Below are 70,331 nucleotides of genomic sequence, written 5' to 3'. Positions count from 1 at the left end.
GTGCCAAGTGGGAAGTAAGATGATGACCGCCATTCTTGGCCGGAGGGTGGTCCTGGCCATGTCCTGAGGGAGAGCAGGTGATGGGGAGGAGGAGGTTGAGGATTATGTGGCGAGGACGTGGCAGAGCTGCTCATGGGATGTCTCTACACTGTGAGACTGAACTTAGCCTGGAGATTTTACCCAAGAAGGACTGATATTTTCAGCTGATCTCCTGGACTAAATGATGTGTGGGATGATACAAGGATACCTGGCTTTGCTAGGTGAGCTTTCATGCTTACCTTCATGGACCACCTCTCCACATGTTGCCTCTTGGGTCATCCCTCCCAATGATCCATCTGTTGCCTCCACATTGGTTGTATGGCAGAAGACATGTTGCGAGTGATTAGCTTGTAGCCATAAAACACCATCTGGATGTTGAAGAGGTAGGGAGAGGCATAGCTGGGCGCGCTCATCTCCTCCTGCTCCCACCACCGTGACCTGAAATGCTTCTGCCATGGGATTGCAGTGCTTGGCACGGGTGAGACAAGGTCCTGTCCCAGCAGATCAAACTCCTGCTGTCTCACCTAGCTGCTCTGTAAACCCAGGCAATCTCATCCCTCAGGCCAGGGTAGGAGGTGCAGATGTTTCTGGTGGTCTTCAACCACCTTGAAACTGTTGGTGTCAAAGCCCAGAGGGTGGTTTTTTGGGTTTAAAGCTCCCCCTGGTCTTTGGGCGTCTCAGTCTCAGCTGTGGTTGGTGTCACAGAGCTGGGTTTCTGTTTATTTTTGTTTTCTGCAATCATTCATCATAAAGCTGAGTCTTGTTGACATAAGATAACGTCTACCTTGTGTGGACTTCCCTCCCCTGTCCCTTCATAGCGACGTTGCCCTGAAGCCATTCAGACTTTGCATCGGGAGGAGCCGTCCTGCCTGTGTTCCCGCCCTGACTCATTGACGGTGTTTTAAAATGACATCAGTGATTACGTGATGCGGGGCTTATCTGCAAAAGAGCTCAGCCATCATCTGACCCTGGCGGTGCCTCTTGCTTGGTTGAGAAATACAGGTGATCCCCTTGAAAATGTGCTCGAGGAGAGGGTACAAAACCCCCGAAATTTCATGATAGCAATGGGCGGAGGTAATTTGCTTCCTGACCTGAGGAACGGGAAAACCTTGGCATCTTCTCCGCAGGGCGCAGTGGGTTGGAGCCGTATCTGGTTCCCCCTATCCCAGGATGCAACGGTACCCGAGTGCTCGCTGGGGATCATTTTTGGATGCTTTTCCCTTCCCGGAGCAATGACACAGGCCATCTGTGTCATTTTTCTACCTGTACAGCACATTTAATTTCCATCAAAGGAAAAAAAAAAGAAACCTAAACAGTTCCAACCGTGTGCCAAGGGCTCCTGTGTCCTGTTAATGAGCTGATTAAGGTGCTAGAGGGATGTTGACGGGAGGAAATAGCAGCCATCCAAAGCACCTCGAAAGGATGCCAGCAATAGCATCGGCAGTGAGGATGGAGCTGCTGTGAAGTCTCCAAGATAGGGATGCACGGTGACAGGAGCGGAGAAGACATGCCTGGAGAGTATGGACAACCCAGCACCCAATCTTGCTGCTCTGAGAGAAGCAAAAAGCCTCAGTGCTGATGCGTGGACGGGTGGCAGGAGCTGGGTGCCAGAGCCCACAGACCAAATTAGCTGCTAGCAGCTGCCTTGGCGTAGCCAAAAGCTGCAAGGTCTCGGGTTGCTCCGACGCCGAAGCTAAAACTGGATCGGCCTTCAGAAAAAGCTGGGGAGATGCCGAGAAGCGGGAGGAGGAGCAAGGGCCGGCTGCAGGAAGCCCAGACAGGGAAGTCCTTCGGCCAGTAGCTTTTTTCTGCTCCAGCTCCAGGACTGTGAATGTGAGAAGCAAGCAGGAATAACTTCTCCTGGTTTATTTTTTTTATCCCCATGGAGGATTAATCTTGCTGTTAATACAGCTTTTAACTTGCAAAGCGCCTTAGAGGAAACCACACCAGGAGTGCGTTTGCAAGAGAGAAACTGAAAGCGCTGAGCGGGGAGAGCAGCCACCCTCCCAATTTCAGCCATCGGCCAGCTCGGGGCCATTACTGCTCTTCCTGCCTGGAAATAGCACAGGGTTTCCCGACTTCTTGGCTTGGAGGAGTATTTAGGGGAAAATGTAAGAGCTCCGGGGCCATGCAGATTCCCATCCTGGGAACCCACAGGCGTGGAAGCAGGAGGTTTCGGTTCTTCAGTCGGTCCATTTGAAGCCAGGAGGAGCCAGGAGGTAAGATGATGGGTGAAGCCAAATTGCCCATCAAAATTGGGTGGCAGGGAGCACAGTCTCCCGTCTGATAGCTTCCAACTAAAAGAAATTCATCTGAGCATCGTGCCTCCCCCCCCAACTAGGCTCTTCGTGCTTGCAGCCTGCACAAAATTAAATTGGTGGCGTACGTAAGGATTGAATTAAACTTCTCTCTATGCAGAGCTTTCTCGCGAGCAGGCAAATATTTTGCGGTGCTTTAAAGACTCCCCTTTTTCTATTGTTCTGTATAAAAGCCCGTTGCCAAGCTGGGCTTCCCCCAGAGCGATTTCCTGGCTCGTTGGTTATTAATGCAGCTGCAAGGTAGGTTTTTTCTTTTCCTTTTTAGCTGAGAAGTGCCGGATTAAGACCCAGCATCTCACTCTCTTGGTGTCTGAAGTAAAAGATGAGGCATTTGGAGACTCTGTGAATGTGGTGGCCATCCAGAGCGGGACAGGATTGTGCAGCGTTGGATGGTTTTGTGGCTGAGTAAATAGTGATAATCTCGCCCGATAGCTGGCTGGAGCCCGTCGGCTGGCGCTTGCGTAGGTTGTCTGTCTGTCAGCTGAGCCCTCCACCACCGTCTCCCTTTGCATCCGTACCAAAAAAAAACCCTCACGTTGCACTGGGTGTTGTCTGGAGGCGGCGCTTTGGGCTGCAGCTTTGCCTGGGGGATGCTGAGTAGTTGTGTGCTCCCAAACACCCTCAACGCTTCCCCCTTGCATCTTCCCCCCATCGCATCTCCTGCAGCGTCTCCTCCCCCCCATTGCATCTCCTGCAGCGTCTCCTCCCCCCCGTCACGTCTCCTGCAGCATCTCCTCCCCTGTCACGTCTCCTGCAGCATCTCCTCCCCTGTCACGTCTCCTGCAGCATCTCCTCCCCCGTCGCATCTCCTGCAGCATCTTCCCCATGCATCTGCAGTTGATGCAGCAGGAGGAAGGGGTCAGGGAGGTGTCGGTGAAGGGCTGGGATGCGTTGCAGCCGGGTGAGAGGGATGAGGCTGAAGACGAGCCTGGTGTCAGGTGGTTTATTCCAGTCTGGAGAAACTTTGGATGCTAAAACTGGGAGCAGGTGCATTGCAGGGAGTTAGGAGTTGGGCTTCATGGGAAAGCAAAGAGGATATTATTCTGTGCCTAAGGACAAAAAAAACCCATGGTACCCCATTAAAATGGGCTGGAGAAGAGGGACTCTGCCGCCGTCCCATCAAGCATCTCTGAAAGTAGTGGGTTTAAGACAACTCCTGATGAGATTGAGTCCTGGTTTAAACTGAGGTTGAATATTAAACCTCTTTAGGTTTCTTTTCTGAATGGAATTTAGAAGAGGAAAGAAGTAAGCACTAACAAAAGTTTGCTTTCTCTATTAGAAAACTTTTGTTTTCTAAGAAAAGTGGCTTTTCCTTGCTAAAGGATCACCTGAATCCTTTTTGCCTGAAGCTTCCTTTGGGTTTTGATTTATTTCAGCTATTAACGTTTCTCTAAAGAGACAGAACTTTGGAGTGAACTGTGGTTGGTATCAAAAACCAGGTTGCATGTTGCCCGCTTCATCTTCTGAACAAAATAACTTATTCTTCAATATTATACATTATTCATGGCAAGCATAGCAGCAGGTGACAGACTGTTTACATGGGGATGCCGTGTTATATTTTTCCACCTTAATAACACAGGTCCTCACTGCAAAGCTGTGCAGACAAAGGTTGCTGCGAAGCTGGGCAAAACTTGGGTTTTGTGTGAATTATCCAATTTCCGCTTAGAAGTTTGCCCTCTTTTTTTCTTACTATTAAAAGAATGTTTTTCTTAGTCAGTGCAGAGCAAGTTGGGGTTTTGGGGATTATTATTTTTTTTAGCTGGAGCTTCATTCCTGTTAGAGTGCAACCCCAAAAATGGATTGCGGTGCCCCGTCAGGATGCTTGCCTGGGATGGGATCCCACCTTTCAGTTGCAGCCAGGCAAGACACAGGGTCTCCTCAGACACCAGCATCACTCCAGACAACCCTCGGCAGCACTGGGATGGAAATTCCCCTTCCCACCCCAAACCCAGCCCCAATGAGGATTTCTCAGCAAGGACTCACTGTGTGGCAGCCGTCTCCATGAGCTGCTCTCCGCTTTTGTTTACATCTGGTCAAAAACTTCTTAAATTTACTGGCGAGGGAGTAATTCTAATCCTTTTCAATGAGATCAACGGATTAGTGTCTCAGATGCTTATAAAATTGCAAGGATTAACCGAGCCTTTTTTTTTTTTTTTTTTCATTTTCTTTCTGTGCTGTGTAACGTCATCGCTGCATTTAAAAAGGGGATCTCTGTGCTGTTACTAAGAGCTGAACCAATTTATAGGAGCCTTTGGAAATCAAAGCATTTAAAAACAGTATCTTCATCCTCTCCCTCACTCACTCTGGCTTTTTGTGCAATATTAGGGGTGTTTTTTTTCTTTTTTTCCAGCATCCCTGGCACCAAACCGTGGTAGCCGTTCAGCAGATACGTTGGGTTTGCGTGGCTTGGCTGCGTTTGCGGCACCCGTGCGGGTAAGTAGGGAGCTGACCCAAAAGCTTTCCTTGATAGAGACTTGCAAAATCACATACTGAGATGAGCAGATCCTGAAAACTATGTTATTTCATGATGCTCCCCATTATTGCAAAGGATTCGGTCTTTTGTGGTCCATCCCCAAAGGGGAACGATGCTTCTGGGTCGATGGGATGCTCTTGTCCTGGCTGTCAGGAGCGTTGGGAGCAGGATGAAACTCCATGCACCCCACATTCCTGCATCCTCTTAATTATAACCTGCACTTTGGTTAGGATGTGATCACTAACAAGTTTGCAAGGAAAACCACACGCGGAGCTAACGTGGAGGAGGGTTTAGCTCAAACCCTGTTGCTCTGCCTCCTCTTGCAATGCTGCCCCACGCCTTTCCCTGCAGGGTATTTTTTAAATACCCTTTTCTCCTGGGTCGATGGCTGCGTGGTCGATTGACCTGTGTGAGCAAGGCAATCCCGAACTGTCGAGTGGTAGGAGCTCCAAGCCAGGAATTTCTGGCCCCGACCCAATATACTTTCAGAGGCAAGCTTTTAAATATATACAAAGACAAGCTCATAATTTCCACTATACTAATGAGGCCACGGTGTTTTCATTGAAATGTGCCAATAGCCGCCGCGGTGGTATTTTAGCAGCCTTGTACTGTGAATCCAAATGTGATTTAACATGGCAGCCCCCGCGGAGCGGAGGAAAACCAGCTTCTCCCACTGAATTTCAATGATGCTTCTTGGCGGTGTTACCCGAAAATCCCTGTGGCGGTGGGACCTTTCCTTGCGTTTCATCTCGACATGGGTTTTCCCCTCAAATGCCACCATTTTTGTGAAGATGGGGAAGGGTAGGAGTGGGTTGAAAGAGGGATAATGATCTTTGGGGAGGGGGAAAGCCTTGTTTTTAAAGACTGGTTTTAAAAGATTGTGCAGCTGCAATTTAATAATCAGACTTGCTGGTAGTATCTTTAACTTGTAGTAAAAACCAAACACAAGGGCTCCCAGGCATCATGTGCTCTCTTGACCTTTAAAAAGACACTTGAGGCAGCCTGCCTGCTCGTTGCTAAGCCGACTCGTTAGTGCCACTCATATATTTTGCCTTCTAGTAGGCGATTCAGTGCCTGGGAATTTGGAAGAGTCTGACGGCAAACTATTACACGCCTGAAAGTCGCATTGGTGTTTTTTAGCTTTGCTGCCCGAGGAGGCCTTGAAGCAGTCAGAAAATATTTAGCAGGTTTTGTTCAGTCAGCTGAAAAAAAAAATGCAAACTTTAGGTAACTCTCTCAAAAGTTGTTTGTTTGTTTTTTTTTTTGAAGAGTCCTGCATCAGCAGCACACCTGTAACTTGGGGTTTTCCTTATTTAGGGCTCAATTTATGAGAAACCCATGTAAGAAGCAATGTCCTTCGACAAAGTGGGGGTGTGGGTAGGTAATGCTAAAAATTCTTGCATGGCTATCCATCATCCCCCAGTTACAGACCCCACGTGCTGCAGGTAATCCTGAATTTTAAGGTCCCTTGACTTTCTCCATCCCATTAAGGTCAGGCCATGATGCCAGGGAGAACAGGGGAGAAGAGCAGTATCCCATGGCATTGCCTTCAGCACTGAAACTCTCCACAGAGGAGGACGTGTTTGTTGGATTTCTGTGTATTTATCTCTGTCAGGCACCTCGCTTGGTCATACAAGTCTGGGAGTGGAAAAGTTCAGTTTTCCGTTACGTAAATTTGGAGGGTTCTGTGATCCTTGCAGCCACCTCTGCTTGTGCCGATCCTGGGTCAGTGAAGCACTTTGTGTCCTGTGTCTCTATGGCTCCAGGGAGGATTTTTTTGCTGGACTCTAAAGCATTGCAAAATCTCCCCGGTCTCTGTTACCAGAGTAGAAGGAACAATATTAAAAAAAAAAAATACTCCCCCCAAACCCAGTACTTTTGTTAAACCAGAGGAAGGGCGAGCCGACTGCACAGCTCATTTTTCTGTAAGTATTAGGAAAAATAGCAAATGGTGGTGACGTGGCAGTAGTGTAAATTCCCAGCAGGCTGGGGTTTGGGTTTGTTTGGGTTTTCCTGAAGGCTTTTTAATGCTGTCAGCATCTTAAAATACAAACCTTGCAGAATCTGTGTGGGCTTTGGGGGACGGCTTCTCTGTAGAATTTGTTTTAGGGACTTTTTTCCCGTATCCAACACCAGCTTTTTCACTCTTCTGCATCCAACTACCTCTTCTCCTTATTTTTTACCACGAATGTAAATGGTGCAATTAAAAGGGTCGGCGGAGAGCATTCCTGAGAACTGAAATCCAGGATCCAGGAGCAGACGGCAGCAGCATAAAGAGGAATTCTTCCCTCTCTGGCCTCATGCTGCTTTTCCACTATGAGGCTTTGCAGCCATCTGGATCCCCTTTCAGATTATGCCCCCCCTCAAAAAAATCCATAACCTAGCAACCTTATTTAGTGTAAATGAGAGCATTATGCCTTCCTGCATCCCAAATTGCACTTGGCTCCTCTTACTGCCTTTGTAGGATGGCCGCTAGCAGCTGTGATTCCCATCGCCAGTGCAGGGTGCCTACCTCCAGGAGGATTTTGTAAGGATTATTGATCCCTGGATGTTGCACTGATTTTTATTTTTTTTTTCCTTCCCATTAAAGGAGCTTAGGAAACAGGGAAAAAAGGGTTTCAGGAGGTCATTTAGTCCATCTGCTTCTCAGTATAAAAGAGCTGGTCGTTCTTCTGTGCCACGGAAAGCGATTTGCTTTTGTTCAGCCTGAAGATGACTTGATCAAAGCAAGATTTTCTTACAGATGTGATATTTTGGGAACCCCTGTTGCTACCCCCGGCTCTCAGTGTCATCGCCCAGGAATTTGCAAATTCCCTGGGGTGTTTAGCACCAACTTCTCTGGTCTGGCCTTTTAACGGTGTGGGCTGAGCATTTCTCATGGGGTTTCCGATCCGCTTTCTCCAAGGGAACCCATTAATTGGGGAAGACTCTGCAAACGAGGAAAAACAACCACAAATGAAGGGCGAAAGATTATTTCCAAATTCAGCAACAGGGACACTGGGGCTGCAATGTGCAGTGTGAAGCTGCCAATCCTACAGTGCCGTCTGACCATGGTCTAACATAGTCCTTTTTTTAATAACGTGCATGTATTAAAGTTTTTAGAACCTGAGCTACATGGTACAGGGCAATGCTGCTCCATTGCGTGCTGTGGCGGCAGGCAGGGATGGAGGCAACGATGGGGTGATGTGGTCCCATCACCATGACACTGTACAGGGTACGGGTGAGCTGCTGCCTTCTGCTTTCACCACGAGGAGTATAGATGGGGCTGGGGGCAGGTGAAGGCAGCAGCGGATCTGTTCCCACTGCACTTTTGGGAGGAAGAGTGAGCTCAGCGGGTCGTGATGTTGGATCTGGGCTGGGGCTGTGTGCCAGGAAAAGGTGGTGGTGGTGGGGAAGTTAAAAATCCCCAGGGCCAAAGGGAAATAATTCCTCAAGTGTTATTTCATTGCTGAGAAGCAAACTGAACCATACTCGGACAGCTTGTGTGAGCTTGTCAAAGCGAGGAGCTGTCAACTCTGCCTCAAACCCTTCTGATAAGTGATTTCCATTTCTCATTTCTGTGATATGACAGGAGCCCAAGCAGAGCTCTCCTCCAAACTCCATTTCCCCACTCCTGCAGACCGGATTTAAAAGCGCTATTGATTTTTTTTTTGTTTGTTTATTTTTGCCTTTTTTCCTGGAACTTGCAAAATCAGCCCTGAGCAAACCTCTGGTTTGCTTTCCCAGGGGTGCTGGGCAAAAGCACTTGACTTTAAACTCAGTGATGGGAGCTGCAGCTGACCTATTTTCTGCACATTTCTCTGCCAATGGTAGCAAAAACATTTTCGCATTTAAAGGTGGTCTTCGGTATTAAGGTTGCAGGCTCATTTATCTGTTAAACTGTCCAGAATCAAAAGCACTTGCTGAAAATCGCAGTGGTACCAGTTTTACTGCTGGGTATTTCTTTTGTTATAAGGACTTTTCTGTTTTTTTCCAGTGGCTGATTGCTTCTTTGTGTTGTCACGTTGCTCTATGTCCCTCCATGGCCAGGCCATGGCCATGGCCAAAGACGGTGGAGAGGGTTAAGGTTTTGTGCTCAGTGTCGGCCAACTGGGGAACGTGGCCAGGAAATTTCCTGATTCCGCTTCAAAAAAAGCATCATATTCGCTCATGGGGAGAAGGGATCAAAGGTTCAAAGCGGTTCTTGGTTGGAGGTTAGTTTGGTTTCTTGGTTGTCCAGGCACACAACAAAAATCCAGGTATGTCCCCCAAACCTGCACGCAGCTGAAATGGGTAAAATAAGCAGGTTTTGTTCCATTTGACACCTAAAAGTTTCCTCTGTTCTCCAGCTGCGGTACAGCATCCTTCTGGCCAAGCTTTGCTGGGTCTGGGTACAAGACTGCCCCGTGGTGCTACAGATCATGAGGGACTTTTCGGGATGCCGATGTCACTGACCATGTGTGAAAACACCCTAGGCTCTCCGTTCTCAGCACACTCTGCTGCACAGTCGTTAATCCTGCTAATCAATAATGCTGCTGAGCCATGCGCTGTCACTCCCACTCCTCCTCTGCTCGATGCCGACTTTTTGCAGTGAAGGAGTTGGGTCCGCTTGGATGCTTGGAGCCAGCACTGGTTATGGCCAGGCTTCAGCCTGACACCATCCCCACAGTAGCGTCATAGCTCTAATAAAATTACAGCATGCCAAGATACCTTTTTTTCCCCGACTCTAAATCCTATTGTCCCCTGTTTTTGCACAGCAAAGGGCATCACTCCCATCCAGAGCAGTGTTGAGATTTCCCCCAGCTCCATCCCAGGTAACAGAGATGCAGCCATGTGGCATCTCAGCATCTCTCAGGCGACAGTGATGCCGGTTTTGGGGGTTGGCGCTGCAGCTGCTTACAATTTTCCCACCGCCGCGCTGCAGATCCTCGCGCTGGACCAGCTCCAGAGGTGGAGCTGAAGGATATTCTTTCCAGCTGCTTGAGGTCTGGGCTTGGCTTTTCTTTTGGGGTTCATGAGGGGTTGGGTTTTTTTGCTTGCAAGTTAAAAGCAGGCATCTCTCACTGCTGCTTTTTAAACACCTAGAAAATTCTTACTTTTTAAAGAATATTATCCTATTAGGCATACCCATTAAATGACCTTTATGTTGTGGATTTATTGCATGGAAGAATAACCCGCTTCGCAATACGACTTGGAGTATTTCAGAAAGGTCTTGTCAGCTGCTCACAGTTTAACTTTCAACTGAGTTAATAGCCATTTTGGTTAAACCTGTATAAAACACGTTGCAGACTTGCGTAACACCTTTGAAACTCAAGACACAGTTCACACCCGCTTGAAATCTTTCCCATCGATAAAATATTTCAACTTGGAGTTTTGCCATGGCTTAGCATTTTCTTTTCCTGAGCTTCGTTGTTTCGATTGGGTGATGGGAACCTGTATATGTCTGGATTTGTTGAGTATTTAAAGCTCAGTATTTCCTGGGGATGCGTTGGCTTTGCCAGTTTGGCCAGTGGGATGTGGCGGGGGCTCAGACCACTGACTCCATCCAGCTCTCCCAGTTAATGGTTCAGGAGGTTCAGACCAGCCTGGGTTTGATTTGAATCCCCATGGAGGATGTTGTTTGTCTCAAAACCATAAGGTAAATCCCTCTGAAAATGGGGGTTTATTTACAACAGCAGAGGCGGAAACGGCCCCTCCGCCCAGCATGTAGATTATATTTAGGTGCAATGCATGGCACTCGCACGACCCCTTTATGCGCTGGTGTTATAAATAAATTATAATAAAATAAATAAAAAAGTACAAGTGGCTCTTTTTAGTAAGTAAAACCCAGAGAAAGAGCGCACCGTTCAAATCCACACAGCATAGCAGCAGGAAAGAAAAAATTTGCAGCTTTCAGCCTGTGAATGATGCTCATGGTGTCACCTGCAGTGGACCGCAGCATCCCTGGTATCACCTCCCAGACTCGGCAACCGTGGCTCTCCTGCCTCACTCCCTGCCTCAGTTTCTCTGCCTGTAAGAAGATAATTGCCTCCTTGATTAATCCCTTTGAGATCTCCTGATGAAAGCTCTGGGTAGGAGGTTGGCCTGCTTATTAAGCACATTAAGTGCTTGCTATGATTATAATAGGGATTAATTTGGCTAGGTGGCTTATTTAGGTTTGCCCAACTTGAAATCAAAGCACTGCGAAGCTGGCGAGTTAATGCTGACCTGTAACACTTCACTTCCTGGCTTCTCGATAGGCCATGAACCGTAACTCAGCTTTTAATTAAACCTCGTTTTTGTGGTCGTCGAAGAAAGGTGATGTGCTCTGGCCCATGCAGCTGGTTCATTGGAGGATGTAACGAAGGAGGAGGCGCAGAGCTCGGCTTGTTCTGCTTTGTGGCATTGCCATTCCTAGCTCTCTCTGCGTCCCTGCATACAGCCCCATTGCGAGGACACTGCCATTCCTTTTGATTCTTGCAGGCTGTTGTATTGTTAAATAAATACCCTCCAGTTCCCTCTGTCCTGCAGCATGGAAAAATCAGATTTTCTCTCCTTTGCTTTAGTCCAAGGTGATTTTTTTTGCAATACATATCTCTCCCAATATATTATTTGCAATATATATGGTATATTGCAGTACAATATATTGCAATATATATATTGCAAAGAAATATGCATGTATATATATATATAAAAACTTTTTTTTATATGCGCTGAAACAATCTTCCTCCAGCCAGTCCTTGAGACTCTCATAGGACTTCCCTGGTTCAGGGCTTTTTCTTTGCATTCTTTCCCCAGGTTTATCTTTCTTCGGCAAACTTATTTCTTCTGTCCTGAGTGCTGCTGGCTGGCATGTATCCTTCCCCACCCTCAGTGTTTCATGGTCCTCTCCGTGCAACTTTGCGCTCTGTGAGGACATACAGAGCCCATGGACCCAGTCGCTGCCAGAGACCTCAGCAGAAACGGAGCATCAGGCAGGCGCCTGCCCAAATTCCCCGCTGCTTCATCCCTGCCATCACAGCAGATTCATTTTATATTTGAGGAGCAAGTCAGCATCTTCCTCCCCTCCCTGATAACCTCACGCTGCAGAGAGGGTTGCATCCAGCCGTGGGGAAATCCTCCCCTCCATAGGGTTTCTGCAGTACCAACCTCCTTTTCTCCAGGCGGCTCGTGTCCCCCATCCCAGGGTCTGTGGGGACCTGCCAGGGGTGGTGGGTGCCCCAGGAGGGGGCATCTGCCTGCCCTGAAATGCCTTGGCCATGGAGAGAGCAACAGGGAGGCTTTTGTTAAGCACCAGAAAGTTTTCATCCTTCTTTATGGCTCCTTTTTTATTTCTTTTGGCTGCACTCTTACAAATCTGAAGCAGATTAAAATACAGTTCCTCCCCCTTCCCCCCCCTCCCCCCCCGACTCTCCTAAAAAAACCCAACCCTAAAGCTTGGCTGCTTAAAATCATCAGATTTCAGTGAAGTCTTTTAAAGTTAACAGTTTCCTGGGTCCTGTGCAGGCTAACTTATTTTTTCCCCCTAACCTCCGTGTTTTTTGCCATAACATTTCTCAGCTGTTGCAGTAGGAGGAAGGGAGAACCGGGATAGCTCCGGTATAGAGAAGGTTATTTCACACAGGGGCTGGATGAATCTGGTGTCGGACTTGCTGGACTTGCACTGTAGGGAACTGAAGAGTTGTCCCCAGGAGGGTGAGCTCTGGCGGTATGGCTGGCAGGTAGGTCATGGCTGCAACGGTGACATCCTTTTGGGGCAAAATATTAGGGAAATGGTATTGTTGGAAGAAAAGAGTAGGATGCTGTGGGTGGGATGGAACTCAGTTTCCACTGACCATTTGTTTGCCAGGGGCTGTGGTGGTTTGTAGCTGCTCATGGGGACTGGTGGAAGAGCTGCATGGCTCCAGCTGGACACAACTGTAAGGAGTTTTTCTGCCTCGATGAAATTCACTGTCCTAAATGCAGCCTGGATCTTCCTTATCTTCCGTCTTTGCTTTTGTCCGCTGCTGCATCTCCTGGTGGGAGAGCTGAACTGAAGGCCCCAGCTCTGGCAAGAAGAGTGTCACAAGTTAAAGGAGTTGTAAAGGAAAGAAAAATAATAGTCCAGTGCTGGTTGGTTTTGTTGCCTCTTCCCCAAGAGTGGTCTCTCCTTCCTTGCAAAAAATCACCCAGAGCTTTCCCAGATGGAGAATGTTTGACTTCCTCTTGGATGGTTGAGGAGCTGGAGCCAGCCAACCTTGGCCAACGCCAGTGACTATCAACACAAGCCTGAGGGCGAGTGGGGGCAGCCATAGCCTTATCCTCCAGCCGAAACATCCTCTGTCACATGAGCGTGACTGAGGGGAGAGTCCCTGAACCGTCTAAAATCCCTTTGACCCAGCAAACAGCGTGGAGATGAGAACCAAACCCAACCTTACGCAGCAACACTGAGCTGTGCATTAACTCTGCTGGAGCCGGGAACAAAGGTTTGGGGGCTGGTTTTGGCTTTTTTTTTTAAATTTATTTGCAAAGTAAACCAGCTTGGCTGAGCAGAGCAAGCATTGGTGGAGGAGTGTGAGCTGCTGGGTGGTTCTGTGCTATAAAATCACATCCCCACCAGTGCTCGCAGGGGGGTGTGCTGGCTCCCCGAGCTCTTGTAGCATTTCCATGTTGGCCGGGAGAGTTTCTGAACATGCGTGTTGGTCTCTGGAGGCTTTAATCAAATCCAGGCTTTACCAGAAATCGCCTCGAAACTTCCATTGAGCTGAGGAAACTGAAAGCAGCTGGAGCGAGGAGGCTCTCGGATGGGCGTTCGGCACCAGCAGAGATGCTGCCTTTGGCGAGGGGCGTGAGAAGGGTGCGGGTGAGGGGCTAGTGCTGGCGAAGCAGCCGGGATGAAAGGTGAGTCTACTCCCTCCAGTGCAGCCGGGAAGCATGTAACCTATGTACGAGCAATGCATACACAATGGGAGTTTGGAGAAAAGCCCAGGGGGCTTGGCAAAAAAGGAGTCTCAAGAGGGAAAGGAGATGCAGGAGCAGGGCTGCTGCTTGGAGGAGTGGGACATTCACAGGATGCTTTGATTTTTGGAGCGTCGCTCCCCAACATGTTTGGCTTCAGGTCGTGTGGTATCACCCTGTCTTCTCACCCCGTGCAAAAATTGGGAGCCGTGCAATTAATGCGGTGTTGAAAACTCCCCGGTCTGGGGGAGAGTTTGGTTATCCCTTGGTAATTTTATTTGGGAAACAGGGTCCAGACTTCAGGTAATTTCCCTGCTTGTTGTGCAATTTAATTGGGCGTCCAGCCCTCTCCCATGGGCAGAAAAGAAAACAAGTCATATTTTTAAACTTCCTTTTCTAAGCTGGGAGTGGGTGAACTTTATGCCTGGCCAGAGATGGTTGTGATCATTCAAGGGTGAATGGCTCAAAGAATGTTTGCAATGGAAAGGAATAATACTAAGCAATAATAAATATGTGCTTTCCAGTTAAGGGTTTCAAGTGTCAATGTGGTATTATGGCAGCGAGGGTTTTTTTACAGCAATACAGAGACATTGGGCTGGTTTTCTGCCTGACTCCTGAAAAACACTGCATGAGGGTTATTGTAAAATATCAGTGTCCCATGTGATAAAACTAAAATAATGAGAGAGATCATATGCTGAAGTTGTTATCCCAGGCAGATGCTTGTTGTTTAATTGGGTCTCTCTGAGAGGAGGGACGTTTTGGTCACACGTCTGAGATGTGGTACATCGACAGCCAAAATTGTTGCATCTTCCTCTTTGCCGCCGCTTGCAGTTGTTTGGGGTTTTGCTGGGGGGAAGCAGCATGGGGTTATACTGAGGAATAAAGCTGAAACCTGTGAAAATGCTCTTAAACCGCCCAACCCGGATCTCACGTGGCAAAAACAAACGAAGCCTTTTTTATGGCCCCTATAATTTCCAGCCGCACTGCCGTATGGCATGGGAATGTCCTTGTCCTTTCCATCCTGCCTGGGATGCGCTGGGAGTGTGTTGGACCTGCGCCGGTTCATGTACATGCTTGATGGTTTCAGAGGGGGGATTTCTGTGGAATGAGGAATCGATCTTGGAAACCACAGCAGGGGAAGGGAAGAAGAGCCTTGCTTGCTACAAGGCTTTCTGGTTGCTTTCAATATTCAATATATTGCTTTGAATATTTCAATATTTCAATATTCAATATTTTCAATATGCCTAATTAATGAGAGTTTGGGGGCACTGGCTGCAGCTGGGGCTGCTTGGATGCAAATCCCCACTTGTCCATCTGATGCAGCATTTAACTTAAAGGATGATGAGTGTAAGGAAGAGGGGAAAATAGCTGGAAGAGAAGCTTATAGCAGGAGAAGAAAAATCCTAGCCCTGGCTCATCCAGCCCTGCTTTGTTTTCAGGGTTACTGAGCTGGGGGCTCTGTTTCGGGCCAGGATGCCATCACCCCAGGGTTGAGGAGCAAGCAGGCAGTGCTGCTGGCTGCCCTCTCCTTCCCCGCCACCTGCCTTTGGTGGGACTGTTTGTCTCCACCGAAGGGCATCCTGTGCTGCTCCAAGGGCATCCCATGCTGCTGAAGAATCCTCACATCCCTGTGTTTTCTCCCTGTCTCCGCAGCCTACCCATGAGCTCAGACTTCCAGCATTACAGTTTCAGGATGCCGAACATAGGATTCCAGAACCTGCCTCTCAACATATACATTGTGGTTTTCGGCACAGCCATCTTTGTCTTCATCCTCAGTTTGCTCTTCTGTTGCTACTTGATCAGGTAAGGGAATTTTCCCCAGCTGCTTTCAACAGTTGCCTTGATTCAGACCAAGCCCAGCATTGATCCCTCCATTCCAAAACAAGGATGGCATCATTGTGTCTTGCCAAACTGATGTGACCCATGTGCTCATCATCGTGCTCAGCCCGGCTTTCATCTCTAACAGAGCCAATAGACCCAGAGCAACACAGTGAGCCCAGGATGTCTTGGAGCTAACAGTCCCACAGGGCAATTATATTATCCGCTTTAAAAATAGGAGATATATTTATTTGTATTCCCAAACAGGCATGAAAACATGGCTGGCTTCTCAAAAAAGATTGGAAAGGGATGTTTTATGGTTCCTGCTTTCTGCTTAATGTTTCAACACGTTTTCCTCTTTAATGAGTAACTTGTGTACTGTGTGCTTAAGAAATGTTTAATACCTGCTCCGTTCGTTATTGTACACAAATTGCTCATTCAACAGCGCAGTTTAGAGATTAATGATGCAGAGTTAATTTGTTAATCTGAACGATGGGGTGTGGGATGGGAAGGTTAAAGGTTGTTCTAGTTTGGGGCTTGTTTTAATTATTTTATGGGCCACTGGGGAGAGAGTTGGGCCACTAATTGAGAGGAGGAACTCTTCCAGCTGGAGGAAAGCAAGAGGCAGGTGTGGAAAAACACGGTGCCTGGGAATCGAGGCAGTGATGGGGACAAGTTGTGCTGATGACCCAGGATGAGGGGCTGGCTGTGCCTCTCCCTGCAGCTGGGAGCAGAGGGCATCGCTGTGCCAGCAGCGGCTGCTGAAATCCTGTGTACCCAGAGCTGTCCTGCCAAGTTGCAGAAGAGCTTTTCCATCCCCTTTCCCTCCCTTCTGGCTTTTTGGAGGGCCCAGCTTCCTGCTAGCTGTACATCCATCGCATCCCCTCCCTCTGTCCCCGTAAGACGCACACATGGTCTTCTTGCACCACGAAGGCAGCATCTGGCTGGCTCACAGCAGCCAGTCCCACCAGGCTTTCTATCCAGAGGATGCTGGAAATGTTTTGCCCTGCTTTTGTAGACCACAGAAGCAAGATTTCAATGTCGCCTTCTAAATATTTGATAATTTCCACTTATTTTCAACTCTGTGTGAAGCAAAGCCTCACAAAACTTGCAGGTGAGCCCAAACCCAGGCTTACCCAGGGGTAATTTGGACTGCCTGGGCATCAGATCTTCACTTGCCCATAATTATGCACAAGAAAAAGTTGTTTGAAGGTGCAACGCATCTGTCCACCCCGGCAGACACGGCAGAAACAGCTCGAGGGGTCATCCCCGACCAGGTGATTTGTATCTCAGTGCTCAATGTTAACAAGGTCTGTGCTGGGATATTGCGTCTGTGTCCAGTGTTCCCATTTTAACTGGGACACTGGTGGGAGGCGACACAAAAAAAATAGACAAATGGTGTTCAGAAGGCTCAAGGACATGTTTTGCCCGGATTGAGCTTGAATCTATATGGCTGGCTTGCAAAATGAAGAGGTGTTTGGACTTTCAGAGTATTTTCCTGGGCACCGGGTCTTGTTGGGTGTGTTCTGCCCCAAAGAAGAAATAACAAGTAGTAATGTCTGGAAGATCAAGCCAGAAAATCTTTAAATTTAGAATTGGAGGCATGTTGTAAGAGAGAGGCTGAGTAACAGTTGAAACAAGCCAGCAAGGGAAGTGGCAAGTCCTTCGTCTCTTCATGTCTTTAAATCAAGACAGAGCGCCTTTCTGGATGAGACATTTTGGCTCCCATTCCTGGGAGTAACGAAGTGATATTTAACGACCTATGATAGATGGGAGGTTGGATTAGATCATCTAATGATCCCTTTATAGCCCTAAACTCTATAGGGACTCTATGAACTGCTCTTCAAACCACCGCCCCCAGCTCTATTATTGGCAAAACAGAGCCAAGCAGGAATCCTCCAGCCCCTGTTTTGGAGGGTTTTGCTGTGCCATGAACTTTAGCTATGCTGATGTGCCCCAGGAGTATCCACCTCCTTTGAAATTGCTGTGTAATCTCAGCTTGTGCTTCAGCATGGTTTGGAAAGCCTTGTAGATGGGACAGCAGGATGAGGCCCATGTGCCTGCAAGTGCAGAGCATCCCAAATGATTGCACTGGCAAGGGTGTGCCATGTCGCTCCCCTTCGGTGCCATTTAACACTGAAGCATTGCTTCTGCCTGGCTGTGTAGCAAGCAAGTACCCGTAGCCCTGTGGCAGGAGGATTTGGTATACAAAGTAAGATATTCAATTTAAATTTAATTTTTCCCCCTCCCAAACCAGCTGCTAAAGCCTCCTGGATTACCCCATCATTCCTGACCCCTTCTGCAATGAGATGTGTGGCTTTAATACAGAATTACATCTGGAGGCTGTATAGAAGAGAGGTGTTAATTTACCAAGCAGATGCAGCAGGGATCACACCATGTTGTCTCAGAGAAACCAACCCAGGGCGGAGGGTTGCGGACAAGGACAATCTCCTCGGGAGCTCCAGGGCTCCGTTGTTACCTGTGGGGATTATTCGCAGGTAACAGCGGATGGTGGCTTTCCCCAGGCCCTGCTTAGGTGCAGAGGCAACTCAGCCCATCTTCTCCCTCTCCCTCTTCTCTCATGACTCACATATCTCTAAATATTTGGCAAGTAACAAGCAAAGCTCGTGACACTGTCCTCCGAGCCCTGGTTCTCATCACCTGCTCCAGAGCAGAGCATCCCATGCAGCCGTCCTCCGCATCCCCGGCTGGGGAGGCATCCGGAGCATGGAAGAGCCAATATCTGGTGTATTTACCCCTAATTGCAGAGCTGACAGCATTCAATGAAGGATGCACTGGGGAGGAGGGCACGTGGGCTGCACTTCGCAACTGTGTCAATACAGAGTGTGCTGCCCGCTCCGACGGGAGGAAGAAGTGATGTTTTTAATCGGATTGGCTCAAACCGGAGTCCCGTAGGAATTTCAGCCAAATGCAAAGCAAAGGTCAATATCATCTCTGTGCAGTCCAGGCAAATCTTGAGCTCTTCTGCTGCTGCAAACCACTCCGGTACAAAGCATGGGTCCCACCCTCGCGACTGCTGCCTCTGCTTGGAATAATTAAAAAAAAAAAAAGGAAGAAAAAGGAAATTAAATTTTGCAGGCAGCCGTTTGTGTCTGATCTCTGCTGAATTAATGAAAGTGATCACCTCATTTTGCCTTTGTTTCCCTAAAATCCAGTTCAGAAGGGTGCTGAACCAAGTGTTTCTGTGCTTTCTCAGCATTTGAATGATGTGCACGCTCGCCCTTTGTAAACGCTGCGCTATCCTCTCTACTTGTGCTTTGCTGCGGGTTGCATGGAGCTCCTCTCTGCCCAGGCTAGCGGCCCAAAGTCTATGGGAGGTGCAGCCCTTAAAAAGCGCTTTATTATAGGGCTCTCTCCTGCTTTCAAACCTGCCAGGATCAAATGCAGTGGTTGGGTTTGGAGACCCCAGGGAGCCCACCTGGGCTGAGGAGAGCGATGCAGTGATGGGGCGAAGAGCCAGCACTGGTGCCTTTCTAATCTTTCTACTCCAATACGTCAAATAAGCAGATCTTGGAGGTAAACCTGGAAAAAGTAGTTTCTTTTGCATTTTATTCCCCTAGTCGTTCACTTGCTACAGATGATTCAGAGTCACCAGAGAAACGGGATGCTCCCTTTCCTTTGGGAGGTGTGGAAAGCTTGGGAAGAATTCACAAAATCCGTGCGAAGTGGTTATTAAATTCAGAGATGGGTGACGGCGTGCACACACGCATGGTCTCCAGCTACGCACTGGCTTTTAAGACGCTGTGTGGTCCCTTATCTAAATCAGCCATCTGCCAGAAATTCCTCTGGAGTCACAGCTCTTGACACGAGATGGATGAAGCCCTGGGTCTGACGGGGAATAACGCTTGCCAGGATCCGGGGTCTCGTTACGACAGCTGCGCTAGGTCCGACTGGGATCCATCTGGCCCAGGATCCTGGCTTTGAAAGGAAAGCGTGGAGGAGCAGACAGAGCTCGCACGCTTCGGGACCAGATGTGCTCGTGCCGTTCCCCATAACCTTCAGGGAGGTGGGATTTTTGGCAAAGTCTCCCCATGTAGCTTAGCACCGACTCATGCTGTTGAGCATCCATGCTCCTCCGGCAGCGCAGAGCTGCAGGGATCCATGGCCAGGTGGTCGCTTTGTCCCCATCGCTGTTCCAGATGCCACCACCACTTCTGCAGATGCTTGGGATTGTTCTGCCTGACACCTTCCCTCTGTTAGCTTTGGCTCATTAGGGCCAAAGCCTTGGCTACTGCTCGGTGCTCCATAAGACAGATGCTTTTTCCCATGCTGGAAAAGTTTCTCCCCTTGTATGCAGTCTCCTGCCACACATCTTGCTCTGCCCCATCTGTGTTTCATAACCGATTTCCCAGTCACTAGGATCCCTGCAGATCGGGCCGGTTCCATCCTGTTTTCTCTATTGTTCCTGCATCTTCTGCTCGTGATTCTGCTCGGGGTTGTTGGCAGAGGGATGCGACCCCAGCCTTCTCCTTCCTGCCTGCTGCAGTTTTATCCGTGACTCTGCAGGCAGATTCCCTGCCAGGCAGCAGCATTAGAGAAGGAGGGATGGCTCCCTGCTAAATTCAGGGCTCATGAGCTGACTTACTGCAACTCCGAGCTCTCTCTGCAGCATTAAAGTGCATTTTTACCCATTCCTCAAGTTCTAAGGCCCACAGCATTTTGCAGGGAGGGGCGTGTTTTTGAGCAAAAAGGAGAGGGATATAGTTTTACATCCTGTTTTTATAAGTCACCCACAGGACTTGCAGGATGCCTTGCAGGACCAGAAAGCCTCTAAGAGCTCAGGGTAAAACAGCTGGGGTTTGAGACAGCCCCTAGAATATTTTTGGAGAAGTGTTATTACCAGCAAGGTGGTTTCCCATCTGAAATCACGCTTGAGGCTGGCTGGGGAAAATACTCCGACAGCTGTCCAAGCCCTGCAGACGCACTCTGACTTAAAAAGTCCTTGGCCAAGTCTTTAGCCTTGATGACTTCCCTCTCGAGTTTTCAGAGCACTTCACTAAATGCCATGTCTCGTAATGAGAAGCAATATTAGTTATTCTTTTTTAAAATGGATTTATTGTAGGAGCGTAATCAGCTTCTCTGGCCAGCTGGTGCCTGCAGAGTGCTCTGCCAGGCTCAGAAAATGGGCTGCTGCTTGTTCTGCTGTGGAAAGATGTTTTACTAATAGTGGTTTGAATTGAAAACTATGGAGGGATGAGATGTGGTTTTGTGTTTGCTGTTTCACTTAGTCCCCAGGAATGGGGACAAGTGCTCCCACCTGTGCCTCCTGGAGAGGGGAGGCTGGAGAGGGAGGGGCGGGACTGGTCCTTTGCTTGTGGTCTCAGATTCCTGCCGCTGCCACCAGCTGGACTTCCCACTGCGGCAAGAGGTTTTGGAATAGCTTCATCTCCTCCATCTCCATCACGTGATTTAATCCAGGAATGGATGCTATTGGGGAAGAAAATCCCCCCAAAAGCCCAAATTGTGCTGAGCACAGTGCTTCGAAAGGTAAGTCGGGGAAAGCATCTTATGCAGTTTATAATCCTGATTTTTCTCCACCATGGCAATGGCTCTGGCTCTGGCTCCTTCCCGGGGCAGGGAGTGCCCCATGTCATACCCCGTGTCATAATGTGGGCTTGTCACCTTGTGCTTTAAGATAGCACACCCCCATCTGCTCTCCTGATAAAAAGCCCCCAAAATCCCGAGATAAAGTTTCATTCTCAAGCTTTTTTTTTTGGCAGCTTGTTATCTCTCTGGTTATTAAATTGTCCCCTGTGATAGGAAGTGAGAGATGGAAGACATCCCATTGCTTCTCTTCCAAAGCTTTCTGCTCCAGTGTCATCTTTGGATAAATAGCCAACCTCTGCTTGCTCAACCAGGTGGATGACCTTTTCGTGAATGAAAATGGGAGAAGGTTGTGTATGTTCTGGATGGAGATGTTACCTCCCCAGCTACAGGGAAAGCTGGCTGTTGCTTAAATGTGTTGGGTTTTGTGTCCATTCCTGTTTCTGAAATGAAAAATTAAAAAAAAAAAATTAAATCTGGAAAGGAGAGAAATCAAATGTTTGGAGTATTACAGCAAGACTGGTATTTTGGCCTGTATTCACATTTCTCCTTGTTTTGATTGCAGGCTCAGACATCAAGCACACAAAGAGCTTTACGCCTACAAACAGGTAAGATGATACACAGTAAGCTGTCATCTTCCATCAGAGTAGTCACTCATGCAGGTTTCCATTGTGTTGTTTTCCTTGGGAGGCTTTTGGTCTTCCAAAAAAAGTTGTAATGCCTGGGCAAACCTCTATCCCTGCTGCTTTAAATTTTTTCTGCTTTTTCTGCATGTGCCAGTGCCCGTGTTAAAACAAACGTAACCAAGAGGTCAGTGTCAGGTTGCTGCTTCAATGTCCTGTTTTCTCCAGGGCTTGTGTAATTTTTTGCTTCTGATCTGTTGTTTGAGCAGGAAACTGGGTGGAGTTGGGCTGATATGATAACTTGTGGTCGTTCTGAATTTATAGCCCTCTCCAGGTGTTTAACCTGGATGGAGTGAAAATGAAGCAGCAGACGTCCATGCAGGAGCTTGTTGCAGAATGTGGGAGCCCAGGAGGTTTAAATTTGGGAGGAGACCTCCTGGATTTAGTCCTCATGTTAGTGGTTATAGCTGTGCCAGCGCTGCCTTCCTCTTGTGCCTGCACAGGGGTGAAGACCTGATGTGTTCCCTGGCTGTGCTGGGCTTACTGAGGGTTTCCAGTTCTACTGGGAAGCTAAATGGGATCTCTCCTTAAAGAGATTTTTCCTGCAAAAGCTCATTGCAGAAGCCATGTCCTGATCCCCGGCTCTCTGTCTTACAGGTTATACTCAAGGAAAAGGTGAAGGAGCTGAACCTACACGAGGTGAGTACGTCCCAGGGGTGGTAGCATTGCAGCAAAGACTCCCTCACCTTCCTCTTCCTCGAGCTGGGGAGGGACTGGGGGACAGACCAAGGCTGGCACAGGCAAGAGGATGCAAAAACTCAAATTTATCTCCTTCAGGAGAAGAACACACAGCTGGGTGTGCCAGCACCACTGCCCACTTGCTGCCAGCAGTGGGGTTTGCTCTGCAGCCTCTTAGCCCATTACAGGGAACGTGGATGGGGCAGATTAACGGCTGCACCGGCAGCTCCATCTCTCCCTGACGCTGCTTTTCTCTCTCAGAAAGTCTAATTGCTTGTTAATGCAGCCAGTAAAAGCACATCTGCAAAGGGGGTCTGGATTAAACCTTCCCCCTGGGTCCCCTTTAGCTTTTACTGCATCATTATTATTTCTATTATTATTGTTGTTGTTGTTATTATTATTAGCATTTTAATTATTTGCATTATTATTCACTGCATTATTACTTTTATTTTTTACTGCATTATTATAATCACTGTGATAAAAAGCTGTGGATAAAAGGGGAGGCAGAGGCAGGCTGGGCTGGGTATAAACAGTGTCCCTTGATGGTTACGTCCTCTCCGGCTCCGCTCAGCCTTGCCACCGTCAGAGCATGACGATATCCAGCACATCTCTGCTGGCCACGTTACTCGGGCAGAGTAAACTCTACTGGGATTTAATTGAAATAAAAGATAAACACACTCCCCAGGCTTCTGCCCCTCACACTCTTGCTTTGCAGAGAAGAGCTGGCTGGAAGAAGCAGGCACAGGGGTGTCTGATTGGAGGTGTTAAGAATTAAACCCCTTTTTGCCAGTCCCAAAAACATGGACGCTTCTTCTCAGATTCAGGAGCAAAAAAGCCAAAAAGCAAAGCCCCGGCCATATTTGCATTTAAACTTTGTGGAGGAAGTTGTGCCAGTGCCGTCCCTGTCCCCACGATGTGGGCATAGAAGTGGCTCCTTGCTGGGTTCCTCTGTGTTAACGAGTTAAGAGAGAGCTGAAACACGGCTCAGAGTAACGATGTTACCCTGATCCACCTCTACCTACCTGCCTCTTGAGGTCTAAGACCCATTAGTTGTTCTAAGGTTTCCAGGCAGTTTGGGGGCTGAGTGCCCCTATTTACAGACCATTTTTCATGCTGAAGTTGAGCAGGAATCTGCTCCAGCCCAGCTTCAAACACAGGCTGGGTTTATTTCCCCTCATGACAACAAAAATGCCCACCTGCATCCCGAACATGAGTCCTCTCGTCTGTTAAATACCAGCTCCATTTGTTTATAAACTGCTTTTTTTATTTTATTATTTTAATTCCCCAAGCTGAGCAGCAAGAGCCCATCCCACGTTTCATCCTCACCCTCCACTCCCCACAGCTGAGGGCCTAAATCCCAAGGGCAAGAGGGCAGCAGAGGGATGGAGCGGTCCCTGCTTGAGGCCTCTATTTCTGATCCGCTCACATTAAATTGACTTGCAGTGGGGTTTTTTGCCAGCACACAGACTTAAAAGCACTTCCCGGGGTGAGAGGCTCATTGTGGGAGGGATTTGGGAGCACGCCAGAGCTGGGAACAGCAGTGATAACCCTCTATCCTGCTCCTCCTCCATCACCTCTGTTCCCAGCTCTCTGCAGCTGTCCCAGCCCAAAATCTTTTGGGAAGGACAAGGGGTCCATGGGGAGGGGGATAGAGCAGTTTGAGCTTTTCCCTGGGGTTTAGGAATGGCTGGAAGGGATTTGCTCCAGCTCCTTCCAAAATATCCCTTTTTGGGCATTTGGATTGTGGTATTTACAGTAAGCGGTTCTGGAAAGCAGAGCATGGGGGGGATTTTGCAACATCATGGGGCGGCTGCCAGGGATCGCCCAGAGCCTTCCAGAGGGGAAAGTCCCTGCTGAGCTCTTCAGCCCCGTGTTTCTAGGTTTGTTTTTCCCCTTTTTTTCCATCATGCCACATCTCCCAGGCTTTTCATGGGTGCAAGACGTGTGTGTTCCTCAGGGGCTGACCTGAGCAGCTACGCCAACATTTGCTCGCCCAATAAAAAAAAGTCTCCGACAAGATTTGGGTGGCTGGAAAGTTTCGACGGGCGCCGCGTTCCTGGGAAAGCCGGGAGCCTCCTGCGGCGCTTGCCAGCCGCCCGCCTCTTCCCCAGGGCTTTTGGCAGCAGGGCCGGCCCTTGTTTTGGACTGCTGGAGACTTCCCGGCCAGGGGGGCAGGGGAGGGGAGCTGGGAAAACCGGCAGGAATATCCAAAATCCCCAGGAATATCCAAAATGGGTCAGGAAAAACCGGCAGCATGGGGGAAGGAGATTTCATCTCAGTCTCTTGCCCACCGGGAAAACAGCCACCAACCTTCCCATCCCTGAGGCAGAGATGCACCTTTGCCTTTTCCTCTTCCCAAAGTTATCCCTGTGGATGCAGCTCAGTCCCAGGGACCAAGCAGCAGTGTGGACCCATCCTTCTCCATCCTAAAGCCTCCTGGCACATCAAAACACATCCCAGCCTTGTGGCTGCTGCTCTGGGGAGGCTCCAGGATCCCTCCACTGGGAAAGGGAGACCCAAGCCTCAGCCTGCGATCCCAAAGCCTGGGCAGTGAAGTCTGGGAAGGCTTTAGGGGGGTAGTTTCACCCCTCTGTGATGCAGAAACCTCCCAAACTTTTCTTCTGCAGCACGGGGTGGGGGGGAAGGCAAAAAGAAAAAGCAGCTATTTGGTCAAAACGGAGCGTTTATAGCAAAAGAGGAGTTTGCTTTCCCTTTGGTATGGGGAGATATTTCTCTCGCCCCCACGCGGTGTATCCTCACTGGCATCAGAAGCCAAATTGCCCTTTTTTTTTCCCCAACCAAAGGCAGGGGCAAGTTGAGCACCAGGGAGAAGATGGAAACTGGCTGAGGGCATAATTAAGGGGAAGGTTTTCTAGTGGCTTGGCTTGGTTTGGTTTTTTTTTGCATCCCAGCAGCTGACTGCCTCTCACGTCTTTCAGATCTGCGCTGTTTGCTTGGAGGAGTTCAAGCCCAAGGATGAGCTGGGGATCTGTCCCTGTAAACATGCCTTCCACAGAAAGTAAGTCCCTGGAACAGGAGACTGAAGCTATATATGCATAATTTAAATGTATTTATAAAATATATATACTGAACCATGAGAACAAGCTCCCCAGGGAAGCGCTCACAGCCCAAAGCCTGTTGATATTCAAGAAGCATTTGGACATTGCTCTTGGATATGGGGTTTAACTTGTAGCTTGCCCTGTGTTGAGTCCGAAGTTGGCTGTTGTGATCTTCAGGGGTCCTTTCCAACTCAGGATAGTCTGTGATTCTTTGAAAAATGTGTGTATATAAATTTCATATATATTTTTTATAAAAATGTAAAACACTATGAATGCGTTATATATGTATGATGTATATATATGATGGATATATACATTTTATATATTTATAAAATGCATGTATTCATATATACCTTTTTGCGTATATATGTATTTTATATATTTTTGTGTAGGGACTCTTTTATCAGGGAGCGTAGCGATAGGAAGAGGGGTAGCAGTTTTAAACTGAAAGAAGGGAGATTTAGATTAGATATTAGGAAAAAAAATTTCACTCTGAGGATGGTGAGACACTGGAACAGGTTGCCCAGGGAAGTTGTGGATGCCTCAACCCTGGAGCTGTTCAAGACCAGGCTGGATGGAGCTTTGAGCAACCTGGTCTAGTGGGAGGTGTCCCTGCCCGTGGCAGGGGGGTTGGAACGAGGCAATCTTGAAGATCCCTTCCACCCAAACCATTCTATGTGTATACATTTTTATATCTATTTTATAAATAGATATAAATTCTCCCTATATAATATGTTATACATACACAAAAATCCATGTATGTATATGCACGCCCCCAAAAATGTACTAATAAAATATAAAGTCATCTAAATGGTGAATTAAAAATTCTGCAGCGTCAGTGCTCCAGGGCAGGCGACAACAGATCAGACCTGGTTCGTAGCCCCCAGGCCACAGCCTGTCACCCACCGTGGAGGGGCAGGGGTGCCTGCCACCCCAAAGGGGTGCACGGGGCACCGAGTCAGGGGGGCCTTTTTTGCAGCACCCTTGTGATGTCTGTGTGTCCCCCCCAGGTGCCTCATCAAGTGGCTGGAGGTGCGGAAAGTGTGCCCGCTCTGCAACATGCCGGTGCTGCAGCTGGCCCAGCTGCACAGCAAGCAGGACCCCGGACCCCCCCAGGGCCCCCTCCCCGGCGCAGAGAACATCGTATAGCTCCACTGCCCCGGGGACTGCCCCACTGCGGTGGGGGCCCTGCCGCTGGCCTGGGGGACTTGGAGACAACCAAAGCACTTCGGCACCAGCATGGAGGGACAGGGGAGGACACGGGCGGCCGGGCGCAGAGCCCGGAGCACTTTATAAGGGGGGCACATCCCCGCCGGCCGAAGCAGAAGAGCCTCACACCCCAAAAACCTGCCTCCGTGGAGCTGTGCCGGGATGAAGGGTCTCACACTCGAGCCTGGGCTCGATTCCTCTCCTGGGGCGAGGAGGGGATGCAGGGTCCTCAGCGGGCACCCTGCATGATATCCTTCTTCCAGTACATCCCTTCTCCGGCACCACGTCCGATGGGAAGCAGCATAGGGCATGATGGAGCAGTATCGAGCCACCCAACGGTGCCCATCAGCCTCCTGCAAGGCCATGATGTCCCCCTGAACGCCCCGGTACGCTTCCTGTCCCTGCTGCCCACCATGCCCTTCTGCCGCCATCCAAAATCGATGCCCAAAATGCAGGGAGTGGGACCCAGAGCGTCACAGCTGGTCCCTGTCCCCTTCTCCTCTTTGCCATTATTTTCACGGGGTTACCTTTGCCTTTGCAATCCCTGCCTACAAAACTGGGTCTCAGCTCCCCGGGCGCAGCAATAGTGGGGTTCATGCCGCGGTTGGGTGCCTCCTGCGCACCCACTGCTCCTCCCAAAGGGCTAACCAGGGCGGGGAAGCTGGCGTCGCCCACGGGAGATGGCAGGGTGGTAGTGGTGTGGGGTCTCCGTGGGCTTTGGTTACCCCATTCACCCTCCCCAGGGGTGGCTGCCCCCGTCCTGGGCGCGATGGGCTACCTCAGCGGGGCCGTTAGTCCCTCCGATAGGCACGATCCTGGCGCAAACCATCCCGGGTGAGAGCCGGTGGCCACCGCCACCTCCTCGGAAACCGTAGTGCAGGCTTGCTGGGGTGGGGGGTGGGGGGGCAGCAAAAATCCTGTCCTTTGGGTTCATCCCGTCACTTTCAGCCTGGCCCCGGGGGTGTTCTGGGCAAGGGACGGGTGAGCCGGCAGCCTTCTGCCATGCCAAAACACCCCAAACCCAGCCATCGGCGAGTGCAAAAGCTGGGGGGGTGGGGGGGTCTGTGCCACCCTCTCACCACTCCGACCACCTCGCGGGGCAAATTTGGGCACCGTAGCAAAGGCCCTGGTGTCCCCCTCCACCTTTGCAACTCTTTTTTCCCTTTTTTTGGGGGGTGGGGTGGGGGAGGGAGGGAGGGGTGTCAGTATTACACGGCAGCGGCTTTCCCAGCCCCCGCCCCCGGGCACAGGATGGGACACGGGGCTGGGAAGGCTCCGGGTGTCGTCCCCCCTCCTGTAAATACCCTGCGACTCCCGAGACTGTTTATGGAGCGAGGAGCCTCATAGACGTGTTTGTACACTACGAATTCTGCAGCAGAATATTTTTTAAAACATTCGCTGTTTTGGGTTTTTTTTGTTTGTTTTTTGGTTTTGTTTTTTTTTGTAAGCTATATTTTTGTATATTTAATTGCTATTTTAAAATTCTAATAATGCGTCTTTTTTGCTAATCACACTATTCTTAAGGAAAAATGAGGAAAGAAAAAAAAAAAACAACACAGCAACGGTTTGCATGTGATTTGACTTGAAATGTAAATAAAAGCAGGTTTTGGAAGCGGTGGTGTGTTTGCGGGGGGGAGGGACCCCCCGGCCACGGGACCAAGGAGGGAGCATCCCTCCTCGCATATCACTGTCACCCCGGGGATGTCCCCAGCGGCGCTGGGATCCGTGTCTGGCCTCAGCCCTTTCTTGGAGGGGAGCCTGGAAAATGGGCTGGGGGTGTGGGTGTGGGTGTGGGTGTGTGTGTGTGTGTCTTTCCCGTTGTTCCGGTCTCCCTGGCCCGGAGCGGAGCCCTGCCGGTGGATCGGGGAAATCCCCCACCACCACCGCCCGTCAGGGCCGGCTCCTTGCCCGACCTCCCTGGAAATCCCCGGCGGAGGGGGATTTTGCAGGTCCCCGATGCGGGAAGAGGAGGTTTCTCCCTCCTCTGAACCACCTTCCAGCCCGGATCCCGGCCCCGTGGGCAGGAGCTCCCACCCGAGACGGGCAGCGAGGCCCGGCTGGGCTATAGCCAACCTCCCACCGGCCACGGGAGGTGGAAGGGTTCAGCCCCTCCAGCCTCCACGCTACGGGATTTCCTGGGGTCCAGCTCGAAGCCCCATCTCCTGCTCGCCTGCGTTTCACCCCTGCTCTTCCTCCAGGCACCACCAGACGGGTGGAAAATCCCCTTTTCCTCAAGTCTCCGCTCTCCACCGCTGCCTGCCCCCATTTGGGTTGCTCAGCTGAGGCCATTCCAGGTTGTGATCCCTGAAGAAACCTGGTGTGGAGCAAGCAGGGCTCCCACCTTGCCCTGTCCTGCTGTGCCACCGTCCCTGCCCAGCGCGGAGGGCTGCTGCCCTCTAGTGCTGGCTGCACCCCCACAGCCGGGTGCTGGGGGCAGGTCCCGCCTGCGGATGTTCTGCTTCACCTTCTCCAGAAAGAAACACAAGGAGTGACCTTCTTGCTGCCCTCCTAGTCATCTGCTGGAAGCTCCGGACAGTCATGAAGAGCTGGCTGGGTGAAGATTCCTGCTGGTGGGACAAAGCAGCAGAGGGTCCGGCCAAGCCCCAGTCTGGATCCAGCACCACCAGGAACAAAACACAATTATTTTTGTTACTTCCACCCCACGGTTCCTGCTCTGGAGAGATCCGTGATTTGACTTCCAACCCAACCCGTATCATCCATTAATGGCCGAAGGGCCTCCAGAGCACCGATCATCATCTACCACAGCCTTCCATCAAACCCTAAAAAGATGCAATTTGCCCCAGAACGACGCTAGAAACGCCCCTCGCTGCGCTGGGCGGTACTGGGAACCTCCTGCTGCCCACAGAGCCCTGCAACACCCCTCGGGAAGCCTCGGGGCTCTGAAGCCCCGCTGCAAAATGAAGCTCAGACCCAACCCCGGTCAAGCACAGGCCCCCACCAACATCTGGGTTTTGGTCAAACTGGGCTTAGAAACCCATTTTTAAGGCACCTGGTTAAGAACTTCCCACTGCATTGCTCAAACAGCAGCAAGGGATTCTCTAGAAGAGATTCTCTCACCACAAGCAACAGCCAAATAGTGATTATTTTTTTTCCCCCTCCATTAACACGCTTTGCCATGCCATTTCCAGAGAGCAGAACACACGCAGGGAGTGAAAAGTAATTAAGGATTGCTGACAGTTATTGTTAATAAGCTTCTAAAACCAACTGAAAGGTGAAGGACTCATTTGCACCCATTTCACTGGCACGTTCTTGAAGCCTGTTCAGATCAACCTTCATCCCTTGGCTCTGTAGCTCGCAAGAGTGAGACAAGAAGCAAACAAGAGAAGAGGTTCAAGTATATAAAAAATAACTGTAATATTTTATTACAAGAAGAAAAAAAAAAACATTTACAAAAAAATACACACAATACATCAAGGACTTTGGTGTCGGGCACCAGACCACACAGGATCTACTCAAAATCCACAGAAAAAGGCATTACACGCACAAGTGCATGGAACGAACAGCAGGAAACGCACGGGACGCTGCTCCCAGGGACACCGGCCTGGCACCTCCTCCAGCGCCGCAGGGCAGGGATTCCTGCAGAGCTTCCCTCTGCCTCGCAACATCGCTTCACCCTAGCTTCTTCCTTCTGCCAGGCTCAGCTCCCAAAAGCTAGTGCTATTAAAAAATATCAGCCCCTCTTCTGTGCGTGAGGAGGATTCAGAGGTTTATACGTACCCTCCCCACACCAACGTGGTCCATATAAAATCACTGTGACTAATTAAAGCTGCCAAGCCCACACCAGCCCAGTGCATCCTTGGAGTATTACACCAAGGAGGGACACAGGTCCTGGGCACAAGGAGATTTCAAAAAGCCAAAGCGTGTTTCTCCTTCTTTTCCATAAGTCAAACCATTTTGACTGTGAGGGTGGGTGACCTGGCTGAAGTGGCAGCCGGTGACGTGCTGTGCATTACATTTTATATGGCAGAGGAAGAGTTAAGTCTAGAAAACCTACAATCGGCAATTCAAAAGTGGAGTTGTTTTCAATACACCTACTTAGGGTATCTTTCATGCGATTTCACAAGAAATGAAGAATAAATAAGGTCTCAGATGCAATAGATCCCAAACAGGTCACCCAGAGAAGGTGTGGATGCCCCATCCCTGGAAACATTCAAGGTCAGGTTGGATGGGGCTCTGAGCAACCTGATCTAGTGGAAGATGTCCCTGCCCACGGCAGGGGGCTGGACTAGATCATTTTTGAAGGTCCTTTCCGACTCAAACCACGCTATGACTCTGTATTATCCTGCTCACCCCCTTCACCTCTAGAAGTAACACATATTGAAAGCAGAGCGGGATACCAACCCTGCACTGAACTGCAGGAAAAGCACACAGGTTTTCTTCTGCAGACAGCACGCAGCAAAGATTACCTTTCAGGCGCACACTACTACCCCTCCCTCCGCCATATTTTTTTTTGCGGTTGCCAAATTACTGGCCGCATTCAGGAAGTTCCAGGCCCACGACGACGTTTAGAAAATGCCTTGCTTTACGCTGGGTCTGCTGCCTGGAACGCTCACCCAGCAGAGCTGACCGGGCAGGCTTCAAGAGAAATATCACACAGGATCTAAGCTAGCAAAGAGTACGCCTTCCAAACTCATAGTTTCTTTCCCATTTCAGGCCCAAAAGAGAGGCAGGTACCATGCAACGAACCCAGCAAGCTGTGGAGCACCTCGTGAGTACTCGGGTCTTGGGCTGCCGGACATGATTTTACTGCTCGTTCCTGCTGCCAAACCAGCCCGGGCTGACCAGTGTCCCCATCGGTCACCAAAACGCACATCGGGGTCAGAGAGCTGACAAACAACTCATCTGAAAAGACACCATGACTTTAAAAGAGGTGTTCGAGTCAGGATGAGGATCACCCCGATGTTCTGGGATAAACGCCCTCCAGTGTGAACGGAAGCGATCCGTGCTCGCGTTTCACGGCGGACGGGTTCTAGAGAGAGCCGAGCTGCTCAGCCGGAAAGCCCGAGCACCGCATTGCGGAGCACACGCTGGAGTCGCGTCTCCCTTCAGCCGACATCATCAAGGGAAGGTGCAGATGGCTCTTCAGAAAAGCAGCTTCTTCACGCTCCCCGGCTGGCTGGAGCGCAGTTATACCCAAATAACTTGCTGCCGGTAGCAGGGCAAAGAGAACACGACCGCCCGTCTCACTAAAGATCCTGTTCGTTCCATAACACAAGATCCAAGGCTGGGAAGAATTTCAGAATTTCTGCAAAGAGCAGGACAAAGCAGAGACGGGAGGAAGGAAGGGCAGAGTACACACCACGTGCACGCTGCTTCTCTTTTTTAACCCCCTGTCCGCTACCAGCATCTCTGCTGTTTTGAGAGAGCGTTTATTCAGTGCGTGATAAGCCATTTCTAAATCCACATCCTGAGATCTTTAGGGGTTCCAGCCCGCAGCGACCCACTCTGGAGGCTGTACACAAGAGCTCATGCACAGAGAAAACAGAGAAGAGTACGGCACGCAGAGGGGAAGCAGAGGTTTCCCCTGGAAACTACTAGTTTAGCGATTAACAAACATAAAATGGAACATATTCCAGAGAAGATCCAGAGCGTATGACTGAAAGAAAAAGTAATCTCTTTGGTATTGTTATATGCAGCCAAGTTTTACAACGGAGAAAAGAAACTCCAAACAAAAAACCCCACTATTTCATCTTCAAATTTTCTTTCAGCAGCTCTCAAGGTCAGAGGCTGACAGACACTCCTAACGCTGTGCCAGCACTGTGGCCGACACCAAAAGGTTACTGCGGTCTGCATAGAAGTGTTACAGGCTGAAATCGGGATCAACCTGAGCAGATTTGGGGTGCCCGAGACACGGGATTTGTGCCTTACCTTTTGTCTCTAATAATCTGTGTACAAAGATAAGAAACTGCAAGAACAGGAATAAAGCCTCACTGATAGCACAACGGTGTCTGAGAGGCCACTGCGTGGGTCAGAGGGGACAGACGTGGTCCGTACGGTTTCCACATGCCAGGGCTGCGCTGATGCTCCTTCCCCTTTACAGACAACGAACAGCACAATGCCAACGCGATGCCTTTCGTTTGCGGAACGTAAAACGCTGCAGCTGAACCCTATAAACTGTGAACTGGGTAGACGTTCCAGCACTCGGAGGAATCCTGATGGAGGGAATAGAGTGCAAGTCTTCTATCACGTCACCACCTTTAAACATATGTAGAAAACTACATAAAAAAGGGCTATTTGATGTCAGTGACTAAATGCCCTGCAGATGTTCCAGATACAACCGCCACCTTCTGTCAGCGTGTTTGCGTAGGTACTCCTTTTGAACAAACCTGTGTTGTAACTGATGATTGGTTTCAACTGTTTACAGACAGAAACGCAACAGTCCTTTCCTTTTCTCATTAGCTCACGCACAATTAGTTTAACAGTCACTCAACAGATGCTTTGAAGCGAAAGGTGACCCAGGAAGTGCCCTGACTTCGTAGGCGCAACGTACAGGATCGGCACGGAGTCAGGCTGAATCCAGGAGTTCCAGAAGAGCACCGACTGCACCAAAATAACCCTGAAGAGCAAACAGACAGGAATATCTATTAAAAACTCAAACATGGGCACGAACCCGACACAAGAACAGTAATATTACACATATGGTGTAATTTTAACAACTTATAAAGGACAGTGGAAAGAAGTAACTATAGGGAGGTACGTCACAAAATAGATTCTTACTATAATCACTGTACTGCAAAGCAGAGCTGCACAGAATCATCTGTACTGTCAATAGTCTTAGAAGAAAGTTCACAAGCAAGATGAAATTGGTAGTAAACAATTCTGATATTAGCTACTGGAACAATATACATGTGTTTTCTGACCCTACACTGGGAATGGCAGTAACTGTGGCTGCAGTAACAAAGCACAGGGAACCTGTTGCAGAGCGTGTATCATCAACAGCTACAGACCCCATACAGCTGTTTCACAAAGGATTTGAATTTTGGCACGAGAAGATAAATTTTAAAAGTCATTTTACCTCATGTTCCAAGAAAAGTGCTTTTAACTGTCCCTTTGACCAGTAGTCCAAAGCATATGCCAGAAGCCTCATTGAGATTGTATTGATCCGAAGGAAATTGCCAACAAACACCACTCGATTGATGTTCTGCAAGTATTGAGGAAAAACAAAAGGAACATTGAGGCTGAATTCCATGTTCTGTTTGCAACAATGAAACCCCCACCTTAGAGTAAGAAGAAAGAATGCCATATGCAGCTTTTCAAGTACACTTTCCAGTGAGAGTTGATGAAAAACAACCAGCTGAAAGCAGAGGGAAATCACCGGTCCACGTTAAAGCAACCAGATCCTGAGGAACCGCATCACCCCGAATAGCTGTTCCGGCAGCTAAAAAGCATAACTGCCTTGGTGAGTGGAGATGGGAGCTGCAGAGAGAAGAGTTAGTATGCACTTGCAGCTTTCTGAATTTAGAATTTTAAAACTGGACCCAAAAGAGCTGATCTGCAAGCAAGAGATGACACTGAGTCGAGTTGGGGTCTGGCAGCAGCAAGAGACGGTTCAAAAGAGCAAGGCGAGATCAGAAGGGGTGCATTGAGACGGTCCCTCAAGCTCAGGAACTGCACTGGGAGGGACCAGAGGCTACAACCAAACACACACACACAAAAAGAACCAAGTGAGTGCTGCCAAGTGTCAGGCAGGATCTACAGAATATTATAAACATCCACAATTCTATCAAAAAGCAGTACCAGCCAAGTCATGTTAAGACACAGGCTCTTTTTCAGACTCTACCAGAGTACCCAGAAATGCAGAGGTGTAACTACAGCCTTTCTAGCTTTGAATAGAACGGCTGATTTTTTGCTGTGAGATTCTTATACTGGCTAGGAACGCTGATCATCAAGTGCCATCTCCTCTCTCTCCCCCCGCAGCTCTGGCCTTTGACTCATTATTAAAAATGCTGAATGGCTCTCTACTGTTAATCTGGAAAAAAAAAAAAAAAAAAGAAAAAAAAAGATTTAGAAACCCATAACCAACACAATTCTGAAAGGAAGGAAAAGACCAACCAAGTAGTGCTATTTTGGATTTAAATTAGACTTCCAGCCAAACTTTTCAATCCCAAAATAGTTCTCCTGAGCCAAGTGATGAACTCTGAAGCTTTCTTGTTCCCCAACAAGAAAATAATTTTCAGTTCCTCCTCTTACTGAGGATTCAGGGTCAAGTCCTGCCTGCTCCTTCACTCATGTCCTTCTATGGATTTTCTTCCATCCCCACGTTGATTAATGCTTTCCCCTAACTATTCAGCATCCTCTCTGCATTCAACTGTGTACTCTAGAGTGAGGACCCAGCAGATGTATGGTGGGCAGGCCTGTTTATAAGATGTCTTGCTAAGTTTCAGCAGTAAATGAAGGTAAACAGTGAACATCTGCCAACAGCAACAGGAGTTAGGAGGACGCTTCACCCCGTTAGCTCATCCCAGAGCAACGGGCTTGGAGTGGAGTGGAGAGCGTGTCTCTGCTCTTTCATAGCCCTGTACAATGCTGCTTGACATGAATGCAACAAGGCAGCACTGTAAAGAAGCTGAAAGCACAAAGATACAGGAACAGCTGTGGAAGTGGTGGGGTCTGGCCAAGAAATCAAGGGCAACTCAAAAACAACACAAGAAAGGTATCCAGCCTCCCTGCACATCCACCCCACCTTTCCTTCTTTCTCAGCAGTCCCAAGAGCTGTAGTTTATCGCACACCTGTTCCTCAAACCACTACAGAGAAACTGTTCAACTCCTGACCAAGCAGAGGACCTAGTAAGACCAACAGCCAACCTCTAATTCATTCACAGCTCTTCAGTTCACAGCACAAGGATCTGGCTCAAACTACACAGACGAGCAAGGACAAAATTTAGTGAAGAATCCAAAATGGGCCAATTACAACTTACTGGAATTCCAAAAAGATGAGTATGAACACGCGTCTACAGAAGCGTATACAGGGAAGGAGAGATTCCACGTGACAGCAGCACACAGATGATGCTTCAGACAGGAAGCTATGAAACAGATTTCCCCTTAATACCTCGTTAAGTGCACACATCCGTGCTATGGAGCCAATGTTATTAGTGATGGTTATTAAAGTAGCCTTCGCGAGGTCCTCTTTGCTGACAGATTCCCGCTTCTCCTTGCTCATCATGTTTCCAAAGCTGTAAAGACAGTTTTCGAGTTAAAAGTTCATTTGCATCAGAATTCCAGGGGAAAATGGGAACTGCTAATTTAACTAAAGTGATTAGTCTTCAAGTATTTCTTTCTAACTTTAAAAAGCATTGTTATCAGTAATTTAGATCTGGTAGAACAGTACAGCAGAAGGAATGGTAGCTCTCCTAAGAGATGTAAATCCAGTTTTTCATCCTTGCAGACTCTCCCATGAAAATAAAGATCAGTCAAGTCATTACCTGGAAGCTACAGCCCAGCCTGGCAATCCAAATCGCTCATAGTCTCCTCCGTAAATGTCCCGCACTAGTTTGTCCACTTTGGTACTGTCTCCACGGGAGGCCATCTCTAGGGCCTCTTCAAAGGTGGAGCAACCGGTAAGAAGGCAGCAGAGACCAAAAAAGGTTCCCCCTCCAAGGCTGCAACATAAAGCAAAATGAAAGTCACCCACTTTGCTTTTAAAGAGACAGAGAAAGAAAAAGGCTTGTTCCAGGGAAAGCTGGGATCACTCAGCTATGCTCAGTTAGGTCAGGCTGCCCCGTTCCTTCAGCTGCTTCTCTTTTCAGTGAGAGCAATATTAGAAGAGCAGCGATTTTCTTTAAATCTGTTACTGTCAAATAATTTACAGCCTGTAAGGAATCCCATGCCCTCATAGCCTTCTGCAGAGGGCATGTTTCTAAATGACAAATTAATTTTCTTATTTTACAATATCCACCTTCCTCCCAACACTCAGAGAAATCAATCTTAAAATAAATACTAGTCCCAAAGGACAACTGGAGCATTAGGGCACAGATACTCAAAACTTAAGGGAAAAACTACATCCTTGTTCATTCTATGGTGCACATATGCCAATAACGACATGTAGTAAGAGTAAGATAAGAGTAAGATCTGTACTGGGCAGGGGGGAAGTTTATTATTATCGCTAACTTTCAGGAAATTCAGGAAAGCTTAAAGCCACAGAGCTCGTTGGCTTTGCCTGGCAACAAGAGTCACATCTTCAAGAAGACGTGGGCTGCTGCAGCAGCCCAGCAACTGTCTGGGGAATTACTGCCATGCCGGCATCCTTTCCACCAAAATAAGGTGACTTTCGGAAGTCTGGATGCAAATCTCTACTGCTAGGATCAAAGCTAACAGTTGTTAACAAGATCACAATGAGTGTATTTGGGATAATCCCAAACTATGGGATCTCTCCAATGGCAAATAAAACAGTTTAGAAGCTGTTTTTTTCAGTTGCCCTTGCTGTAGGACTTAAGAGAGACTGGTTGCAGTAGGGAAACCAAAACATGAAATTCAGATTTTCTCTTCCAGGAGGGATCCTTGTTGGCAGAGATGAGGGACTGCAAAAAAAGCAGAAGTTCAGTCATTCCACTCACCAGCTCGTCCCTGAAAATGTCATCTACAATGAAGAAATACATTCCAGATTCTAAAACAAAACTCAAAGTGAATTTACCCCCTTCATAGCACTCACCTGGTGCCTGTTACCCGTTTATAGTTTTCTTTTGAATACACAGCCAAAATGCTGACCCCTGAGCCAATGTTCACCAAAAGGAGAGGATACGGATTCTCCAAGTTGAATGGGAGCTTCTGACATCTTTCAGCATCCGTCGGGTTTTCAAAATAGTAGCACTCTGAATGTCCATTGAATCCAACCGAATCAATGTACAAAACTCCTTTAATAAGGCAATCGAGTTCATCTAGCTTACAAAGCTGAAGGTCACCCATCTGGCGGAAAAAAAAAAAAAAGAAAAAGAAGAATATTCAAGAAGCAGCTAGGGATCTGAAGTGTTTATGCTCAGGGCTAGAAAAATGCATTTACTGCCAGCTAAATTCAGCTGTCTCCATTACTCCCCGTGGTGGCTGAGAGAAGTACCGGTCACAGGAGGGCTCCATCTTTCTCCACACACATGGACTGCTAACTACCCTGGCCCTAAAGTGTGCAGACATGGAAGAGGGGGGAAACAAACAACTGAATCCACAGATGGACGCCAAGAGAATGCCATCAACTTCCAATGGCCTGATTTAGGCCCTGACTCTGAGGCATTAGCAGGCAAAACAAAGAAAAATGAGAAGGGACTTAGCTGTTGGAAAAAAAACCAACAACAAAACAAACAAAAAAAAACCCAAACAAAAACAAAAAAACCCACAAAAACACAAAAAACCAAACAAAAAAACAAAAACCAAAAAACAAACAAACAAAAAAAACCCCCCAAAACAAAACAACCCCAAGCCCAGCCAGAAAACCACCAGAAAGCAGAGGAAGTTATGAAATTGTTTTGCCCTCATGTCACTGCCTCAACTGCACAAAAAACCTCTTTTATTTGGTGCATTTTTTTCAAGCCCTGGTTAAACAAAAGTATTTATCACACATGTTTTTCACCTATGAACAAGAATCAAACTTATAATGAAGCCACATGATGATGTCAAACTCCAGCTACTAACCTCCTTTCAGTTAATTCACCACCAAATTTGACTGAACCTCAATCAGCTCACTCACATGTGTGTTAGAAATGAAACCACATGAGCAAAGGAACAATAAAACAAGTATTAAGCATGTGAGAAGACAGCAATGAGAAAAAAACCCACAAGACTGACATCAGCATAATCAGAGATTATTAAGATAGAGGAAGTCTTGTTAGAGCACACGCCATGGAAGATAGAGAATAATTTTAGAGTTACAGGAATGTTACATGCACTTTCAGGAAAGAAAGTATCCTAATTTGGAGAGGCAAACTTGACTCCGCATGCTGTTTCCTGAACCGAGTTTAACTTGAGTTAGGTACATGCTTCCAAAGCTAATATTTAGAGAAGTTTTAGAGTCTGCAGAGAAAGTTTTCTAGTTTTCAGCTTTAAGAAAATTTCACTACCACATCCTAATTGTATAGAAGCCAAAAATGCATACTGTGAGAAAGTCCTGCTCAAATTTGTACGCTCCACCTCCCGTGGCACATAAGGTAGTATGGAGGCTTGAGAAGTGTTTTTCGCTTCCCATTTGAATAAAAGCAGGCATGTCATGAGTAGGAAAGCGTATAAAGTGCAGATTGCCTTTACGTCCACACAGGGTAAGGTCCTTTAGTTCAAGGTGCACATCCCGAATGCCTGTAGATCCATAGGCTACATTTGATGTCAGGTATTTGCGGATGCTCTTGAGATTTTCCACTTCTTCCTCTTCTTCTTCAGCAGTGATGTCCTTTGGTTCAAAATAAACAAGTTTGACCAAGGTTCCTCCAATATCCAAGCCAAACCAAGGGAAGACTAAAGAGAGGAGAAAAAAAAAAAAAAAAGAGAAAAAGAAACAGAGTATGATACTGTCATACCACCAGCAAAATACTTATAAACTGAATTAATTCACATAATTCTCTAGGGACTCCAAAACATAGGCCCGTTAGATCTATCCGTTTCTAATGTGGAAAACACACAAGGAAATATTAGCAGTCTCATCCGTCTTTGACAAGTGTGGCTGAGATTCCTCTGTACATGGACTTAACTCCTGTTTTGAGATCCCTCGTGTTGAGGAGCTCCCAACATTTGATATGCAATCCTCAACATACTTACACCACCACCACCACGCAGCGCCGGAGATACACACACCACAGGTCTGACAGCATCCGTACACCCGCTAGATACTGCTGCAATTTTAATCCCCAGCTATTTCTTTATAATATAAAGTTCTGATCCAGAGCCAGAGCCAAGGATAATACCAGTGCTTTTACATCAAAGGGATGTACAAACGTTAACTAATTACAACACATAACTGAGGTAGACAAGTAATCTAAGATGCCCCAGGGAGACAAAAACAAATGTCTAATTGGATTATTTTATTAGTCAAATTCCCCCATGGTACAAAATATGCATTAGTGTCAGGCCCAGCAACATTTACAGCTGTATTAGATAATGAGCTTCTTGGAAAAGATCAAGAGAAAACCCTGATCAGATGGAATCTGCGATTAGAGCCGAGAGCTGGAACAGATTAATATTACTATTAATGAGCTAAAGGATAGGCTAGAGCTAACAAGATACACGGGCTCCAGAGCAAAGAGAAAAATGCAGCCACACATTACGGCTTACGGCAGCAGGATTAAACCCTTGCAGTTTTTCCAAAAGGAAAAAAATGAATTTTTAGAAAATAAACCCGCATACAGCATAGGCGTTACTAACGTTCCTCTGGAAAGAAGGATCTCAGGTTTTAGTAAAATTCTTACATGTCAGAGACAGGAACGATAACATGCTACTGTTATTTTTGCAAAATATGTTTGCTTATCTGCGGACAGATAAGCATGCAACACGAAGAAGCCCTCGTTCCTACGGCCATTTGAAAGCAAGCGTCTCTCCGGTAAGACTCAGGGAAGCAGCAGCCACCCCCTGAAGGCAGAACTGCCCAAGCGAGAGCATGTTCCTTGCCCCTTCGTCCCGGCAGCGCAGGAGATGCGGGCTGAGGCCCCGCCACTGGAGCTGCAGGAGCACTACGCAGTCAGAAAGCAATACCTAAATACCCAGAGGCAGCACTTAAGAAAGCTGAACAGCAAAGAAAACAACCCAGAGGCATGAGGGGAGCTCACTCCCAGACCAAACCATCTTTGAAAAGCCACAAACCCGACAGGCAAGCACATGTTTGAAGATGATGTATTCACTCCTCAGCGGGTTAACTTGGTTTCTGTACAGAGCGGAGATAAAACAGCCCTTCTAGAGCATCACAGTTCCCCAGGAGCTGCTACAGCCATCAGTTACCCACGTTATTTTTAAATCACTAAGTTATTTTTATATATTTACATAGAGGCCACCCCAACCATCAGCAAAAGTAATCTTGAAAGAAGATGCAAGCTCTATTTTAGGAGGCACATCCACATCTCAATCATCCTCTATTTCTAATGCATTTACTTCAAACACGATCAGACATAAAAATAACTCTTCATGAATGAGAGAGAGAGAAATTTGAATCACAGTCCAACGGAGAGAAAAAGCAGGAGCAGTTCAAGGACTTTTTTCATCACAATTTCTCATTCTGTACTCCAGAATTCAGAATGACAAACTATCAGCATTTCAGGATGGAAAGTCTACCAAGTGCTTTACTTGGGGAAAAGTTTAGCATATGTATCTTTCTTCAAGACTCCCTCATGAAAATCTTACTATAGCTAAATTAAATAACTAAGTTACTTCTCAAGATAGGAATGCTGGCTGCCTGGGTCTCATCATGCAACGTCAGGAGAACCATATCCCTGGGGTCACCACACCAGGAAGAGCACCCTCGTGGAAAGGGGAGTCCAAGACACGAGAGCATAAATGAAGGGAAAGGAAGGACAAACTTCAGGGGGCTTGTACCCCTAACAGAACGGGCCTTGTCATGGAGGAGTGTGGCAACAGCAGCTGAGGTGGCAAACAGACACAACAGAGACCATGACCACTCCAACAGGGAGACAGGCACCCTACTTCTGCATGACAGGCATCAGGGCAGCAAACACCAAGTGTCTGCTTGCTTCACTCACCTGCTCATCCCGACAACTTAAACCTAAAAACCTGCACAACAACCCACCTGATGCGTCAATAAAGCCATCTCCAATATGGCACATACATCCATAAATCAGAATAGGACCCCTCAAAGCATTTTGTCTTTCTTTGAATCAAAGTCCTAGATTTATCAACTAACTACCACAGAAAAATGCTTTGAACAAGGATGACGCCCTACTATTGAGAGGAGCGACAGTACAAATACCCTCAACATCACACAAGGTAAGAAGAGGGCATTGGCAGCCAAACCAGAGCCTTCTGCTGTTGCTCCAGTCCCTCCAGGGACTGGAACTGGTAAACACCATTCTATTTAAATATCCAGTTAATGTACAGGATCACTAAAACCAGTTTCACCACATGCACTATGCTTTTCAGTACTGCTTCAACTCTCTGCAAAACTAGCAAGCTCTACAGCAGAACAGGAACAGGAAGAGGCTTCTCACGTTACTCAGACAAGTCTTCTCCTGTCCGTTGTGGTCACTAACATCTTGGACTCCCTTTTCACAAATTTCCCACTCGGCTGCTTTGCCATCTCTGCTCAGACAAAGGGATTGGTTCCAAAAAGCTCATGTCCCTCCTTTTGATTTCTGGAATATATTTGTTCGTGTCAGGACATGCAAATTTTTTTTTTGCATTATGAAGCCTGCACTTTTTTTTTTTTTTTAAAGCATACCTTTGTATTTAGGGACAGCAATCCTCCCCCCAGCATCACTTTTCCAGGCTACGCAAGGGTAAAAACGGAGAGAGAGCACAAGGTGGGGTCTTGGAGGCACCCTCATTGGGGTGCAGCAGAAGAGCATCCAAAAACTGAGGCACGGTGCCCTGCTGAAGCCACGTATCTGAAAACACCATATGGGCTGCTTCACCACAAGCTAACGGGCTTCCACTTCAGAGTAGACACTCAGCTGCTAGCACAAGCATTTGTTCAGTAGAATAACACTAGTTCATTTTAAAGTTGGCCGTGAAGTTCACACACCAAACTCCTACACTCAGGGACACAAACCTTCCACATTTTGGGGCATGAGAATCACCAACTTGGTCCATCAGTTTAGGAAGATTTCCTAGTCACAAAGAAAGATAGCAGCTCCTTAGAAACTTCATCCCAGCTCATTCTTGGTGCGCTCCAGACTTTCGTTTTTCTATACACTATACATAAATAAATACATACATTTTTATATACTATATATATTTATATACTCTCTATATATACACATTTATATATACAATATAAATCTATACATTTACCTTTTATTCAGATGGTGTTACACCTGCCACTGAAGTAGCAGAACATCAAGCGTGAGGTTAACCATGCCAGTTATGCACTGTCTAGCACACCAGAACACATGGCTAACAGGGAAACAGGAGTGATGCCTGCAGAGCGTGGTGTAAAGTGGCCAGATTGGGCTCAAGGTTTACTAGTCTTCGCTCAGCACTGGTCCTCCTAAAGCCCAGCTGGCCCCAAGACCATCCAACCCTCCACACTGGGACAGAGCATCAAACTGGAGCTGGCTTCACATATCTGTGCAGTATCAGCTGCAGAAAGCTTCTGTGTGGAGCAGCTGGTGTTCTCAATCTGCAAACAGCTTGGCTATACCTTCAGTAATTCACCAGGGATAAATTCTAAAAGATAGCCTATTAAAGTAATTAACTTGAACCAAATGATTCTTAATTATGGATCTCTCATAATATACATGCCAGCCACAGGTTAAGAATCCAAGGAAGAAGTGTGCTAGCTCAAAATGAAGTACTTCTTTAACATACCATAAAGGATTTTCTATGGAGTAGAACCTGCACAGAGCACTCAGTCTGAGGCATGGAAAAAACTTCCCCTGTAAACCCATTTTTGTAGGAAAGGGGTGTGGCACACAAAAAAACCTGAGGAAATTATTTCAATGACATGGAGAACCGTTTTTTTTTTCTTACACTTACAGGAAGTCAGCCAACATGAACATGCAGGGCAGCCACGGCTCTTCCATATCTGAGAACTAGAAAAATCCGTGCCTTCAAAGGGAGGAAGGAGGAAGCTCTCTTGGATGAACGCCATCACCATCTGCTACCGAGATTTCTCTTAAAACACTGATTTTTCCCAGCATCTACAGTGCAGTTGAAAGCCATCCAAAGATCTCTCCCTTTTAAGCCTCTGAAGCACTGTTTCCAAGAGAGTTGCTGCAGAAGACGGCAGTTCTAGAGCAGTGTGAGAACTGGAGGCATCCAGGAGCTTTTGGGCAGCCCAGAGGCTGATTTTTCTCAGTCAGAAGGTTCTGCTGAAATAACCAGTGCAAGAAGATGCCAACTTTAACGGCCAAGGCAAGAAATGCAAACACTGCCTCTCTTCACCACCTCCCTGCTGCTACTTGGAGCCCGTAGGCAGAGCATGGGAAAAGCACCATGGTGCAAACCTCTGGACTCTCCTCTCACACCCAGCTCCTGGAGCTGAGGACAGACTTTTTAGCGAGGCCTGTAGCAACAGGACAAGGGGTAATGGTTTTAAACTACAAGAAGGTAGATTCAGACTAGACATAAGGAAGAAATTTTTTACAAAGATGGCGGTTAAATACTCAACCAGGCTGCCCAGAGAAGGTGTGGATGCCCCATCCCTGGAAACATTCAAGGTCAGGTTGGACGGGGCTCTGAGCAACCTGATCTAGTGGAAGATGTCTCTGGTCATTGCAAGGGGTTTGGACTAGATGACCTTTAAAGGTCCCTTACAACCTGAACTGTTCTGTGATTCTATGACCTTCTGGGAAATTTTTAGTCTCTCCCTGAGTATTTGGACATTTAGAAGAAAGGCAGGAAATCCTCTTCTCAAAGCCTAAACTGCTCTACATTCAAAACCTTCTACAGTCTTTTTCCTTAAAGAAACTCTATATATTACTTTGTTAGCCTGATGACAGCCACTAATCCCATTCTCAAATTGTGTAAGATAAAAAAATAAATCCTATGGTATTCAGTATGAAAAGTAGCAGGGGTACAAAGAAGGTGACTTAAGGAACTGGCAAGATTGTGGCACCACTCAGCCTTGTGTTCACTTTCTTCCCTAATGCAACATATTGTAACAGCAGTTATAAAGTATCTTAAAGCAATTTTTTTCCAAGAAAAAAATTATACATCTTTTGGCCTGACAAAAAATTGTTTTCTCGTCACATAGATGCTTTTAAAGAAATGTGTACATTATGTATTTCCATGATTCTGACAGAAGATACTTAATTTTTTTTTTTTAAAAAGGAATTAGTTGACAGGACTACAGAATGGCTCTATATATACAGCAGCTCTATACATACATTTTCATACACACAATTTATATACAGCTCTTTGCCTTGAAAATAAACCTTCTTCTCATGGGCAAATCTACGGATATGCAACAACAAACAAAAGAGCAGTCTGTAAACAAAGTTAAGGGCTTACAGCTAGCACTAAATAACCTCACATGCAGAAAAGCTCAAGGATACTATGTGCTCCCACAGCAAGAGCACTGCCACCCTCCCTTCATCTTCAAATCCCTTTTAGAGTTACACTGTAAGCTCTTTGGGGCAAGAAAAATATAATGCTGTTATTTGTTATGTAAATTACTTTAAAAAAACGGACACTATATAAATAAAAAAACTAAACAGACTTCTTTTGAAAGCTGCAGAAATGTCAAGATGAAAGAGGCGATATAATTAAAGATCTCCATGGTGGATTTTCTTCATACGACAAGTAGCTCAAGTCATATTTCAGACTGATCCTTAAGTTAGGAGCCAATTATACCAGAAGCTAAAAAGATTTGCCTGCAGAAGATTTAATTGAGCGTATGACAGCATCTTACTCTAAAACATTCAATGTTATATTTAATAGTGTTATACCACGATGAAAATTTTACAGCTGGGGAAAAAAACATTCGTCAGCATTTAATATAAAGCGACACTAAGTCTACATATCTTCCCATCTCTAAAAATAGGCTCTGCTAAGAATTCACATTTCATACACAATTCCAAAACATAAGAAGGTATTTAAAAATCAAAGCTTAAATTTTGTACTGCAAAGGAGCTGCCAAAACAGTCTTTTATTTGTACCTCCACTTGGGTACTGTGTATACTGAGAATTTAAAGAAATGTGTACATTAAGTCTTTCCATGATTCTGACAGAAGATACTTAATTTTTTTTTTTTTAAAAGGAATTAGTTCACAGGACTACAGAATGACTGAGGACATGCTTTTTTTTTTTTATTTTTTTAAACTGCACATGCATACATTTTTAGAAACTGTTTGCAGGATGTTCTTGACATTTTAGCTATTGGCTTTATTTTGGAATTCATTAATACCCTACAATACAAATACACTTTATGCAACTTACTTCCCCTCCCTTTTTGTCAAACAGTAAAACATTATGGAGGATGCCTAGCAAAACCATCAAAGCAAGCTTCTTTCCCCCCCCCCAAAGAACTAACAGGCTACAGAAAGGAGAAGTGTACTTTGTTACCCAGGGAAATAACCTAAACTCATCTCTGCCAAGGAAACCAGGTTTTCAGGAAGGAGCAGACGAGCAGTGCGGCAGCACAGGAGAGCTAGGAGAGAGTGGGGGAAAGGGAAATGGGGAGAAGCTGAGGAACTGAATCACTGACCTATTTCTCTTATTGTAAGGAATATTCATTACAACAAAATATTCATCTGCTCATTATGATGTGGTCATCATCGGTTTTATGCCTGGCACTTAAACCTACCCGCAGCAAGCCATTTGGTATACCACAATTACGTTAATGTAAATGTGAATATCCTCTTTACTCATCTGGGGTATTTCCAGTCCAGTTTTTAAGTGTAGAGTTCAATAACGGTACCGATAATTCATTACCAGAAAGGAATTCTTCTGTATTGACTCTGGAGCTGATAAAGCTTTTTCTGTATTATTATTTCTGGCTGTACCAATAATCCTCTCAAGCTCCTCTCCACCAACATAATACTCCAAAACAGCTAAGACCTTCAACCAATCTCTGCTTCACAACATTTTCAAGGACACTTCTCACTTCTTTCCGAAAGCAACAGCGTCCTTGACTTCTTCTCCTTTTGCCTGTGGCACACTGAAAATCACGGCGCCTGCAATAACGCGCTTTAGTTCTTGTGAAGTGCACCAAGAAACATTTAACAGCCCGAGATGCACTAAAGCACACAGCTCGGAGGTCAATTGTACTGTTGCAGGTCGGGTTATTTCAGATATATCCAATCTGATGCCCCTCGGTCTCAGACCTTCCTGATCTCTGCAGTGAAACAGTCCTCACTGCATGTTACTGGTACAGACAGACGACTATGGAGGAAGAAAGATCACGAGCTTGAACTGCAGCCTGCTGAAATCCTTTCATTCCTGGGGAAGCAGGGCTCATCTGCCAGGGCATCTGCCAGCACAGGCAGCAAGACAAGCCTCAAGGTCACCGAGCTTGTTTGCCACATACCAGCAGCAGACAAGTGGGAGCTAAAGTAGGACGTTTTTGATCATACGCCCATTAAGCGGTTTGCTTTCATTTAGGCTTGCTTGAATCTTCCTTAATGTGGGATCGGGCATTTTAACTTCAAAATGTAATTTACTCTGACATCAGACATTGTCCCTATTAAGGGACGTACTTGCTCAAGCACATTTTTCTTCCAATTATTACAAAAATAATTTAGGAAAGACAGGCCACGTTGTAATCCCAAATTGTACTATGCTGACCTTCCAGACTGGATCCAAATCTTGTCTTGGAAGCTCCCAGAACACCTGTTTTCCTAAAAGTATCCCACGCCACTCTGCATTGAACTTTACCGCAGCAAACCAGAACCTCCATGCCCAACTTTTAAGTTTTCGATAGAACACACAGACACTGCCCTCAAGCAAGGCAGGAGAGTATTATCACCGAATGGATAGCTCCATCTGAAGTCCAACCTAATTTTCACAGTGGAGATCTCTCTTCATTTCCCTACAGCTAGCTGCAACCTATTAACTAGCATGTCTCTAATTAACAACCCCACAGCTCCCATTGGTATGTTTTGCTGTGATTTCCTCACGATAGCAACACAAGTGGACTTTCACATACAAAGCTGGTTTTGTATACATAGTATACATATGTACATACAGAGTATGGTTCACATACAAAGCATCTAAATCACAAGGATGCTCACCACTGCTAGTGCCATTACACCCCCCTACCAAATTTCTCTTTCATCATATTAGTTCTTGGGTAAGCAGAAAACCCCACCATTACCTCAGTTATTAAACATTAACTTTACAATCATTTCCTGGTGCAGGAACTGTAATCCAGCACGATCTGGAAATGAAAGGGAGGGAGAGGCGAAGGGAATGCAGGTTAGCACAGCCACGCTGACGCTACATTAGCATTGCCGAGCTGCACTTGCCTGGAATTAGTAACGCAAGCAGCATCCCGCTCAGCAAATGTCTTTAGAAGTCTTTTGAGATATAATTCCTATTTTTCACACTAAGACAGGGCAAAAGAGAAGCTTCCTTTTTTTCTTTTTTTTCCCAGCAATCGAAAAACCCAGAAAGAACACTATTTAAAACGTTACATTAATATGATAACAATAACATCTTGGCACTGCCAGCCAACAGACTGAGTCTTGCTACGAGACGCAGGACAATTTTGATTTCTGTTCTCATCCTGGACTCATTTGCTGATGTCCTTTAATAGCTGCGCAGGTAACGGGGAATCACACTGACACTATTTCATTTTCAGTGTATGGCAGTTTCCTTCCAACAGGAAGGACTCCAGCGTGAGTAAAGAAATAATCACTCAGTTCCACTTCAAACATGGCTGAAGTAAGTAACCAGCCACAGCCACCTGAGCAGCAGCTCCTGCTGCTGCCAAAATGAAGGCTGCCATCCATTTTGCGCCTAACTTGCTCCACACACCGTTTCCCATATGGCATTTAAAAACGTGGTTCAGGGAATGGGGTTTTTTTCCTTACAAAGCCTGGTTCGGTCTGCGCCCAGTCCCTGCCAAACCTGCAGGGTTCTCCTCTCCCAAAATTTACGCCATTCTCGTTGCTCTCCATTGCTTTTGTTCTACCAGTTAGCAGCCCAACCACACAGCCTTCACCCGCTGGCTCTGGCTGCACACCCTGGCCCCTCCATCTGTCTCCTGTCTCCTCTTCCTCACCCCCTGTGTCCTTACCAGTGACCTTCCCTCCCGCTCTGGTCCAAGGTCCCTGACTTGGGCTCCTCAGCACCCGCTGCAGCCCCGACCTCAGCCTCCCGCCCCACCAGCCCAGGCACCGCCTCACCCTCCATCCCCCAGAGCTCCTGCAGCTCAGCCCGTCCCACCCCGACCTGCTCAGCCCCTGCCTCACTGTTCCCACCACGTCCCCGCCGGCCTCTCCCCAAACTGGGCAAGGCATCACACCCACCGTGGTGCCCCCATACTGGGCATACGCGACAGGTCATCACACCCACCATCCTCTCCCCAGACTGGCCGCGCTGGACAAGGCATCACACCCACCGTGGTGTCCCCAAACTGGACATACAGAGCCCGTTACCCCCGACCCCTGCATCCCTCCCTGCCTCTCCCCACTGCTGGGCTCCCCCAGCCCCGCCCCACCCCACCCCACCCTCCTGACCCCGCCCCCTCCTGGCCACACCCATCCTAGCCCCGTCCCACTCCAGCTCATTACCATAACCCCCACCCTAGGCCCCGCCCCTCCCCACTGCCACCCTCTAAATCCCTCCCGCGGCCCCGCCCCTTCGGCCCCGCCCCTCCAAGCCCCGCCCCCGCCGCAGGGGCGCCCCCCACTTCGTTCGCCCCCCCCGCCGCACTCACGCGGGCGGTTCTTGCGGACCGAGTCCCGCCGCTGGCGGCTGACGGAGCCGCCCCGTTCGCGGGGCTGCGGCCCCGCCGCGCTGTCAACGCCCGCCGCGCCGCTGCTACGCCGCCGCGGGGGTCCGGCCCCCTCCGCCCCCGGCCTCCGCCGCGGCTTCTCTTTCTCCTCCTCCGCGCCGCCACCGCCGCCGTTGCCGTTGCGCAGCGGCTCCATCCGCAGCGCGGCCCGGCCCCATGGGCCGCCCGCCCCGCCGCACCGCGCTCCCCGCAGCCGCCACCGCCGCAGCAGCCGCCTCGCAGCGCGCCTGCGCCAAACGGCCCCCCGCGCGCCCCCGGCCCCGGTGGGCCTCCTCCCCCCAATCCGCGCCCTCTGTCGCACGGAGCGACAGGCGGCTCCGCCAATGGGAGGGAGGGATCGGACGGCAAGCGGGGCGAAAGGCCCTCCCCCCCGCGCTCGGCAGCGGATAGTGACAAGCGCGGCTACCCAATCGAATGTGCGAGCCCGGTACGGGGCGGGGATTAATGCGCCCGCGGGGGCGGGACATTATGCGGCAGCGTTGGCCTATGGTTTTTCTTTGGGAAGAGAATGACACGACTGCTGTCCAATAATGTGAGGCGGCTGCCCGGCCGGGGCGGGAGAAGGCAGGCTGATTGACAGACCGGGTAACTATGGCAACGCAGAAGGGGGCTGTAAGGAAGACCGCAGTAGGCCCAGTTGGACTGGGCCGCGCGGGGGGGCCTGCTTTGCATACGATTTGCATATGCAGATAGCAAGGCCTCCTTCATCGTCTCACGGTGCGGCGGCTCCGTGGTCCCCTGGCCCTCGCCATGTCGGGCCTGTGCCCCACAGCCTCTGCCACAATCTTCCTAAGGGCCTGGGGCCAAAACCTCATTCCCCACCTACAACTCGCCCCTTCCTCCAGCTCCTCCTTCGTCAGCCATCTCTGGGAAACTCCAGACTGTCACTGCTTACCCTGCCTGCGAGGGCGATCCGTCCCAAAGCCGTGCTGGAAAGCCTTGTCTTGGAAGGCTGCCTCTCTGGGCCACAATAACCCCACTAACATGAACTGAAACAGCATCAGATGTTTCTGAGCTCGACACGTCCTGGACTACAACTAGTTGGGCTCTGGCCTTGCTGGAGAGGGCTACGGTTTCCTTCCTACAGAGGAAAAGACAGACAGACAGCAGAAAGAAGTTCTTTGCCCCTTCACAAGGCCTCAGAGATCAAGTGGGATCCCAACCCCCTCTTCCAGTGAGGGCAGATGGGAACGCCGGAGTTCTCCAAAGATCTTGTGAGCTCCATAGAAAGGACGAACAAAACAAAATGCTAGACAGATTTAGGAGGATTTCGGAGGAAAGACAATGAAACAAGGGTCAAGGATTCAGGATGCATCTGCCCCAGTCTGCCCCAATCCAGCTGCCCTATAAATCACAACGTAATTTAAGTTAAGTGCTGACACATCCTGTTCTTTAAACTCTGGCCCTACATTTATCAATGCTGTGCTAACAACTACTGCAGGAGCCATTCAGGCAGCACAAAAATTGAGGTGACCATGAAGAGGGGTGCAAGCAACAATCAAAAGGATTACATTCAAGAGGAAAACAGACTCCCAGACTATATTATGCCGCAACCACTCCCGTTGTAACACAATGCAGGTGTGTTACACCTACATTCCACATTCCTAGGTGGAATGTTAATTGGCATCTAATATACCTAGAGTACGGCCAAGCGTGGAACTGCAACCCAGTGACCCACGGTGCTCTTCACCTGCATCGTGTTAATCTCAGCTCACCACAATCCTCAGGCATTAATTCGATACCAAAGGGATAAGCGACTGACATTCAAAAAAGGTGTAATAATTTCAGTAAGAATTTGCTGGATTCTGGTTGCTGAGGTGAAAACAGGACAAAGAGATGGGTCAAACTCCATTTGTATAATTTTAATATCCTGTTGGGCAAGTGCAGGAAGCCTATAGATGGGGTTGGTACCCATATGAGATAAAGCATAACCTCTCTGAATTAAAATAACCCTTCTTCATAAAAGCGTTGCCCTCATTTTGTTAAGAATCGAACTCACTGAGCTTCGCTGCCTGAATTTCAGAGTATTGTCAGTACCGAGGCCCAAGTGTGTCTCATATACCTGAGTTGTACGTCAAGAGTTCTAGCTGGGAAAGCAGAAAGTGAGGGGAGCTAGTAGGCTGTCTCAGCTGTGAATACACACTGGAGCCCTTAGGAGCCTCTACCGTAAAAGGCAGCATGGAGAAAGCACATAATGCTACTGAAAAGGGCTGTTTCCATCATGCTGTCTCCTACCTGTCCCCAAAAGGCATACGGCTCACCCCTAGGGCTCCCTCATCAGCGAGGGGTGAGCTGGAGCTGCGCACAGCAGTGTTTTTGGTGATGTTGGTATCTCTTTTCTGCACGTCAGGCCGAGCCCAAAGCTGTTCAGCAGATGAGGAGCGGCACCTGGGGAACAACCACCGCTGCACACCAGGGCTGAACCCAGGGTGGCAAAGGCGGCCCAGCTCCCTTTTTTTGTGCAAGATCCTGGGACCTGATTCAACCAGACAATCTGGATCATGGAGGAAGAAGTATGAGGAGTGTGCTGGGCTTGCTAAATATTATCTACCTCAGCACACATCTGCTCGTGGTGTCCACCCGGTTACATCCAGTCTTTTCCCTCACAGCCTGCCACCACCCAGCTACAGCTGCCTATGGCCCTATTTCTCCCAGAGTCTTCTAGCTTGCAGTAAGTGCCCAGCTCAGACCTCAACTTAAAAGCCTTTGGTGCATTTTTCTTCCCAGAACTTGTCCAGTTCCTCTTTGGCAACCACAACATCCTGAGGAGATGACTTCTGCAGCTCAGCTATAAGCTGCCTCAAGAACCACACTTCCCAGCTTCATCCTGAACCTGCTGTCTGGCCTTCCTATGACCCGCCATGGTGGGCATCCTCTAGACCAGGAATTGTGCTTGTTCCGAAATGAGGATGGAAAACTGTCCCCAAATCCTGTCTGCCTCTTTGTGATATGGACTGATGGCCTTAGTCTCGCTGTGTCAGTGCCAGTAGTGTCCTTCAAAGCATTTCCTCTGGCAATGGTTTCATAAACCTCCTGCTCCTCAAGTCCCCGGCACAGATCCAAACATTGCTATGAGCAACAGAGAGGGCTTTACCTGTCCCTTTAACCAGAGAGAGGAATGCAGATTCCGTGGATCTTGGCACTGTCTGAACATACCCCCAAACCCTGGGAGGTCACCTCTGGTCTCGGATGCTGAACAGGAGGTGTCACCTAGACATGCCCAATACACAACCCCAAAGATCAAAGGGTCTTACTGGAACTGGCTGCCCAGAGGCGGGCTGAGGAAGAGGCGAGGAAGCTGAATTCCCAGCAGACACTCCTTGATATGCAGGCAAGGGTTCTCTGGGAAATCCAAACACAGCTCCACAGCAAGGGAAACAGTCCACTAACCGCCCCGGATGGAGTTGCTTGAAATTGACTATGGCAAAAGTTGTACCAACAGCCTTCTCTAATTAAAAGCACCTGTCTTCTTAAGTGGGAAAACCAAGGTGCATGAACTTGAGCAACCCCCCCAAAAAAGCTGAGAAGGGCTGTTTGGATCCTTCTTTGCAGCCTCCACTCCCTGAGCAGGTAAGTTAGGGGATTTAATTCTCCAGCCAATTTTTATGTGAAAACTTCCCTTGCTCCACAGAGGCTTCAGAAGCTGAGATCTGTCTCCTTCATTTTACAAACACACACGGCAACCTCACAAGTCGTGTGAAGTGGCAAACGATTTTATTATACAGTTAGTAAAAGGCTTTTTTTTCTTTTTTTTTTTTTTTAAAAGATTTGCAGGGACACAGTTCCCTCCTGCAGGTTCACCTGCTGATCCCGCTTTTAAAGTGCTACATCACAACTGTGAAAATACCAGCACTTCACAGCAGAAAACCGAAGGTGTGCTTTTATCGAGCCTGAAGTGGTGATAAACCAGCTGTTTCACAAGAGTGATTTTATGTGAAAAGGCAAAGCATACAAGTCATTGCTAAAAAGTAGTGGGAAAATGCGCAAAGAATTTTGCAGACAAGTAAAGCATCAGAGAAGAGGGCCTTGGTACGGATGCTGCTGGTTTGGGATCTCACAGGCTTCCTCGTGAGTCACGCAGAAAGCGTGTGAAGGCACACGTCCCCCCTCTAATGAATTTGGGGATAGATTCTGCAATATGGTTATGCAGGCTCATGTACTCTGCTTTAAGATGTATTCTGCTTTATTTTGGTGCAATATTCAGTAGTAAACATGAGTCTTTCAACAAGATGAAAGGATTTGGGGAGATTTCCTTACCCGCTGGAAACTGCAGCTTTCACAGGGGGGTAACAGGGCTCTACAAAGCCCTCACTGATGAAACTACAAAAGCTGAGGAAAAACTACTGGCATACTGGGGAATGATGATGGGGAATCCCAGGTCCTTCTCCCTGCTTATGGGGAGGTTTTGGACAAGTCACCACATTATCTTCAAATGGGAAGGACAGCCCCTGCATTCCCTCTCTCAGCAGGGGATGTCAAGAATATTTAAAAGCACTGTCCCTTCCTCTGAGGGATAAAGCGCCAGGCACTGAGCAAGTGGTGAACATCTCAAGTTCACCTGAAGAGCAGCCTCGTCAGATCAAAATCAACACCTCACTATTGCACATATTTATTGTCCTTATCGTTTAAGGGAGGCACTTCTTGCATTTTTTGGCAAAGGGGAACTGTTAGGAGGGAGGAGCAGCCATGTGCCCTCTCATGGGACTGACATACTCTTCCCACCGCAGGCCGAGCTCCGGGCACGATGGCTGCACTTTGCAGCCAGGTGTCAGGGAGTTTATCTCCCTCCTGCTCCCCTGCCAGCAGGAAGGTTGTATTTTGGGAAGCTGTGCCAAGTGGAAGGAATCCAGGAGGAATAAGTTACTGGACACAGTAAAGCAGGGAAGAAGCAACAGCCTGGCCTTCAGCACCAGGCCACTTCCATAGTTTAATGCCCATGGCATCCTTGCGGGCTTGACGGATCCAAACGATGCCAGCCCATGGCATGAGCCTTCTGCTGTGCAAATCCACCACCACATCGCCAAACGTTTTACTCAGTCCTGTCTCCTGCTACAGCTCCCTGGTTGCCACACAGCAGATCACGGGAGGGTAGGACAACCCAAAAGTCTGTGCTGGCATCTTTAGAGCTTAAAAAGAACTAGAAGTCCTCTAGCTTACTCTCTAACTATAAAAAAAGTAGTTCTGTTACTTTTGTGCCCCTGTGCTTTTGGGAGGGAGCAGATGAGAGTAGGTGAACATCCTGCAGTCGCAGTGACAGAAGTCGCATCACTAAACTCTGCCTAGAGTTGGAAATGTGTGCAACAGCAACTGCTCCTGCCCCCGAAAGCTGCCCTGGGCAGAGGGAAGCTGGGGATATTTATTTGGCTGTCAGAATTTTGTCTTAGAAATCTTGTAGCCCAATCCCTTTGCATTCCAAGCTGAGAAGGAAAATCATGAGCTGCAATCTTAAATGGGACCTTCAAGAGAACCCAGAGCATCTCAACCACCCTGCAGTGCACAGGGTTGATTCTACTTGTGTCCCAGCCTGGATACAAACTTCCTATACTCCTATCCCACAGCCCCAGGTGCCAGGAAAGGCGAGAGCTACATCCACCCTCCTAGCCAGGCTCCAAAATACAGCCTAAGGAGCAAAGACATCCAACAATCCTGTGTGGAACCATGTCTGCCTAATGCTGGCATTGCATGAAATGTTCCTCTTAAAGCATAACCCTCCTTCCCTCCTCGGAGGGGGGTGAAACGGTGTTGATCCTTGAGAAAGCTGGTTAGATGTGGCTCTCTCCTGACCCTCAGCTTCATCCCAAGAGTGTCAGGCCTGCATGAATCAATCACAGAGCCCATCCCTGATCCTCAGGACCAGGGGATGATGCTCCAAAGCAAAGCATCAAAGCAGGACAACAGCTCCTGAGAGAGGGGACAGCTGGTGCATTCTCATCATAGGGACATCTCTTGTCACAAATGAGCAGAAGGCAGCATGACTTGCTGCACCAGGATCCTGCCCACACACCCAGCACCTGGGGAAAGGAGCAGCAGAGCTAAGTCAAGGTCCCAGCAGCAGAGCCAGAGACACCAAGTAAGGCAAATTCAACACAGGGCACCTAGTGAAGGCTGCTGCACAGACCCTTGGACACATTTTCAAGCCGAGATGAGCAGAGCAAACAAACTCAGCTCCACTTTTACAGAACCTCTGCAAAACCTCTCCTTGCTGCACTGCCTGAGGGACCCAGGAGGTCATCCTTTGGACTACCAGGACATGTTTCCCTGCGACCAAAGATGTGGAGAATTGCCATGAGAACTTTCTTTTTAGACTCAAGGGATCACTCCCTGAGCAAGAGCCTCTCTACGGTTGTAAAAGGAGAAGGCTACAGACAAGAAGATGCTTGGGAAATGGGTGGGGAACAGACCCAAACCCAACAGCATCACACAACCAAGGCCCCTTTCAGCAAAACTTCCAGAAAAATTTAACAATGCCCCTACTGCCCCCCCTGCTGCTGCTCTTCAGGCTTCAAATGCATTGGCCAAATTCCTGCTACAAAGAGGAATCACCCAAGCTGAGTGATGGTCGTGGCATCCCATCCACTCCAGTGCTATTTCTGCAATCGAGCATACACCAGAAACGCCACAGCTGAAATCACAGCAATGCCCACAGCTGGAACAATGTATGGCAGAGATGGTCCGTTGCTGTCCCCTGGGGGCACTCCGGCCTGAGACGAGCTGGTTGCAGTGCCACGGCCTCTGTTCGAGACAAAATCTGGAGGGTTTCCAAGGGGACTGGCTCCATCTCGGAGGTCGCTGCCTGTCCCAAGCTGGATGCTGGGGTCATGGTCCACGTGGATGTCGTGGGTGCCCAGGGAGGTGCTGTCGCAGCTTGGAGGTGGACAGGAGTCTCTGCTTGCTCCAGCTGCCTCCCCTCCCCTGGTGTCTTCACGAGCTGCTGGAGCTGGACATCCCGAGGAGACTCTGGAGAGAAATTCTCCTGAGCTTGAGCTATCTGTGCTCACCATGAGTGGGTCACTGCTGAAGGTGAGGCTACTGGATGCCCCAGAAGAGGCGCCGCCGGGCCACTGAGACCTCGTGCATCTGCCAGTCACCTCTGCTCTCTCCCTAGCCATGGAGAGAAGAACACCTGGCTTGCTGAGCTCCACGTCACTCTCCATGTTGCTGCAAGGAGCCCAGATGCTCGTGGCAGAGGTCACCTGGGGTGCCGTTCTCCCAGATGTGCCTTCAAAGCTTCCTGCGACAGTTGGGAGAGGGTCTGCCGAGGCCAAGAGGACCTTTGGGAGAAAAGAAGAGGGGCTGGGTGCCACAAGGAACACCCATTTGGCCTGGTCTCAGGCACCCACATCACGCAACAAGCCCACTTCAGTGCTCAACCACATCATCTCCAACCACTAACAGCAAGGTTGGGTCACAGATAACTCCCAGAGCTGGAAGAGTGAGCAGGGCAAGGAGCTGTTAGGGCCTCAGGGAGCCTTTGGGATTTGGGGAAGAAAGAGGCACCTGGAAGCCAGAAGACTGACTGGCAAGTCAAGGAAGGGAAATAAGGAGTCAAAGCCTGACAAACCTTGGCTCTCTTGTCCCATGCTCCAAAATACAGCATCTGGACAAGGACATGAATGCAATGGGGAAAAAAAGCCCTGAATAAACTCACCACCAGCTCAAAATCTTACACTGCAGCAACAAATCTCTATCCAGGGAGAGCTTGCAAAGAGCTGAATGAAATGCAAGTGGCAACAGGAAAGGTCACCTACTTTCTCCTTCATTGGCATGGAGAATGTGCTGCTAGCCGTCTCCCCCAGAGGCACGTTTCTCTCTTGTACAGGAGGCTTCAGGGAGGTGTCACAGGATGGGAAAGCATCTCTGGGTGCAGGGGTAGCGACTGGAGTAGTTGTTTCCATCTGAGTGTCTGTTGGGGACAAAAAAAAAAAATGTATTGCATTAATCAGGAGACCTAAAAGGTGAGTTTTGCTCTTCCTCAAGGATGCTGCAACACATACTCCCAGAGCTGAGGTCACACAGGGAACAGGACGCAGCACCACTGGATGCTGCCCACACAGCCCTGGCTCTGCTGCGGCACCAAAGCTGGCCCAGAAGGTGCAAGTAAATCAGTCAGCACCAGCCAAGCCATCATCCCCAATCTCTTCCTCTGTTCAGAGCAGGGCAGCTCCAGGCTGCTGAAATGGGGGTGCAGAGACATTCAGCGGGCTGTTTTACAACAGAAATGAGGCAAGCGCCTCTCCCAAGTCCTGGTCAGGATGTTTTGCCAAAATACAGAAGCAACAATAACTGGAGGGAAAACCAGGGGAAAACAAGCCGCCAGGCTGGATTTCTGCACAACCTGAGCTCACTCCCTTCCTGGAGGAGGTCACTGCAGCCCAGGAGATGGGAGAGAAGAGCACAGAGAACTGTTCTCTGCACCTCCATGAGTGCTCATGGGCCAGAAAGGCAGACGCAACTTGGGTTGTCCTGTACCAGCAGTCACAGCTACTACTGCTCTTTGGGAGGGTCCCCATGGCCTCCCAGAGGGAGCCTACCCACACTTGCACCTTCTCTGCCACGCTCCATCCTCACCGTCAAGCAGAACAGGCACGTGGCAGCACCTTCAAACCCTGCTCCCTATCAGCACAGTGGCTACACAAAACTGCTGGGAACAAAACCCACCTTCATCTCCTCTGTGCTCTTGCAGCATCCTGCCCTGCTTCTGCTCCGCATCGAACTGCTGCTGTATGAGGAGGGGGCTGCGTACATCCACGAAGCTGCTTGGGGGCTCGCCATGCTCAGAGACAGGCACAGCCTGGGTTTTTGACAGTGAGTTTGGGGGCTGCTGCCCCCCACTGCGAGCGGTCTCCTCCAGCCTTGGGGGTGACCCAGTGGAGACATAGACATCCTCTTCAGGCTCGTTCCTGGACTGCTCAGGGCTGCGAGCAACGCCTGTGTCCCTTGGCAGAAGAGACCTGCCCAGACCCAAGCCTGGTGCACCCCGGTGCAGGTGGTTGGCATTCCCAAAACACCCGTTGTCCACACACACTGGGTGCTGCTGGCGGCTCAGCCAATCCCGGCCCCACTCGGAGGAGGCAGCCGATGGCACAGCTGCACTGGCTGCCACAGGGGTCCCCTCTGCCACCTGTGGGGCCTTGGTGGGGTGCAGGAGACGCCCCTCTCCACTGTGCCCATCACTCGCCCCATCATGGACCATGCTCCCAGGTGGAGGTGGCTGGGGACTCTCTTGCTCCAGGACATTTTTGGAGAGCTGGAAGGAAATGAGCTATGTCAAACTGCTGTACCAGGGATCAGGGACCACCAGGGTGCCCCAAACCCTGACCCAGTGACCCATGCAAGCCTGGTAATGAAGGGGTTCTCTCCTTGGCACCCACCACAGGGCTCGCAGGAGGTCTGTGTGGGGTCAGAACACGGGCCATGGGCTGTGGAGGGGAGCCTGGACTAACAGAGCAGACCCTGCACTCCCACCCATGGAGGGGAAGCAGGAGAGGGGAGCAGTTACAGGGCCATACGTAAGCTGTAAGTTACCAGATACAGCAAGCATGCCATGGAGATCAGCAGCAACAGGCTGCTTAGGGTGTCCCTGCATGAGCCAGGCCCTACCATGGGCTCCCCACACCCCACTGCACCAAAACTCCAGTCCAAAAGGGACCTTTGTGTCCCTGTCAGACACGTGCCCCACTCACCGATTCCTGCACCGGGGCCCTGGCATCCAGGTCTGTGCTTGTGGTGGTGGCATCACTGGGCAGGAGAGGTGGACGGCTGCTGGCAGGGAGGCCTTGGCATGGCTGCTCAGCCAGCGGGGCTCCCGGAGCAGGGTTCGGCCCCGGGGACGGAGTCTGGGCACCGATGGAGGAGACAGCAGGACGGCCATTGCTGGCTACAGGAGGGAAAGAGGCAGCAGCAGGAGCCGGGGGACCTGGAGGAGCCAAGGCAGTTCATGAGCAGGGGCATCAGGGTAAAGTTAAGAAGGCAGAGGGTAAGTGTGGGGCCAAGGCAGCCCCTGCTCTGTCCCCTGCTCTGTCCCCACATCAGCCAAACCTGCAGTACCCCTTAATTCACCTTTCCATTTCTCCTCAGGCAAGAAAGCCAGCCCACTGGCAACCCAAGCACCTTCCAACAGGGACCTTGCCATCCTCAGGCACATCACCGTGGTGAGGGACATCCCTGGTGACAGTCACAGACAACCCCAGGCCCCTGGGAAGCCAGGGCAAGGAGAGAGGCCAGCTCCTTGGCGCACACCAGGAGATGTGGTTCAGGTCTCCATCTCCACCAGACCCCTGGGGCAGCATCCAGGGACGACGAAGTTACTTACGGGCTTGCCAGGAGTCATACACGTGCTGCAGCTCATCGGCCAGGTGCCCCGCGTTGTTGTGGCGCAGTGCATCGATGAGATCCAGCACCCAGCCCTGCCGGCACCTCAGGTGCTGGTAAAACCTATAGACGGCCGCCTGGCTCCCCCGCATTTCCTCCCGGGCATGAAGTTCATCCTAAATAAAGCACACAGTGGATCTAAAAGAAGGTCTAGCTTAGAGGTAAGGCAGCTATATGTTGCCTGAGCTATATATGGGGGAAGGAGCCTGGCAGGACTCGGGAAAGCAGGGAATTACCCTGTCAGCATCGGTCAGGCAGCTCATGGAATCAGCCAGCGACGCCACATGGATATTCCTGAAATTCTTGAGGTTTTTCAAAATATAGTCGTACACTTTGTCTTCAGCAAAGCCCATCGTGGCTCACCACCTGCCGTGAGACACAGAGAGAGAGGCTTAAGGAGGTGAGCGGAGGGCTGACAACCACGCTCGGCTTCTCTATAGGCGCCTGGAGCCGCAGCGGCGATTGGTGCAGGAGGAAATCCTGGGTGGAAAACACACAAGGAAAAAGCTCTCGGGTTAAAGTTCGGCTCCGACTCTGCTTTCACAAACCCAGCTCCCTCCCGCCGTTCCCAGCCGCTATTTATTCTTAGTCTCTTTGTGGCCGGCTGGATCCCAGCGCGGCCGCGCCAGGAGAAGCGGGCCTAGGCCGGGATCCTGCTCTAGGCCGCGGGCGACGCCGCCTCTCGCCGAGGATGGCGGAGGAAAAGCAACAGCGCTCCTTCCCCCGGCGAAATGGCGGCGCGGGAGGGGCAGGCTGCGGCGGGACCCTGCCTGTTCTCTCCACCCTGCCCCGCAGCTCGGCCTTCCCGCTCCCAGCGGGGAGAGAAGTGAGTTTACTTGCTTGAAAATAAACTTAACAGACACACACACACGCCCCCGAGATCCCCGCTCGGCTCCGCCGCGAACCGGCCGCGGCCCGTCCACCCGCCACAGGATCCCCCTACCTGCGCCCGCCGCCGCCGCACGCCCCGGGGACCGCTCGGAGCCCGCCCCACCCCGCCGCTGATTGGCCGCCGCGCACGCCCGTCGCCGTGCTAGACAGGCGGTGCCAGGAGCCGGAGAGGCGGGGGAGGGCCCGTTCTCTCCTCCCCGGGGCCGGACCCCACGGCGGCGGGGCGGGAAAGGGAGCCACCCCTCCGGCGGCGGGGAGGTCCCCCTTCCCGTCCCGCCCGCGGGACAGGGCCGCCTGCCCTCACCGGCAGATGGCAGCACGGGAACGGGAACGTGTATATCCCCCCCCCGGCACCTGGCGGAGGGATCCCGCTGTGTCCTCACGGCCCCGCCCCTGGCCCCGCCCCCCCGGCCCCGCCCCGGCCCTGTCAGCGCAGCGCGCCCTGCATGGAGCCGCACCATGGCGGCAACGGCGGCAGGAGCGGGCGGGCGGCTGCCGGGGCGCCGCTGAGGGCCGGCAGCCCCGCGGCGGGGCGCTGAGGGGCGGCGGCGGCGTCTTCCCCCCCCTCCCCTTCCCCTTCCCCTCCTTTTCCCCCCCCCCCTCCGCTCCCGACCCCCGCGCCCTCCCCCGGCGCGGCGTCCATGGTCGCGGCCGGCCGCCGCGGCGTCGCACCGGAGCCGTTGGGCGGCGGCGAGAGCCAGCGAGGGAGAAGGAGCGGGCCCGGCCCGGCGCCGCCCGCCGCCCCGCAGGTGAGCTACCGCCCGACGGGGGGGACGGGCCCGGGGTTGTTATGGCGACGAGGGGGGCGCCGGGCGGGGCCTCTCCGGGCGGCACCCACGCGTGTCCGCGGCCTCTGCGTGGGGCCCGGCTGAGCCTGGCCTGGGGTCCCACCTCGCCCTCCCCATTCCCCGCCGTGGGTTTTATTTTTTAATCGTAATAGTAAAAAGTGAGTTTTGGGGGGCGTGTGAACTTCCACACGTGGGTGTGCAACGGCCCACGGGCCCCTCCCACCCCGCACCCCTGGGGGCGGCCGAGGGGGTCCGAGCTGGGGACTCCCCTCTGACACCCGGTGGACAGGGCACGCCACCGGGCCGCAGTCTGACCCCACGATCGCCAGCCACCTCCTCCCCACCATGGCTCGCCTCTCCCTACCGTAGGATGGCCAGGCTCCGTGGACACCAGCACGTCTGGCACCGGGCCCCCTGTGAGTGAGCAGCCCACCGGCCATGCTGGGCCTGACCCACGGCCTCCGCAGCAGCTCTTGGCTTGTGCCAGGGACATAAGGCTTCTTTTTGGGAGGGAGGAGTACGCCAGCCCTGTAGGCTGATGGCTTGGCTCCTGCCCTGTGCCGTCCCTCAGGGAGATGCTCCAAGCTGGAGCATTGGAGGGGACAACCCTCCTCATCGCCGGGTCCGAGGACTGTGTCCCCTCCTCATTGGTGTCTCTCGGCACATCCCAAATGGGAACGTATGGGCTGCCACACTCGGGGCTCTCCCACGCTCAAGTAGATGCGTTCTCCCTCCTCAGCCAGCACTTGCTTATTTCTGATCTTGGATGTCATCAAGGGTGGAAAATGTGACAGGAAGGAAGGGAGGCTTTTTTTCCTCTTGCTAAATATGGACTGACATTAAAATCCAAATACTGTCGTGAAAGGAATCCCAGCCCCTGTTTGTAGGAGGGAAAACCGATGTTTTCTGGCTTTTCGGCTGTGAGGTTCCAGCTGGGAAGTTTCGCAAGGAGTGGCGGGGTCCTTGCTGAGAGCCTCAGGAATTTACTTGCTTGTTCACAGGACGCTCTCCGCAGCATATTACGCTAAAAAAATTAGTCATCCCTTCTCTGCCTGTCCGTGACTGGGGGGAGCTTGCTGTGAGCATGCAGGATGCTTGAAATCATTTAGGGATTTTTTTCTCTCCTGTACAAGGACTTCTAGAAATGAAAGGGATGAGGGCAAATAAATCTGCAGCCCCGGCAGGAGTTTTTCATCCTTCTTTATTTTAATTCCTGTTGCTGCAGCAGCCGATGGCAGGGAAGGAGGTGCGCGGGGTGGCTGCAGCCGATGCAGGGAGCTTCCAGGTTTGCAAGGAGGATTTATGTCTCTCTCCATCAAGAATCAGATGCAAACTCATGCAGTTATTCCCACAGTGAGGTTGGGAAGCTAGCTCGATGACAAGGAGCGGGACCCCGGGGATGCTTAGTGTGCTGCCAGCTCCCCCAGTGATGTCTGCCATGGCCAAGGTGAAGAGCCAGGATGTTTTGGGGGGGCATGGACCACAGCTTTGCTGGGACCTGGGGGTGCTGTGCAAGAGAGACTTGGTGTCTGTGCTTAGCAGAAAACAGGCCCTGCCACATTCCCCCTCCGCATGTTCCTCTCCATCCCGTTTGGAGAGCCTTTTTGGGGGGTATCTGTGGGAGACTCCAGGGCATTTTCCTGATCTTTATAAAAACAGTTTGTTAAAGCAGTGGGGGGATACTAGGAGGTGCTGAAAATAGATGTTTCCCGTTTCCAGGGGCATTGCTATCCTGGCGTTGCTGCGGCTGTATTGTTTTCAAGCTAATAGGATACATAGCTCTGCTTTTCTGAAATGTCACTCTCAAATAACTGATGCTTTGTGTGGATCTGTGATATTGGTCCAAGTCCAACATCAACATCCTTGTGCAAGAGTAGTTTGAGTTCTCTCCCTACTCGTCTCCTCCCGCCGATGACCTACATCTGTTCCCCCCAAATCTTCTGTGTTTGCAGCAGGACGGCAGAGCCCAATCCAGCAGGAAGGGTGCAGGTTGTGGGACCTCTGCCATGCTCGGCCCCTAGGTCTGCCTTGACCGCTTTGAGTAAGGCGGTGCTGAGCCGCAGTTGCATGGTCATGGTCTGCGTGATGCCTCAAAACACTGGGGAGCATGGGGTGGGTTATTTCAGGTAGAACGGAGTACACATATGCTTCCATAGGGTCAGGAGCAGTGCAGCAGATGCGAAAGCTGCTGGCTGGTACTTTATTCTTGGTGTTACATGGGAAGGATGTCAGCCCTCACAGCCACTTTCTGGTCTCATTCACAAATCGCGTTTTCCTCTTGAAATAAAACAAATCCCTGGGCTTTCCTGTCGTGGTGGAAATCATTTGAATGTGACTAGGTCTGTAAGCATCTCCGAAGCCTGCGGACAGGAAGAAACACTAGAGCGAAGAGGTAGGAAATGTCCACATTTATAGCAGTGGGCTGATTCATCTCCCTGCTCTTAACCCTTTCCCTCCTGCTCTGGTGAGATCCAGCTGTTTTGCTTCCAAGCTCGGAGGCTAAGGAGAATATTGCCAGCTCTTCTCTAGCTGGGATTGCAAAATACTGCTGGGCTTTGTACATTGTGTTTACGTGGTTTGGGGTGGAAAAGGATTGGGCTGGTGGGGGTGTGCGGTTATCTGAATCGGATAACCGGAACATCGGCAGTCACATTAGGAAGGATTAATATTTAATATATGGGGTATGAACCATTGAGCTTAATCACTATCTGAAGGGCTTAGGAAGAGATTTACCGATAAGCAAGTGATTCCCGAACTGTCCAGAATGATTTCTTGCATCTTCATCAGGAGCAGCTGGTCCTGAATATTGCTAGAGACTGGCCTGATCCTGTTCTTCCTGCTGTCTCTAGTGTTTGTAAGTGGGTAGAGTGGCTTTAATCGTGAGTGCTTTCTTCTCATTAAACTCACAAAAAATTCTGGAAACTCTTTTTCTCTGATACAACTCACGTGGCTTTTCTGTAAGCTGTAGTACCTGTTAGTGCTTGAAACTTACGTGTGTTAGTGCTTGAAACTTAAGCTCATGGGAAGTGTGTTTTGGGCTCTGTCCGGAGATGGCTCATTCATACTTTTCTCTGGCTAATGTCTTCAGGAGACCTTGAATTTCATCTGTGCCTCCAGCATGGTCCTGGAAACCCTTGTGATGGCTGTTCTGCTTTCTGTGTCTGCCCCACGATGACCCATGTCGGGTGTTTTGCAGTGTAAGGTGTTTTGTAGTACAGCAAGGAGGGAGCGTCCCCTCAGGGTTGGGTGCTGCTGTGTTTGTGTGGGGAGGAGGTGGTGGGGGGGGGACACATCAGGGCACACAAATAATCCGTCTCCACTGCCGCATGTCCTGTGGGACTAAATCTAACCTCCAGGCACTGCACACCAATACCATGGGGCACTCAGGGGCACTCGCCTCTTCCAAAGCCTGATGTCCACCCCACCAGTGGTCCTCAACCTCACTGCCCCGTACACTGGCAGCTCGCACACGTGTTGTATGACTGCAGTTGGGCGGGCCCTGCATGTCCTGCAGGTCAGTGTTGAGCTGGTTTGAGGCTGGGAAGCAGAGGCGGGAGGTGGAGGTCTCATTGAGACTCTGGTAGAACTACCAGAGTTCAACTAGATTTGAGGGTTGTGTCTTCGTCTCAGGAAGCCCTGCTCTAGGCTGCGGGAGGGTGTGTGCCTGCCCCCTTCCCTCCCTGCCCTGAGTCAAAACTCACGTGACTGAAAGAAGCAGCTGTGGCCATCAAACCTGCTTTTGGTGTGGTTGTACATATGGTACCGCTGTGTTTATGGTGTCTGCAGTTTTGATGGTGGAAGTCAAAAAAACTGAGCGTGGGTTGGGTTTTGGCATGTTGGTCATGTAGGAAATCCAGATGGCTACTGGAACAGGCGTGGAGGTTAGCAATCTTTTAAGAAATGGAGTGGAGGCTATTTTTTTTCCCAAAATGCATGTGGGAGAACGCCTCTTTTATTCTATGTGCGAACAGATTGCTTGCTTAGGCAGCAGCGAGCCCTCTTTATTCCAGAATAATTTGTTGTCCTAATTCGTTCCTGTTGAAGCAACTCTGTTTTGCATGGAATAATTAGTACTAATTTGGACCTGGGATGGAGAATAAGAATTCTCCGACTTCAGAAGAGTAGACAAGATGCTGTTATGCTAACCTCTGCCTCTACTGCATGAGTCAGGTTGTACCATGCCATCCCTCCTCTAAAGCAAACTTAAAACCTGTACGTGAGGCCAAACATCCCAGGTTGGTAGAAGGGAGCAAGAGATGTAGGTGTCACCAATTTTAAGCCTTCTGCTGTTGCAGGGAGCTGAGGACGTCTGTGGTGAGGGGGAACAGACCACCACCTCCTTCCTTCTTGGCTAACACCAAGGAACAAATAAACAAAAATGTTCCCACTGTGCTGATGTAAAAAGCTGCTTCTGAGCCAGTCTGGCATGTTGGTGTATTCCTGGTGCCCTGGCCAAGTACTTGAGACCTTTTTATTGCCATAACAAGGTCTTCCACATCCTGCCCCACAGTCTAACTCGAGCCACAGCTATTTTCTGGTACTTCCGGGAAGACACCCCTGTTCTCCCTTCCTTTGCGTAGTAAAGGGAAGCCAGCCAAATTCCTTCCCTCCCCCAGATCCCTGTGTGTTTGAAGAAGGGGAGGTACAGGCATCCTTCCTGGCTTCCCCGGCGTTTACCTGGGAAGCATGAGAGGAATTACGGTGTGAAGGTACTGCAGGCAGGATCGCCCCTGCCTGTCTCGCAGCCGCCTTCCTTGGTACTGGTAGGTTTGTTGTTTCTGCTGGCAGGGGTGGTGAGCACCGAGGCCGTGTCCTCATTTTACTGAGTGCTGCATGAATGTTTCTTCAGGCTGAGCCCTGGAGGCAGTGGAAATGGGGGGTGTCTAGCCTGGAAATCCCAGCTGGCAGGAGTGAGACGGGCTTCCCAGTGTCTGGAGGCCTGACGGCCAGAAGCCTTGGCTGATGGATGCTACCTGCCTGTAGGTTTAGATAGGGAATTTTAAGACCTACATTCATAACTTGGGGGTCCAAAATGCTGTTTGACAGTCCAAGATAGATGGATAAAAGCATGTAAGGAGCCGATCACAGACGTGCTGCGGCAGCATACCAGTCTTAAAAACAGAGTTCAGCGTGTTCGAGCTTGTAGGTTTTGTGTATCCAAGTAATAGGTGACAGGAAACCTTGATTCAGGTATGAGCTGTGAATCAATCAACGCTGGATTGCTCTGCGGTTGAACCGCCCCCCCCTTGGGACGACTGCCTTCTCATATCACGCCTTGTTTCAAAATAACCTCTCCAAGTTACGATTGTTCTGATGATCTAAAACCCAGGGGTTTAGCTCACTTTGGTCTCCACCCCGTCGGCGGTGACCTTGCTCCGGAGAGCAGCAGACATTTCTGGTTTAACTGCTGAAGGTAGAACATCTCTCTGGGTTTGTGCTCAGGTGCTCTCCTTCAAGGAAGTGGGGATCTTCTGACCAGAAGGCAACTTGTAGAGGATTTCCCCAAAACTGGTACCAAATCATCCTTGCTTGTCTTCTGTGCATCCAGTGTGTCGTCTTCTGTGTGTATTATTTTTAGTGTATGGTATGGTGGGCTCACACAGGCTCATATTTAACTTTGTTTGACCAGGTGGTAGGAAAAGCAATGATCAAGAGACGATGTGAAAATGGGATGGACTAGGCAGATTTTGGGGCTTCTCTGGAGCACTGCTGCCCTTGAGAGCACTGATAATAGCTGCAACTAAGTTGCTTAGCCATAGCAGTGAACCGCACGGTCCTTTCAAACCAAGAAGCAGATCTCCCCCTCTAATCCCTGGAGTTGTGTGGGTCCACCCCTTGCTTGCGACCCTGCATTTTCAGAGTTAGTGTCTCAATTCATACTCTGGGGATTTCAAACACTTCATTCACAAACCGCAGCTGGCTAAGGGCTGATATTACTAATTTGTGTTAGTAAATTATGTCATGGTACATGTCAGAGAGCATTCTGCAGCCAGAAAATCTGTTCCTGGCTCCAATATGCGTTGCAACCAGCTTGAAGTCCTGCTTGCACCCGGTTGGGCATCTCTTACTGCACCCTTTGAAATAGCAGGTTTGCCCTTGTGAGCTTTCCGGTGAGCATTGAAGTGATAACTGATGATGTGATTTCAAGAGAGGTCTTGACAAATCTGGGGAAGGTTTTCTGTTTACTCATCTTTATTTAAAACAAAAAAAAAAAAAAAAAAAGGAAAGGGAGTACCTGCATTGACCTGAAGGTCAGTCCGCTTAATGTTGGAAGATACTGGCTATAGCTCCACTTACTTACTCCATCCACAAAAGACTCTGCTACTCACTGTGCAGATCCAGTCCCTGACCAGGGACAGGGGGAGAAATGGAGAAGGAGGAAGTGACCTGCCTAGACAGTGAAATATGTTAGTGGAAGAAAATCTGGGAAGGCAACTCCGGTCTGGCTGCTGGTGGCAAGGCGACCTGAGAGACTCAGCTAAACCTGCGGGGCAGAAGGGACGGATATTACACTTATGATGCTGTTAGAAGTTTCTAAAAGGCAGAAACCCTGAAGTAAGTAAATCTTGCTGAGTAAGGGGAGAAATATGAAGAACAGGATTGGCGCTTTTTTTTTTTTTTTTTTTTAAAAGAAGCATTTTAGTGGCTTATAAAGATTCCAGCAGCTCTCTGGCAAAGGGCAGCCTCTTGTTCCAGGCACCACGGCACAGCGCAGGGATATCCTGGCTCTCAACCTAAAGGTTTTGAGGTACCATAAATTTTTCTTATGATAGCGTGTGGCAGGACAGCATGCAAAACTTCCCTGCTGCTTTACAATTTGAATAATGTTTTTATCATGCCAGGAGATAATCATCTCACTTTTGTTCCAGAAGCAAAGTTCTTATGGATATGTTTGAGAAGCCTGAAAATAAATGTATTCACACGTGTTTTCCAGTGTTGCTTAACACGTGGTATACCTCAGAGCCTCTGCATTTCACTTCCTTGCAAACTGGTCACTCTGGAGTACAAAGGCTCAGAAGTATAACTTTAGGCCCGCTCTCAGCTGTGCACATACATAGTTAGTTAGTTTCTAAGTGGAAGTACAGGCTTAGTCTTCCCTTTTCGCTCTGCATTGCTAGATCAGAAGGGCAGTGCTATGGTCTGTGGCTGTCCAAATGCTGCAGCTTCACGTCTGTCTCCTAGAAGATACTAATGCCATCCATGCTAGGCCTGAATGATGAATTAGAGATGAACAGAGATGAGTTAGAAATTAATAATAAATTGGAAAGCATGGATAATCCTCAAGATTTTCTCCTGAGGAGACTTTAAATCTATTTGGCTACAGACAGAGCAATGTTTTTAATCCCAGTCTCTGTGTAGAATTTGCATTCTCGTTCCGGTGGCAGGGTGGGAATGCCAGGCGGGATCTTTGGTCGACTCAATGGCAGCAGCTTGTTTTTAGATATTCGGCTAGCTGAAAGACTGTGGCTGGGATTAGAGAGGTTAAATTATTTTATAAGGATATTGAGGACTATATGTAAAAGAAACGAGAAGACCGTTTCCATGGTTAGCATGGTTTTACTTCGCAATTTTGCAAATAAATTTTTATTTTTACTACTTTTTGGTTCTGCTTCACTCAGTCCTTCAAAATCTTTCTACTGGGCAGTGGCCTCCAACAGCTTAATTTGTGGATCCCTAATTTTTTCCATCATTTTAACCCTTTGAGAAATTTAGTGCATGCAGATTGCTGCATAATGGGTGGATTTGCATTTCAGTCCTCCTCTGTGCTCTGAAAGTCTGCATGGGTTGGCGAGCTCATCTAGAGCAGGCTACAGACATTTCCCATGGGGCTATGGAAGAATCTCTTACGTTGTGCTGCCTTTTAGAAAAAATATTCAGCCAACTCATCTATTATCTTTTCCATACCTGGCTTGACCTGTAGTCGTTGTGTATGAGTTGTTTTTTTTTTACTCCAGTAGGTACTGGGAGGTGAAATCTGTGACCCAGCCATTAGCAGCAGTGCCTGGTCGGGGGCTGTGCTTCAGCTCTCGCTGTGCTGAGCAGGCAGCTCTGGCCTCCAGAATCCAACATCCAAACTAATAAAATGCAAAAAAGGAGGTCTTGTTCCAAAGGGAAACTGGGGCACAGGCTAGCTGACTTACAAAGGCAGCTTTGGAAGGGTTAAGATGAATCCAGGGAGGAGAGTAACTTAAATGCTGCACAATCATCCTTTCTTACATCTTAAAGCATGATTGAAGTAGGCGTGGGATGGGCAGTTTGCAGCCTTTTCTGCCTGTGCAACCCAGTCTCCAGGAGCATCTTCTCTTGTTTGTCTCCTCTGGTGTGTAGCTCTCCCATCACCTTCTCAGCTGAGGCTCCAGAGAGACTGACAAACCTGGCGGCTCTGTGAGTGTTTTCCATTCTGGTCCATCAGCGTGTTAAGATGGCTTGGAGGGTCACCAAAGTGTCTCCATCTCTCTCGGTTGCTATTGACATGCTGGAGGTCATGTCCCTTGGTCAGGGCTGCAGGGAGCTCTTAGTGATACAGGTGTAAGAACAGTGCTGCAATTGTATCTTCACAAAGGTGCTGGATCTCTTGGTTTGCCCAAGAGAGGTTGCGTAGACATCTGCGTATCTGAGATTGCTTCTTGTGTCCATGCCTTAGCCTCTACATGACACAGGATTTACTCTCTGCCTTCCTTGAAATGTGTTAAACTGAATTCAGTGCCTGTGCAGAGGTAGTTGTCTTTTTTTCCAGGATGCAACATATTCTGTGGGGAATGTTTGAGTTTATGTAACTTCCCATATGTTGCCCTCTTCGTGTAGAAACTTGAAGAGAAATTGTGAAATACAGGGAGCTGCTTTAAAAGGATATACCCTCAGCTGGATCTCGGCCTATTTGTGGCAAGAAAAGAGGAACTCGGGGAGCCCTCTGTCCTTATTTTGTCTCTTGCACAGCTGAGTGAGCAGCGTGGGATGGAGCATCTGATGCTGCCCTGTTGCCCAACAC

The 70,331-nt window shown here is 49.3% G+C and overlaps 3 protein-coding genes across 3 annotated transcripts; 1 reads left to right on the top strand and 2 right to left on the bottom strand.

Annotated features, from left to right (window-relative positions):
- Window positions 1-12,498: 12,498 nt before the first annotated feature.
- RNF24 (ring finger protein 24) lies at window positions 12,499-28,347 on the top strand. Its single transcript, XM_074147916.1, has 6 exons — window positions 12,499-12,509; window positions 15,379-15,528; window positions 21,674-21,716; window positions 22,389-22,430; window positions 25,409-25,488; window positions 26,539-28,347. Exons 1-6 carry the CDS (start codon window positions 12,499-12,501, stop codon window positions 26,675-26,677), a joined length of 465 nt encoding a protein of 154 aa, XP_074004017.1. The 3' UTR covers window positions 26,678-28,347.
- A 1,742-nt stretch (window positions 28,348-30,089) lies between these two features.
- Window positions 30,090-49,450, bottom strand: PANK2 (pantothenate kinase 2). Its single transcript, XM_074147429.1, is given in 8 exon segments — window positions 30,090-33,314; window positions 33,774-33,899; window positions 35,808-35,931; window positions 36,181-36,357; window positions 37,407-37,660; window positions 38,838-39,190; window positions 49,215-49,429; window positions 49,431-49,450. Coding segments are annotated over 8 exon segments (1,320 nt in total). The 3' UTR covers window positions 30,090-33,263.
- Window positions 49,451-52,991: 3,541 nt separating this feature from the next.
- MAVS (mitochondrial antiviral signaling protein) lies at window positions 52,992-60,029 on the bottom strand. The gene is made up of 6 exons (XM_074147914.1): window positions 59,900-60,029; window positions 59,605-59,779; window positions 58,976-59,208; window positions 57,951-58,539; window positions 57,041-57,195; window positions 52,992-56,563 (listed from the first exon to the last, which is right to left on the bottom strand). The coding sequence occupies exons 1-6, from the start codon at window positions 60,014-60,016 to the stop codon at window positions 55,877-55,879; spliced, it is 1,956 nt and encodes a 651-aa protein (XP_074004015.1). The 5' UTR covers window positions 60,017-60,029; the 3' UTR covers window positions 52,992-55,876.
- Between the last annotated feature and the right edge of the window lie 10,302 nt (window positions 60,030-70,331).

Source organism: Numenius arquata, chromosome 5, assembly GCF_964106895.1.
Source record: "Numenius arquata chromosome 5, bNumArq3.hap1.1, whole genome shotgun sequence".
NCBI classification, from domain to species: domain Eukaryota; kingdom Metazoa; phylum Chordata; class Aves; order Charadriiformes; family Scolopacidae; genus Numenius; species Numenius arquata.
This window is presented reverse-complemented; position numbering and strand designations above follow the sequence as displayed.

Coding starts and splice junctions, on each gene's coding strand:
- RNF24 (XM_074147916.1), top strand. Junction 15,529..21,673: donor TTCTGTTGCTACTTGATCAG/GTAAGGGAATTT, acceptor TTTTGATTGCAG/GCTCAGACATCAAGCACACA. Junction 25,489..26,538: donor AAACATGCCTTCCACAGAAA/GTAAGTCCCTGG, acceptor TGTCCCCCCCAG/GTGCCTCATCAAGTGGCTGG.
- MAVS (XM_074147914.1), bottom strand. CDS start 60,016: ATGGGCTTTGCTGAAGACAAAGTGTACGACTATATTTTGAAAAACCTC. Junction 59,780..59,899: donor GCCTGACCGATGCTGACAGG/GTAATTCCCTGC, acceptor TGCTTTATTTAG/GATGAACTTCATGCCCGGGA. Junction 59,209..59,604: donor GTATGACTCCTGGCAAGCCC/GTAAGTAACTTC, acceptor TGGCTCCTCCAG/GTCCCCCGGCTCCTGCTGCT.